Here is a 72,089-nt window from a genome sequence, read left to right as displayed (position 1 = left end):
CGTAATGAACCGGTAAGTCGTTTTGAGTGTAAGAGCTTTTTATTTCATAAAAGACTCACCCTGTAAATTTTTAATGGATATTTTGCACTATTCGATAACTACGGTTATTTAGTTGAGGGATAATTTAGATAACTAATTTAATTGATGGACTAAAGTGATAATTTATTTAATATCCTATACCTTTTATTTTATATTTGTTAAAATAAATTAATAGAATTTATCACTTTTAGTACATAATTATTTTACAAAATAGAAAGGGAGAAAACGAAAACTCACCTGTGTAGAAACATGGAAGAGGAATTGTAGAGAGTTAAGTTCGGCATCAACAAGAGAGTATTGAGGTAAAAACAAATCATACCTATCTAAGCTTCTATCATTGTATAGATGAATATTGGATAGTTGATTTGTGGCTGGGTGAATGGAGTAGTAGGGAAACAATTTGATTTACTTTATTTGGGATATTATTTCTTAAAGATTTAAGGGGCAATTTAGTGGATAACTATAGCATAGTGGAGGACAAAATGATTGAGAGTTAATGATAGCATATTGATGAGCCAAATGATTGGGGATTTTAGGTTAGAATGGACCATGGGTATAGTGCTAAATTTCTGCAAATTCGATTTCATGCCTCCACTGGTTTCGTAATCAGTTGGCTTCGATTTTAATTATTATTATTTTGTTATCATATTATAAATTAAGTTTGACATATTAAAATAAGTAATTAAATAATAGGTGTATTGTATTATGTGAATACCATTAGAGTTATGATATTGGATGAATTGAGGCTTAACCCCATGCTTGAGTTTTAGGGAGTTGATTATAGAGTTGGATGAGTTGTTGGGTCTAGGTTAAACATATATATATATAATATTGGTGTCTACGGATTCGTTTACTTACGAATATTGTATACTTGATAGATTGGAAGCTTGAGGCTTTGAAGAAAGGAAAAGCATAGGTGAATTAGCTTGCTTGATCTCGATTCTCGGTTGTAACGATCTTATTTTGTGACTTTTGTTGATTTTCCTATTTCACCCTTAACTTTTATAAATAATTTATGACTTGTGGGAATGAGTGGCATGATTTTCATATTAATGAAAAAAATTATTTTGTTGTTAAAAATATATATTTTTTTAAAAAATAATACTAATAAAAAAAAGAAATATATATATATATATAAAATCTGATGGCATTAAGCCATCAGATGTAAACGAGAGAACGAGAAAGCGGCAGAAACTGGAAAAAAAATACGGAGAAAGAAAGAAAAGAAAGGGGAAAAGAAAAATAAAAGAGAAGAAAAATAGAATTTTCATTCCAAAGTGTCAAGGTAAATATTCTCATCCTTTCCATTAAATTTTTATGTGATTATGAACATATTTTTAGGGTATATTGGTGGAGAAATAACGCCGAAATAAGAAAATATGTCCCTAGGGTTATTCACATAAAATCTTGATTTGGGGGTCGAATAATGATCCGTTTTAGCTTAAATTTGACATGTGAGTTTATTTTATCATGAGTGAACATAATCGGAAAGAAAATTTCATATTTGACTTCAATGACTCGAGATGACTTTTTGACCCAATTTTTTTATCCGAAATTAATATAACAATATGGGTGTCATTGAATTCGTATTCTTATGAAGATTATGTATTTGAACAGATTTTGATCATTCGGAAGTATTACGAAAGGCTCAAATTTTAAAGTGATTATTCAATTTAATTAAGGCAAGTGAATTTCTAAGCCTCAGTTTAAAATTGTAGATGCTTGTATTTTCGTGTTATATGTATTGGGGAGTAATGAAAATTGGACTGTGTTATTGACTGTATGATTGGCCTTAAAAATGGAGATGAGGGTATAAAATGGTGATCTAATGACATGTATTGGTGGAATTGATATGTTGTGATTATGGGTTTATTTTGGACATGTGAAATGACTATGTTGATGTGAGATAGGAAAAATTCTTGTTGTTGTCATGTTATTATCGTGAATCATATGAACATGAATTGATTGCATTGGTTCTGACATACTGTGCCGAGACTGAAAATAATATGAAACAAAGGGGTCGGGCCACACACTTCATGGAAGGTATTATGAAATAAAAGGGTCGGTCCACACGCTCCGTGGCAGGATATGTATATTGAGGGGATGGGTCACACGCTCCGTGGCAGGTGACATGGATAGAAATGTCCCTCATGGGTTCCGGACTGTAATTTAGCGGATGTGTACCGATAGGACAGACATGCATCATCTCATTGCATTGCATCGTATTTTGTTGATATTTGTGAATTCGTGATTACCACTTATTGCTCTATATATGTTGAATTTGACTTGATATGATTCACTTGATAAGACTACCGATGAATATTTGTGGACTGTATTATTATTATTATTGTGTAGAGTGTAGAGTTGGGCTGGTTTTATGCAGATGTAGTTGAGGAGGTTCGGTTGGGATGACAGGAGTACTTGTATCTATCGAGCTTTGCTTTGTTTTAGTTATCCACTTGTTGAGTACCATGTTGTTTGGTACTCACCCCTTGCTTCTACACTTGTGTAGGTTGCGAGCCCGAACCTGCTTGATCTCCTCGCATTTTATACCACATCCGAGGCTATCATCTTGAGTGTTGAGGTAGCTGTTACATCCATCTAGAGGATACCTCTTAATCATTTAATATGTTTTAGTCCTATTCTAGAGACAAAGACATTGTGACTGTATTTTTTTTGTACTTCGGTACTGTATTAGTGGCTTGTACACATGACAACCAATCTTGGGGGAATTTGAGTTTGTTTTATGTATTTTTGATTAAGTTAAATTTTGATTTATTTCGTTTTCTTCCGCATCTATTTTCCGTTGGGTATTAGGATGACTTATCTCGGTGGGTTGAGATTTGTGCAATCACACCCGGATTTGGGTAGTGACAACTTGATAGATTGATAGCTTGAGGCTTTGAAGAAAGGAAAAGCATAGGTGAATTAGCTTGCTTGATCTCGATTCTTCGATTGAGATAGGTTATGGTTTATTCTATGATATAAAGAGACTCTTAATAGTGATTGATAGTCATTGAGTAATGTTGTGAAATTTTGTATGCATTTAATTATTGTGGTTTGAATGATTGATATGTTGTTGTGATTGGTCTAAAATCTCAAGACCGTAAAATCTATAATCTTGAACGTGCCCGATCAAAAGTGATGCCTTGAATAAAGAAGACTTGATGAAATATTGTTAATAAAGTGGAATGTGATAATAAAGAATGATAAATTAATTATATATTTAGATCGGGTGTCACGAGCCGACACGATATATTATTAGATTGGGTATCACATTTCGACATGATATTATTAGATCGAGTGTCATATTTCAACACGATATTATTGGATCGAGTGTCATATTTTGATATGATAAATATATTTGAATCGAGTGTCACGAGCCGACATGATATATTTAGATCCAATGTCACAAGCCGACACTATAATATTAAATCGCGTGTCATATTTCGACACGATACTATTGGATCGGATGACACATTCCGGCATGCCAATAAAGGAAATCATACTAAAATGACTTAATATTACCCAATCTCAAATAATTCATCTCCCAAAAAATTATGGTGTAGAGGTCTGAGTCCTCATGTATACTCTTGATATTGTTGACTGATTATGTAATTGTTCATTACGTTGTCACTTGATCTTGATCTTGTTGGTTGCCACCTCTTAAGTGTTATGGTTGATTTTCCGTTAATACTTTATGCATATTGATTTTTATTTCGAGTCGGCCGATGATACCTACTCAGTCCATGTTGCCCTGTACTGACCCTTACTTGTATTTTTCTTTATTTTATTTTGTGGAGTGCGGCGAGTATACCATCAACTTCGACTCGACCTCAGCTATAGCCAGTGTACAACATATCAGGTTCTATGGTGAGCTATTCATTCTAGCTCGTATTGGATTCTCTCAATGATGACATGATGTCCTTAGTGTTCGAACACAAACTATGTTATTTATTTCATTCTAGTGTTTGATATTTCCTGACTTAGTATTTTAGAATTAGATGTCCTTGGTGTGATGACTTTCAAATTTTGGGGAACATTATGTAATAGACTTTTAGTGGTTTTTTTACATCTTACTTTCATAAGTTGAGCTTCTGCATTATTATCGTATTTTACAAGTTAAGTCGCTAATATAAGTTGGAATTTATATCATTGGTTCTCCTACCTAAAAAGTTAAGTGTGGGTTCCACGCATAGCCTATTTTGGGTTGTGACAACTAACTTCGAAAAATTTAGCCTAGGCCAGACTTGAATGAATTTGGAGTCAGGTGAAGTTTAGGATGACCATATGAATGGTGAGAGAGAAAATCTATGATTTATTAGGATAAGCGGATAGCCAAGATGATGTAGAACATTTACGGCTTCGCGGAATCGCATTCGGGCGAGTAAAACTCCCAAAATTGGATTCGGCGTGAAAAGTATATTTTAATATGTCTTAAGAAAGAGGTGTGTTGTGAAATGAGGCTTGGAGCTCAAACTCCGAGCTCTTTGTTTCTGTGCAACCCACCAGAGCGGGATGGGTTCTTCCAGAGAGGGTCAATCACGACTTAAGTTGGAAAAAAATCCAGAAATGATCTTTTCTGCAAAAACAGTTTCTAAGACTTCAAGAGGCGATCTAGGGCGATTTTCATCAATTTCCCATGGATTTCCATGCTTAAGATAAGGATTTTACTCTCTAAATTCATCATTTGATTCCTAGAACCTAGAAACTATGGTTGGTAATCATTGGAGGAGGGTTAAAACTGAAAACTAATAGTAGGAAATAGCCCTAGGATGGGGTTAGAATTATGGGTGTTGGCCTTGGGTAAGAATTGAGTTATAATTCTTGTGAATTAGGCTACTTTATTGATCATTGTGTATATATGACTTGTTTTTAGACCAAGAAATAACGGAAAGAATCTGAAAAGGGAAGGCTCTTGCACTTTAGAGTTGTTGAAGCTTGAATTTGAGGTAGGTGATGGCCTTGTTTCCCGTATGTTTTTCATAGACTTGTTAAATTGCTTCATGATATGCATATGTGTATATGAATAGGAATACATGCTAGATTATGTGTGAAATGATCATTTGATGGCCTATTTTTGTGATAAACCTATTCTTGGTGATATAATGCTGTAAATACTGAATGTAGTTGTGATTGTGATATGTTTGGATTGTGTGTAACGTTCTGATACATAAACTGGATTGGGTGTCACGTTTTGACACATATTTAGATCGGATGTCACATTCTGACATATATTTGGATCGGGTGTCATGTTCCGACACAAAGTTGATTATTTGTAGGTCCGTTGCGAGGACCCTTGTATGAAGTTATAGCATGTTGAAGATACTGAGTTGTGATCTTGTTGAATATGGTCGAACATGAGATTGATTGAATTATTCTATATTTATGTGTTTATTGTGTAGAGTTTACCTATCTATGATCCGCTTACTGGCTAACCGCGTGATCCTACCAGTTATTTTTGTGTACTGATACTATACTTGCTCTGCCTTTTATTGAGTATTGGGCATATTTAGCCGTCTGCGGATAAACCTCGCCTAGAGGAGTAAAAACCTTGTTCAAGTCCAAGGGTGAGCTATTCTGAAATGTTGTCATGGACTTTCTCATTTGTCTGAGTCCTCTGTCCGGGATTCATATGTTCAGATAATAGTTTTAGTATTACGACTTCTTTTTTAAAGTGTTTCCCCTTTCCTATACTGATATTTGGTTAGAGTTTTTGTCACGCCCCGAGAGGGTACCCTAGGCGTGGCCGGCACTCAGAAACCATCTCTGGCTTTTGAGAGAACCACTTGGTCTCATTACTCATTTGTTCATCAGCGGAAGACTTAAGAATACTAATGTGGGCTTGTCATCATCAACATCAAAGGAAAAATAGATAATTCTTCGAAGAAGTAGTTTCTAAGGAGAACTACTCCGATTACATCATCAAACTCTATCTATAAAGCCTCTAATACTCTTAGATAGTGCCAATGACATGTCCATGGCCACCTTAAAAGAAACATAATACTCAAAAATAATAAAAGGATAGAGAGTTCCTCCGAATACGAGGACTCACCAAATAGCTGAAAAATAATGATCTTCAACGATGCTCCTGTTGAGGATCTCTAACACTTGTATCTACATCATAAAATGATGCAGGTCGAATGACGTCAGTACGTGGAATGTACGAGTATGTAAAATGGCAGGAAGGTAAGGACATATATCAAGAAATTCCTCTCAGGAAAACTCAGCTCAGAACTCAACATCATCTCAACATTAATATGTAATGTAAATTTAAAATAATAATAAGAAATGCTTACTCAGTTGGGAGTTTTTCTAATCGACAACCATCACTTATGAGCTAGCGATGATACAACGAAGCGATGTCGTTGCCACATCCATCCAATACCTTGCCAGGGTAAAGGACATCACCATCTTGGATCCACTCATCAAAGTCCTCTTTTTGGGACTTAAGAGGCATAGCCTCCATCCTACGCTGGCTACGTAGTTTTGGGGTTTGAGTCAATTAAACTCTTACCCAACTCGGTGCTCAATACTACTCCCAAAATATGTGCTCATATTAATCTCATCATCTAGTCTCTTTGGACTTTAATTTAAATCATCAAATTCATCTCATTACCTCTTCATCAATCATTATACTTCAAAAACATCATTTTCATCTCATCAAAACATCTTGCTCAAAACATCATTTACTCAAATTCATTTAAATTCAACTATTTTGTTCTTTCAAAACTCAATAAAATGCATATATAGTATTAATTCATATCACTCTTTTTATCAATGAAAATATTAAAAAACCAACATCTTTACTCAAAACATGTGTAAAAATATTAATGAACATCAAATCAATTAGGATTCATGGGAAAGTAGCCATGAATAATAATTCCAATAATATGAGAGATAACAATAATAATAATAATATTAATGCATAAATATATCTAACTCAATAGAAGAAGAATTAATTCATTTAGAATTCAAGATTTGGATAAAACTCAACTATAACTCAATTATAATGAATTTAAATATTGGGCGCATGGACGAACTCAATCCGATGCTATGAAAGCCTTACGTACCTTAAATCCGAAGGTTTACTTCCGAATTGGAATACTCTTGGATCCCTAGCCTTTTCTTCTCGTCGGAGCGTTTTGTGTACTACCCGGAGTATAAGAATAACCGGAGTAGTATTTTTATACTACTAAAACTAAAACTATATTTGAGAAGAAGTATATAGAGAGAAGAAATGCTTAAGAAAGCTTGATGAATAAAATGAGGAAATAAGGTGGGTATTTATAGGTGAGAAAGAGGGACCTAACAATAAATAAAATAATTATAAAGAAAAATCTGAAAATTTAATGGAATATATTGATGTCATGAATGATGTTAAATGGAGGACAATTTATGTCATGCATGATGTCAAATGCATCTAGATGTTTCCATGGTAGGTAAGATGAGTTCTTTTTAACAGAATACTTGTTTTCGAAGCTGCGTTTCAATAAGCTAAATTCCTTATTAGGATTTGGTGTTTTCATAAGAATTGTAGATATAGAAGTCTAGTTTCATATCGTTCAATAATCAACCAATTTGGAGCAACCTATAGTGAGGTATTAATTTTCTTCTATCAACACTCAATTCCGTCACAGCACTATATCTTGCAAAGATTAATTTATTTGACCGACTTATTCTCCGAATTTGAAGTTATGTTCTTCATGAAAGTTGTAGGTAAGGATGTTGTGATTACCCAGAAATTTGATTCACCTAATTTGGACCAACCTATGAAAAGTTATGCCCAAAATACAGAGGCTGTATTATTTTCGTCGAGAATTGAAATACCGACATACAACATTTTAGGGGTTGTTACAACTTAAACTCCAAATCTTAAGATATTTCTTCATGAAAGTTGTAGGTAATGATGTTTTGGTTACTAAGAAATTTGAATCACCTAATTTAGACTATTTTATGAAAAGTTATGCCCAAAATACAGAGACATTATCATTTTTCATTGAGAATTGAAATACCGACATACAACGTTTTAGGGGGTGTTACAGTTGTGGTAGGGACGACTTTTAGTTCATAGGATGTGTTTAGGATGTGTTTATGTAATGACCCTCAAGGTCATTTTTGGAATTTTTGTAAAATGACCATTTTACCCCTCCCTTTAGATGCCTCGAGTCATTTCTAATTGTTACCGGGTGTTGATTTTTAGAAAATCCTATGAAAAGTTAAGTCCTTGGAAATTTTGAGTTTCATAAGCTTTAAGTGTTAAAAAGTGGTATTTGGGGTCAATTGGAGCTACAGGTCTCATAATGGAATTCCGTCGATTCCAGCAGCTCCGAAATGTCAAAATAGGCTTAGGAGACTTTACGGAATCAGTTTTGGAGCTGTAACGAAGATTTGAGGCCTTGAGTTGAGAATTTGAGGAACTTTAAGCCAAGGTTTGACTTTGGTCAACTTTTGGAGTTCCGATGCTCGGAATGGAATTCCGACAACTCCGTTGGATTCAGGAGATGGTTTTTGGTTTAGAAGAAGTGTTGGTTGAATTTTTAGAGGTCCCGAGTCCATTTTGGTATTTTAAAGGCCTAAGTTAGTTTAGTTGCGACTTTTTGAGTTTTAGGCTAACGAAATCTTGAATTCAAATTCTGATGGTTCCATCAGCTCCGGAATGACCAAATTAGGCTAGTAGCACTGTTGGAATGACTATCGAGTCAATCGATACGAGTTTGGGGCTATTTGGCGCTTTTGACTTAGCCTATAGTTGACTTTGGTCAACATTCTTGGAAAATGCGCTCGAATAAAAATTCTGACAGCGCGGTTAGCTCCGTAATGTTGATTTTGGTCTAGAACGACCCTTCGTTCGCTTTTTGAGGCTTCCGGACTAATATCGAGGCCCGTTGTGGAATATGACTTAAAATGACTCTTGGGTGTGGGACCCACTTTTTATTAAAATGATCTCGTATGGAAATTCTGAATGCGCCATTGAGTCCGCAACGTCAAATTTAGTAGGGTAGCATATTTGGTTTATTTTTATCTGATTCCGAACGAATTCCGAAGGTTCGTTCGGAGACTTTAAATTGTGGCAAAAACCAGAAAATCTGCAGCAAGAGTGCAGAATTTTTTCAGATTTTCTCCTCAACTTTGAACCCTCATTTCTTGAGTTCTAGAGCTCTAAATTGGGTGATTCAAAAGGCAAAATTGTGAGGTTTTTCGTGGAGAACGCATTGGAGAGATTGAAAACTGATTTGGAGCATTCGATTCTGGTAAAAATCGCGATTTTAATTACAGTTGTGTCCATTTTCGGAATGGATTTTTGAAGAACTTTGACAAGTTATTTCTTGACCAACATAAATCCGATTTGGGTGATTCCAGAGGCTATCTTGCGTGGAAATTCAAGAAGAACATCGTGGAAGTTTCAGAATTTGTTTTTGGCACGTTGTTCGAGGTAATAAATTGATTTTAAGCAGCAGATTTAGTCATTTTCGGAATGAAATTTTGTTGAATTTTGAAAGAGTGTATCTTAGTCAATATAACTCCGTTTTGAGTGATTCTTGAGGCTAGATTGTGGGGTTTTTCGCAAGGAACGTCATGGTATAATTTTTTTTGATTGAAATATTTTCGTTTTTGAGAAATCGACGTGTAAAGAGGCTGCCTTATATCGTTTTCTTAGTTTAAAAATGTGGGAATTGATTTTTGATCGTCTTACGTAATTTCCCACCCCGAATTATGTTATAAATCTGATTTGTGTGCTTGGGGTGATGTTTAGAACCTGTTTTGGGGGTCAAATCCACAATTTCGTATGTGGGTCCCACAATTCCCATTTTCGACCCCAAAATTGGTTCGTCTCCAAAAATTATGAAATTAGTGTCTAAACGACCGTATCGACGTTGTGGTTCTATTTTTGACAGCTTGGCAGCGTTCCGAGGCCGTTTAAAAGGGAAAAGCTTCAGCACAGTGATTTAGAGCCCGCCTGTTTGGCCTACAGGTAGGCTACGGTTTACCTTTCTTTAGATTGAGCCAAAATGTGTGAAAGCATGTTGAAATAGTTGGAATTTGGGTTGGATAGTTTGATTGTATATCTTAGGCGTTAGAAATCATGCTTTAGGCTTATTATCGGGTTTTCGGATATTTAGAAGCATGTGTATCTTGTCGTTATTTGTTAAGTTTTATAAGTAGAGTTGAATGAGCATGTTATTGATACAGTGGGGTATGTTGGCCTTAGTATAGGATGTACACTTGCTTTAGATGTCCCGGCGTCGCTCCGGTAGACTTAGATCCTTGTAGAATGGTGTAGCGGGCTAGTGCCTAGTAGTTTGGCCTTAGCTAGGCGTTACTCTTGCTCTTAAAAATACCATCATCCATAACTCGATATAATCGTGACTTTTGTGAGGCGTCGGCAGCACTAGATTTCGTGATCGTTGACTTTGGCTCCGGTTTTAGTTTTGGCGGCATATTGGTTGACTCATTGGAAAGGAGATTCTCGGTACTATTATTGTTTAGTTGGAAAGGAGAATATTCGGCACCATAAGATAAAATATCTGTGAGTATCCGGGTACCCAGTCCCGGCCTCCATTTTGAATTATCGAGGAGCATCCGGGTACCCAGCCCCGGCCTCCGTCGACTTGGTAGTATGACGAGCATCTTGGTATCCAGTCCTAGCCTCGATCATATCGATGTGTTACAGCGAGCATCCGGGTACCCAGTCCCGGCCTCGACCATACTTATGTATTATGGCAAGCATCCGGGTACCCAGTCCTGGCCTTGACCACTTTGAATATTCGGGTGAGCCTCTGGGTCCCAGTCCCAGCCTCGACCCCTAAGTCACCCCTAGATCGATTGACTCTTGGAGATTCTGGGTTTTGGAAATGATACAGTACTTCGGTTCCTGACATCGCATATTCTTGGTTCCTAGCCTTGGTAGTTGTAGCTATTCTGTGTACTCGGCGAACTTATGGGGGTTCGTTCGAGTTTTTATTTAACTTGCGTACGAGTGTCCCGGCTGGGTTTATGGGGGCCCAGTTGGATATAGTTAGTTGTAGCTCTCGTAGATAGTACTCTTTTCACTTTAGATGCTTATGTTGATTCCTATTTAGGCTTATTCCTCTTTTTCATATTGTTTTCACCTTTTCTGCTCAGTCGGCCTATGATGCCTACTGGGTACCTGTTGTCTTGGTACTCATACTACACTCTGCATCTACTTTCGTGATGCAGGACCGAGCACCAGCTATTGTCACGAATAGATCGATCTTGTTGTAGTCAGATTCGGAGACTAGGGTGATAACTTGGCGTTTTTGGATCACTTCTGTCTCCTTCAGAATGGATGGCCCGTCTTTTGCCTTCTGAGACTAGCCAGTTGTTTTATATCTTTTTGGTCCACTTTCGGGACTTGTACTCATATTTTATTTTGTTGCAGCTCTGTACTTGTGACTTCCAGGTTCTGGGAGGGATCTTTAGTTGTTTAAAACATGTTTTGGTTTACTTCCGCTTATTCATTCTGTTTACTTTTATAATTCAATGCTCTTATATAGTTTTTGCCTTCAAACACATTACTTGAAGTTGTGGGTTGACGGATTGGCTTACCTACTAGAGGGTTATAGTAGGTGCCATCATGACTTATGAAATTGGGTCGTGACAAGTTGGTATCAGAGCCCTAGGTTCGTTGGTCTCACTTGTACAGAGCTAACGTCTAGTAGAGTCTCGCGGATGGGTGCGGAGACGTCCGTAACTTATCTTCGAGAGGCTACAGGATGTCATTAGGAACGATCTCTATGTTGCTTCATTTCGTGCATTCTTGTGTCTTATTGGTTTCCTGAAATCTCATTTGTTTCGCTCTTTCATCGGAATGGTTCGTATGCGCGGTACTATTGGAGATGATGACCCACCAGTTCCGGGTAGGCCTTGAGGCCGGCCCCGTAGAGTAGGCAGGGGAGCAGCACTAGCTCCCGACCCGGAGATAGAGCCGAAGCTAGTAGAGGAGCACCAGGACGCTCCTATTCCTACTCAGCCAGAGGGACCACCACCACCAGCACAGCCTCTAGCTGCACCAGTTATGACCCCTGCACTACAGGCAGCGATTGTGCAGCTCCTCACGGCTATTGGAGTTGTACCACAGGCCCCGACCCCAGTATCAGGCATACTAGCACCGCGGGATCTGCTTGTTCAGCCAACACCTGAGGTTCAACTGCCTCCACCAGTTGTTGCACCCCCGCCAGCAGTTCCAGAGGGTATGATGTCATTACAGGATCAGAAGATGTTAGGGATATTTCAGAGGCTATCGCCCCCGATATTTTCTGGAGCCACTGGCGAGGATGCCATGGAGTTCTTGACTACCTGTCAAGAGCAGCTCCATTCCTTGGGTCTTGTGGAGTCCAGAGGCGCCGACTTCACTGCTCACCAGTTTAGAGGGGCAGCCAGACAGTGGTGGCGCTCTTATTTGCAGTCCAGACCAGCTGGGTCACCACCATTGACATGGACCCAGTTCTTAGAGGCTTACTTGGCTCGATACATCCCTAGGAGTGTTCGGGACCGACTTCGGGATCAGTTTACTCGGTTGGAGCAGGGCCACATGACGATTGCAGAGTACGAGGCTAGATTTCATCAGCTTTCCCGACATGCCACTATGATTCTACCTACTGAGGAGGAGCGGGTACGATGTTTTGTGCGTGGATTAAGACCTTACCTGAGATTAGGGACCGAGCACCTTGTTTCTGCGGGCCGCTCTTTTCTGGATGTGGTGGATCATGCCCGCACGATCGATATTATTCATCGCCAGGCCCAAGGGGGAAGCGATAAGAGACCCAGGCATCAGGGTAGCTTCAGTGGGTCACATTCTAGAGGCCATGATAGTTATGACAGGCCCCGCCAGCGGTTTCAGCAGGATAGGTACCAACAGGGTCAGTCCAGCCGGCCAATTCAGGCCGCCCTGCCAGCAGTTGAGGGTAGTCAGCCCCGTTCGGGGGGTTCCACTGCAGGGCAGAGCTCGAGGGAATCAAGTCTACTTTCTTCCTACCGCGGACGAGTTATCACGGGTCGCTCAGCTTCAGGATGTTTCGATTGTGGCTCACTAGAGCACTGGGCTAGGGAGTGTCCCGGCCGGGCTAGACCGTTGGCAGTAGTACCACCTCCACCAGGAGGTATAGATCGGGGTCACGGCCGCGGCGATGGTCAGCAGGGTATTCGGGGAGGTTCCCGAGGAGGCAGGTCAGGTGGTAGGGTAAATATTCGTGGGGGAGGCCGACAGGGCCACTTCTATGCTGCTCCGGCGAGGGCAGAGGCTGAGGCATCAGATGATGTTATCACAGGTACTATCCTTATTTGTCAGCAGACTGCTTCAGCTTTATTTGATCCAGGTTCCACGTATTCCTATGTGTCTATATATTTTGCTCCACGTTTGGGTATTCCTTATGAGTCACTTGAGGTCCCATTACATGTTTCGACCCCGGTAGGGGATTCTTTAGTAGTGAATCAGGTTTGTAGATCCTGTACGGTGACTATTTAGGGGCATGAGACTCGGGCATATCTTATTTTACTTGATATGCTGGACTTCGATGTTATTCTGGGCATGGATTGGCTATCCCCTCATTATGCGGTTTTGGACTGTTATACCAATACCATTACATTAGCCATGCCTGGTATTCCCTCGATCTTGTGGCAGGGTGTTTATAGTCGCTCACCGACTGGGATCATATCTTTTATGCGGGCCCGGCGGCTAGTTAGGTCCTGGTGCTTGACGTACTTAGCATATGTCTGTGATGTGTCCAGCGAGGCTTCTACTATTGATTCAGTCCCTGTGGTTAGGGAGTATACTGATGTCTTCCCCACTGACCTACCTGGCCTACCCCAGAGAGAGATATTGACTTTGCCATAGATTTGGAAGCCGAGCACTAAGCCTATTTCTATACCACCTTACCGTATGGTCCCCGCAGAGCTCAAGGAGCTCAGTGTGCAGCTTGAGGATCTTTTAGGTAAGAGATTTATTCACCCGAGTATGTCGTCGTGGGGTGCACCCATCCTATTTGTTAAGAAGAAGGATGGGACTATGCAGATGTGTGTTGATTACAGGCAGCTGAACAAGGTGACGGTGAAAAACCGTTACCCCATGCCTCATTTCGATGATCTATTCGACTAGTTTCAGGGTGCGACCGTGTTTTCTAATATTGACTTGAGGTCTGGCTACCACCAGTTGCGGATTAGAGAAGCCGACATTCCTAAGACTGCGTTTCGGACTCGCTATGGCCACTACGATTTCCTTGTGATGTCTTTTGGACTTACTAATGCCTTAACAACTTTTATGGACCTTATGACTCGAGTATTCAGTCCTTATCTTGACTCTTTTGTGATTGTATTCATCGATGATATACTAGTATACTCACGGAGTAGAGAGGAGCACGTGCAACATTTGAGGGTTGTGCTCCAGACCTTGAGAGACCAGCAGCTTTATGCTAAATTCTCAAAGTACGAGTTTTGGTTGGAGTCTGTGGCATTTGCTAGGACACGTGGTGTCCAAAGAGGGTATTAGGGTGGATCCGACGAGGATTGAAGTTATTCGTGGTTGGGCTAGGCCCACATCTGTTACAGAGATTCAGAGCTTTGTTGGATTGGCTGGGTATTATCGATGATTCATCGAGGGTTTCTCCACCATTGCATCACCATTGATCCATTTGACTCGCCAGGATGATCCCTTTGTGTGGTCCGAGGAGTGTGAGTCAAGCTTTCGGAAGCTTAAGAAGTGTTCAGTTCCAGAACATTAGTTTCATTTTGAGTTCTTGGTTTTTCAAGTTGAAATTGGGATTTGGGGCTTTGCGCGGGGTGCCCTTGTTTCGGTTGTTTTCATCCTCCAATGTTCAGCTAGAGCATGTAACTCCTTAGAGTTTAATGTTGTATGGTTTGGTAGGCAATTTTCGAATTGCGTTGAAGGTTTTCAGGATAGCTAAGGATTGGTAGAACGCCCTTAGTGGCTTGGAGAAATGGATTTCAAAACATAAGACAAAATACTTGGAATTTTGAGTGAGTTGTATCTGCCATGGTCGTGTATTACTCAATTCTGTGGTTTTGGTTTATTTTGGTTGTCCTCAGTTGAATTTTAGTATTTTGGGTCAAGTTTGGGCTAAACGAGCGAGAGTTGGAGCCCAAGAAATGATTGGAGGAGTTTTTTTGAAGTTGGAAGTGAAATTGAGGATTTTCCTCTCAGCCTAAGTTCTGTGATGGCGTTGTTCAACTCGAGAGGGTGTCTGAGGTTTAGGCAAAGCAAGCAGGCCCAAAACCGTCGTCCTTTCGTGCCTCTAGACGGTGACTGTACTTTTACTTTCGCGGGCGAAAGTTCTTTTAGTAGCGGATATTGTAATGACCCTCAAGGTCATTTTTGGAATTTTTGTAAAATGACCATTTTACCCCTCCCTTTAGATGCCTCGAGTCATTTCTAATTGTTACCGGGTGTTGATTTTTAGAAAATCCTATGAAAAGTTAAGTCCTTGGAAATTTTGAGTTTCATAAGCTTTAAGTGTTAAAAAGTGGTATTTGGGGTCAATTGGAGCTACAGGTCTCATAATGGAATTCCGTCGATTCCAGCAGCTCCGAAATGTCAAAATAGGCTTAGGAGACTTTACGGAATCAGTTTTGGAGCTGTAACGAAGATTTGAGGCCTTGAGTTGAGAATTTGAGGAACTTTAAGCCAAGGTTTGACTTTGGTCAACTTTTGGAGTTCCGATGCTCGGAATGGAATTCCGACAACTCCGTTGGATTCAGGAGATGGTTTTTGGTTTAGAAGAAGTGTTGGTTGAATTTTTAGAGGTCCCGAGTCCATTTTGGTATTTTAAAGGCCTAAGTTAGTTTAGTTGCGACTTTTTGAGTTTTAGGCTAACGAAATCTTGAATTCAAATTCTGATGGTTCCATCAGCTCCGGAATGACCAAATTAGGCTAGTAGCACTGTTGGAATGACTATCGAGTCAATCGATACGAGTTTGGGGCTATTTGGCGCTTTTGACTTAGCCTATAGTTGACTTTGGTCAACATTCTTGGAAAATGCGCTCGAATAAAAATTCTGACAGCGCGGTTAGCTCCGTAATGTTGATTTTGGTCTAGAACGACCCTTCGTTCGCTTTTTGAGGCTTCCGGACTAATATCGAGGCCCGTTGTGGAATATGACTTAAAATGACTCTTGGGTGTGGGACCCACTTTTTATTAAAATGATCTCGTATGGAAATTCTGAATGCGCCATTGAGTCCGCAACGTCAAATTTAGTAGGGTAGCATATTTGGTTTATTTTTATCTGATTCCGAACGAATTCCGAAGGTTCGTTCGGAGACTTTAAATTGTGGCAAAAACCAGAAAATCTGCAGCAAGAGTGCAGAATTTTTTCAGATTTTCTCCTCAACTTTGAACCCTCATTTCTTGAGTTCTAGAGCTCTAAATTGGGTGATTCAAAAGGCAAAATTGTGAGGTTTTTCGTGGAGAACGCATTGGAGAGATTGAAAACTGATTTGGAGCATTCGATTCTGGTAAAAATCGCGATTTTAATTACAGTTGTGTCCATTTTCGGAATGGATTTTTGAAGAACTTTGACAAGTTATTTCTTGACCAACATAAATCCGATTTGGGTGATTCCAGAGGCTATCTTGCGTGGAAATTCAAGAAGAACATCGTGGAAGTTTCAGAATTTGTTTTTGGCACGTTGTTCGAGGTAATAAATTGATTTTAAGCAGCAGATTTAGTCATTTTCGGAATGAAATTTTGTTGAATTTTGAAAGAGTGTATCTTAGTCAATATAACTCCGTTTTGAGTGATTCTTGAGGCTAGATTGTGGGGTTTTTCGCAAGGAACGTCATGGTATAATTTTTTTTGATTGAAATATTTTCGTTTTTGAGAAATCGACGTGTAAAGAGGCTGCCTTATATCGTTTTCTTAGTTTAAAAATGTGGGAATTGATTTTTGATCGTCTTACGTAATTTCCCACCCCGAATTATGTTATAAATCTGATTTGTGTGCTTGGGGTGATGTTTAGAACCTGTTTTGGGGGTCAAATCCACAATTTCGTATGTGGGTCCCACAATTCCCATTTTCGACCCCAAAATTGGTTCGTCTCCAAAAATTATGAAATTAGTGTCTAAACGACCGTATCGACGTTGTGGTTCTATTTTTGACAGCTTGGCAGCGTTCCGAGGCCGTTTAAAAGGGAAAAGCTTCAGCACAGTGATTTAGAGCCCGCCTGTTTGGCCTACAGGTAGGCTACGGTTTACCTTTCTTTAGATTGAGCCAAAATGTGTGAAAGCATGTTGAAATAGTTGGAATTTGGGTTGGATAGTTTGATTGTATATCTTAGGCGTTAGAAATCATGCTTTAGGCTTATTATCGGGTTTTCGGATATTTAGAAGCATGTGTATCTTGTCGTTATTTGTTAAGTTTTATAAGTAGAGTTGAATGAGCATGTTATTGATACAGTGGGGTATGTTGGCCTTAGTATAGGATGTACACTTGCTTTAGATGTCCCGGCGTCGCTCCGGTAGACTTAGATCCTTGTAGAATGGTGTAGCGGGCTAGTGCCTAGTAGTTTGGCCTTAGCTAGGCGTTACTCTTGCTCTTAAAAATACCATCATCCATAACTCGATATAATCGTGACTTTTGTGAGGCGTCGGCAGCACTAGATTTCGTGATCGTTGACTTTGGCTCCGGTTTTAGTTTTGGCGGCATATTGGTTGACTCATTGGAAAGGAGATTCTCGGTACTATTATTGTTTAGTTGGAAAGGAGAATATTCGGCACCATAAGATAAAATATCTGTGAGTATCCGGGTACCCAGTCCCGGCCTCCATTTTGAATTATCGAGGAGCATCCGGGTACCCAGCCCCGGCCTCCGTCGACTTGGTAGTATGACGAGCATCTTGGTATCCAGTCCTAGCCTCGATCATATCGATGTGTTACAGCGAGCATCCGGGTACCCAGTCCCGGCCTCGACCATACTTATGTATTATGGCAAGCATCCGGGTACCCAGTCCTGGCCTTGACCACTTTGAATATTCGGGTGAGCCTCTGGGTCCCAGTCCCAGCCTCGACCCCTAAGTCACCCCTAGATCGATTGACTCTTGGAGATTCTGGGTTTTGGAAATGATACAGTACTTCGGTTCCTGACATCGCATATTCTTGGTTCCTAGCCTTGGTAGTTGTAGCTATTCTGTGTACTCGGCGAACTTATGGGGGTTCGTTCGAGTTTTTATTTAACTTGCGTACGAGTGTCCCGGCTGGGTTTATGGGGGCCCAGTTGGGTATAGTTAGTTGTAGCTCTCGTAGATAGTACTCTTTTCAATTTAGATGCTTATGTTGATTCCTATTTAGGCTTATTCCTCTTTTTCATATTGTTTTTACCTTTTCTGCTCAGTCGGCCTATGATGCCTACTGGGTACCTGTTGTCTTGGTACTCATACTACACTCTGCATCTACTTTCGTGATGCAGGACCGAGCACCAGCTATTGTCACGAATAGATCGATCTTGTTGTAGTCAGATTCGGAGACTAGGGTGATAACTTGGCGTTTTTGGATCACTTCTGTCTCCTTTAGAATGGATGGCCCGTCTTTTCCCTTCTGAGACTAGCCAGTTGTTTTATATCTTTTTGGTCCACTTTCGGGACTTGTACTCATATTTTATTTTGTTGCAGCTCTGTACTTGTGACTTCCAGGTTCTGGGAGGGATCTTTAGTTGTTTAAAACATGTTTTGGTTTACTTCCGCTTATTCATTCTGTTTACTTTTATAATTCAATGCTCTTATATAGTTTTTGCCTTCAAACACATTACTTGAAGTTGTGGGTTGACGGATTGGCTTACCTACTAGAGGGTTATAGTAGGTGCCATCATGACTTATGAAATTGGTTCGTGACAGTTTACTTCCTTATATTTTGGGTTGATAACTAGTCATTTTTTGAGTTTATAGGAACTCAGCATTTATTCATGATTTAAATCTTCTTTCGCATCTTTAAGCTTGTTGTATACTTTGCGATTATTGTTGTTGGGCTATTAAAAATGGTGTAACACCACCTAAAACGTTGTATGTGGTATTTCAATTCGCGACAAACCATATCTTAATATTCAGAGGATACATAGGTCAAATAAATTAATTTTTGCAATACATGGTGTTGTGACGAAATGAAGTGTTTGTAGAAGCAAAATCATATCTCATGGTAGGATGCTCCAAATCGATTGATTTTTGAACGACATGAAAGTATACATCTAGATCTAGAATTCATATGAAGACACCAAATCCTAATTAGGGAGTTATCTTGTGCAAATGCAGCTCCGATAAAAGGGTATTTCGTTAAAATAAGGTTCATCTCACCAATCATGAAAAGATCTAGATGTTATGTCAAAAAAATAAGGTTTAAAATTAATTTCAACTTTTAGAGAAAATCAATTTTAGAAAAGAATAGTCGCCACTTAATTTTTTTAAAGAAATTATGAAAACTTAATTTAAAACACCCTAACAGATTTAAGTCTTAAAAATTCAGAGAAAAAGGTACAAGGTTCTTATTTACACTTTGAGAAGGTGTTAAGTATTCAAAGTGGCCGCTAACGCGCGGTTATCCGATGATTTGAAAAATTATTTGATTAACTTTTAAAAATATTAATTTAAAAGAAAATAAAGACTTTAAAATTAATTTAATTTTTTTATAAAAAATGATCAAACTTAAACATTGAAAATAATATACATCTGTATAAAAAAAAGTAAAATTTTATCAAATGAATAAGTAAAGGTAGAAAATCATTTGAAGAGTAAATTAACATCAATTGGTTTATCTTTAAGAGAATCTATTTAAGTTAAAACAAATTAAAATTAATATCTAAGTAAATATAAATAACATAAGTAAATAAATTATTACAACCCGAATCAATATAAATAAACAATAAATAACATGTGAAAATATGACCGGACACTTAGTTTCTGTATGTCTGGACTAAGTTGTTGGGCAATCTGCATTTTGGGCCTTAAGCACAATTTCACTGTATATACACTGTATATCGGATTATATATATGTTGTATATAGTGTATACAATATTATTTTTGTATATCAAACTGTATACAAACAGTATGCCACCTGTTTGTTACATATATCTGTTGTATATCATTGTATATCACTGTATATCAGTGTATACAATATTATTTGCTTACATATGGACTGCATAGATATTGTATATCAGTGTATACGATACAGTTTTTCATCTCTATTTTATGTATATAACTCAATATCAATATTCAAACCATGTATATTAGCTTCATTTCCATTTATCAGCTTTTCAGCAATTCGAGCAAGATGATGGAAGACTCAAAACTCAATGATATGCAAGGATGGAAGTCCAAAGATGGACTCGAATTGATATCACATGCACTAAAATAAAATTATATAAGCATTTACTCATTTTAAGCTAAACCAAGGAATATATCATGATATTTTAAGTTATCAAATTGATAAACATCCTAGAAGTGACTTACAACATGCATATATGTAGACAAAGAAAGAAAAGAAGAAATATATTCAAATAACTAAAGAACACGAATTTAATATATACGCTATAGTAGCTCAAATTTTAAAGAAAGAATTAAATCAATTAGGACATAAAAGTTTTAATTAAATAACAACTTTAAGCATATTTTTGTTATCTAAATCACGTTAAAAGAAGAAATTAAAAACATGAAAATCTATATTGTTAAAGAAAACTACTTGAAAAAATAATGAACTGTTAGGAAATGGATGTTGTTTTCCCAAGTGGGGGCACTTGAAAGTGGGCAAGTTGCCCACTTGGTCTTCTTTTAATATCATATTTGTTGCTTTTCCTCTTATATATATGTCATCTTTGGCATTAAGAAAGAACACGCACAGATACAGAAAATATACACAGATAAATTTCTCCTCTGTTCTCCTTTTTTTTCTCTTACTCTCTTCTCCTTATTTTATTAAGTTAGTATATTTTATAATATGTTATCAGCACGAACCTCTAATTTTTCTCCAAATAAATTAACTTCTTTATCAGTGAAAGACCCCCTTAAATCATGAACTAATTTGAAGGATCGATATCACTACCTAAAACTTACGGTGTTATCAAAAGCTCGGTATGAGTAGTTACACCTTCGATTTCAAGATTTTAAAACTATGACAAAGTATAAATCTATTATCCACAAGGTAAGTTCCATGTTCAAATTATGTGGAGCTACTATCACTGATGATGACTTACTTGAGAAAACTATTTCTACTTTTTTCACGCTTCAAATGTGTTACTACAACAATAATATCGTGAAAAGGGGTTTAAGAAGTATTCTGAATTAATTACATGCCTATTTGTGGCTGAGCAAAATAATACTTTGCTGAAAAAAAATCATAAGGCCTGTCCTACTAGGTCTGCTCCATTCCCTAAAGCGAATGTTGTAGCAGCAAATAATTAGTCTGAATCAACACAAAATAATTATCACGGCCGCGGTCATTGACGTGGGCGAGGATGTGGAAGAGGACGAAAAAATTATCGTCATCATGAAGGAAATAAACATGAAAACAATAAAATTCCTCAAAATAATCTTTCTATATGTAAATCCAATATTTGTCACTGGTGTGGTATGAAGGGTCATTGGACACGTGAATGTTGTACGCCCGATCATTTTGTGAATCTATATCAAGCATCTCTAAAAAAAGAGATAATAATGTAGAGACATACTTGAATTTTCGGAATGATGATAATGAAGTAAATCCCTCAAATAAACATGAAGATATTGAGGCGAATCTTGCTTATAAAGATGATGCTTTTGAAGATCTACCAATTATTACGCATTTGGAAGATGAAGATTTTATGAATATTGACTGAAAAATTGATCATCTAACTGGGGATAAAATTAATTAGTTTTATTATGTTTGATATTATGTTGTCCTTCGTAAAATGTTCCTTAATGCAGTACAGTTTCTTATGTTATTAGTTTTTCACGTGCTTACCATGTATCTTTTTGTTTATGAAAAATATGGAAATTCTCTACACTCATCAGTTGGATCCAACATCAATTATGATAATATGAAGTCGGACCGATAGTCCGAACACCTGAAGGTAAAAACCAAGTGGGTACAAATGGGTCTTTGTGTGAAAAAAAAAGGAAAAATAAAGTTGTAAGATATAAAACACGACTTGTGGCACAAAGTTTTCGCAAAGATCCGACATTGATTATATGGAAACATATTCTCCGGTGGCTGATGCAATCACTTTCAAGTATCTTATAAATCTGGCAGATCATGAAAAACTTGACATACATTTGATGGATATCGTTACAGCCTATTTATATGATTCTCTGGATAATAATATTTTTATGAAGAATTCTGAAGGATTTAAAATGCCTTAAATATATAAAGATTCCCGGAAAACTTATTCAATAAAACTTCAAAAATCTTTATACGGGCTGAAACAATCAGGGCGAATGTGGTACAATCGTCTTAGCGAATAGTTGCTAAAAGAAAAATATAAAAATGATCCAATTTGCTCTTGTTTCTTTATGAAAATGTCTGGATCTGAATTTGTCATAATAACAGTATATGTTGATGATTTGAATATTATCGAAACTGCTGAAGAATTTTCAATGGTATTAAAATGTCTGAAAAGGGAATTTGAAATGAAAGACCTCGGAAAGACAAAATTTTGTCTTAGTCTACAAATTGAATATTTTTCAAATGGGATATTTGTCCATCAATCAACATATACAGAAAATATTCTAAGGAAATTTTACATGGATAAAGCACACCCACTAAGTACCCCAATGATTGTGAGATCTCTTGATATTAATAAAGATTCATTTCGACTTCATGAAAATGATGAAGAGCTTGTTGGTGCTGAAATACCATATCTTAGTGCAATTGGTGCATTAATGTATCTTGCTAATAATTCTAGACCAGATATAGCTTTCTTAGTAAACTTGTCAGCAAGATTTAGTTCTTTCCCAACGCGAAGACACTGGATTGGAATTAAGTATATATTTAGATACCTCTGAGGGACCACAGATATGAGATTGTTTTACTCAAATGAAGCCACGTCAGAATTGATTGGTTATGCAGATGCAAAATATTTTTTTGATCTTCATAAAGGTAGATCGCAGACGTGCTATTTATTTACATGTGGTGGTACAACTATATCATGGCGTTCAACAAAGCAAATTATGGTTGCCACTTTTCAAATCATGTAGAGATAATAGTCATTAATAAAGCAAGTTGAGAATGTGTTTGGTTAAGCTCAATAACTCAACACATTTAAGAAATATGTGGCCTTTCTTTGTCAAAAGACGCTCCAACAATATTGTATGAAAACAATATTGCATGTATAGCTCAATTAAATGGAGGATACATCAAAGGAGGAAAAACAAAACATATTTCACCAAAATTCTTTTTTACTCATGATCTTCAAAAGAAAAGTGAAATAGATGTTCAACAAGTTCGTTCAGGTGATAATTTAGCAGATATGTTCACCAAGGCATTGCCAACTTCAACCTTTGAGAAATTGAGATACAAGATTAGAATGCGTCATCTTCGAGATATTAGATGATATTTCATCAGGGGGAGTAAAATAGGCATTGTATTCTTTTTTTCCTTTAACCAAGGTTTTGTCCCACTGGGTTTTACTGATAAGGTTTTTAATGAGGCAACACTCAAGATGTAAAGCAGATGTGTGTACTCTTTTTCTTTCACTAAGCTTTTTTCCATTGGATTTTTTCTAGTAAGGTCTTAACGAGACACAATATCTATGGGTGTCCAAAATAACTATGTATATTGTTTTCTCGTAAAGTTTTTTTTACACGTGAACATCCAAGGGGGAGTGTTAGGAAATGAATGTTGTTTTCCCAAGTGAGACCCACTTGAAAGTGGGCGAGTTGCCCACTTGGTCTTCTTTTAATATCATAATTGTTGCTTTTCTTCGTATATATATGCCAGCTTTGGCATTAAGAAAGAACACACACAGATACAGAAAATATACACCGATAAATTTCTCCTCTGTTCTCCTTCCTTTTTCTCTTACTCTCTCCTCCTTATTTTATTAAGTTAGTATATTTTATAATATGAACAAAACTAAGAGCTTTCATGAAATAATCCTAACACATGATAGCTAATTAATTCTAACTCATGATAACTACAAGAAATTTCTATCATTAATTTAATTATTCTTAATACATGTTAACTAAAAAAACAACACTACGAATCAACTAAATATACAACATGAAATAATTAAATAAAATAAAGTTGAGAAAAAGATTTTACCTCTTTTCGGGCAGCGAGACTGAAGACGACGAGCGGAAGATAACTTCACCACCACCTAAGAGTTTGATGGAACTCCAATCCACAAAAATAAAAATTAAAAATTTAGATTCGAACCTTCATGGGTTCGATGTTATAAGAACACTGCTCTTAGCCTAAATCTTGACTTTAATCTCTTATTTTTCTTGAAGAAAAATATAGATTGAAAGCTAGAAATTTTCACAACTTTTAAGCTGGGGACAAGAGTCCAAAATCATAGACAAGTTAAGAAAATTTCTAACTTTGGGTGGCTAAAAACCTCCCACTTCTTTCCACTTCTTAATAAGAATATGAGCCTTTATATAGGCTCCAAAAACTCCAAATCCCTCAAGGATTTTCGATGTGGGAGATTAGGGAATTTTTTTAATTTTTTAATTTTTTAATTTTTTAATTTTTTAATTTTTTATTTTTAGAAAAAACTAAAAATTTCAAAAATGCAAACTGTAATTAAACTAACCTAACCTACATTGTATTTTGTTAAATATAAAAAAAATTGAGATGATTTTCGAATAAATACATAAATAGTAATAAAAAATATAGTTATATAGAAATATGTATATTATACTAAAATTTATAAAAAGATAAAAATAGTTAAGAATAACATGAAAATATCTTTGTTTTTATAAAAAGCTAATCATTTCAAAATATTCGAATTTCAAAAAAACTCGATAGCTAATTTGCATTGTGAAGGGTCAAAATTGGGTGTCAACACTAGATCCATTTGACATCACCCATGACATCAATAGTCCTCCATTTGACATTATCCATGAGATCACAATCCTTAATTGAAATTTCAAGATCATCTTTTGTAATTATTTTTATTTATTGTTAGGTCCCTCCTCCACACCTATAAATACCCACCTTATTTTCTCATTTTAATCATCAAGTTTTCTCAAGCAACTCTTCTCTCTATATACTTCTTTACTCATTCTCAAATATAGTTTTAGTGTTTAGTAGTGCAGAAATACTATTTCGGTGATTTTATACACCAGATAGTACACAAAACGCTCCGGCGAGGAAAAAAGACTAGGTGTTCAAGAGTGGTCATTGAGTTCTTCAATTCAGAGTAAAGCTTCGAATTTCAGGTATGTAAGGCTATTCACAGCATTGGATTAAGTTCGTCCATGCGCCCAATATTTATATTCATCGTAATTGAGTTATAGTTGAGTTTTATCCAAATCTTGAATTCTAAATAGATTAATTCTTCTTCTATTGAGTTAAATATATTTATGCATTGAGATTATTATTATTTTTATCTCTCATATTATTGGAATTATTGTTAATGGCTACTTTCCCATGAACCCTAATTGATTTGATGTTCATGAATATTTTTACACGTGTTTTGAGTAAAGATATTGGCTTTTAATATTTATTGACAAAAAGAATAATTTGAATTAATACTATATATATATATTTTATTGAGTTTTGGAAGAACAAAAGAATTGAGTTTAAATGAATTTGATTAAATGATATTTTGAGCAAGATGTTTTGATGAGATGTAAATAATGTTTTGAAGTGTAATGATTGATGAAGAGGTAATAAGATGAGTTTGATATTTTTTCAATATGAGTAGGTGATGATGTTAATATGAGCACATATTTTGGGAATGGTATTGAGCACTGAGTTGGGTAAGAGTTTAATTGACTCAAACCTCAGAACTACATAGCCAGCGTAGGATGGAGGCTATACCTCTTAAGTCCCAAAAAGAGGACTTCGATGATTGGATCCAAGATGGTGATATTCTTTATCCTGGCAAGGTATATGATGGATATGGCAACGACATCGCTTCATTGTATCATCACTAGCTCATAAATGATGGGTGTCGGTTAGAGCAACTTTCAACTGAGTAAGCATTACTTATTATTATTATTATTTTTAAACTTGCATTACATATTGATGTTGAGTTTTGAGCCGAGTCTTCCTGAGAGGAGTTTTTTAATATCTTTCCTTACTTTCTTGCCATTTTACATACTCGTACATTCCATGTACTGACGTCATTCGACCTGCATCGTTTTATGATGCAGATACAGGTGTTGGAAATCCTCAACAGGCGCATCGTTGAAGATCATTACTTTCCAGCTATTTGGTGAGTCCTTCTTGTATTCGGAGGAACTCTTTATCCTTTTATTATTATTGAGTATTATGTTTCTTTTGAGATAGACATGGACATGTCATTGGCACCGTCTGATAGTGTTTGAGGCTTCATAGACAGAGTTTGATGATGTACTTAGAGTAGTTCTCCTTTGAAACTACTTTTTCTAAGGATTATTTCTTTTATTTGATGTTGATGATGGCGAGCCCACATAAGTATTCTTATTTTCACTTAAGTCTTTCGCTGATGAACGAATGAGTGATGAGACCAAGTGGTTCTCTCGGAGGTCAGAGATGGTTTCTGAGTGCCGGCCACGCCTAGGGTACCCTCTCGGGGCGTGACAAATGGTTCTCCCACCGGAGAGTTAGAGTGGGTGTCAGTCACGATGGGTCGGGATCGTGACAACTTATTTTTCCTATAGTTGTCATCTTGTTGAATTTATTAAAACTTGAGTTTGTAGCATTTGATCTCTGAAAAATTACACTATCATGAATTTTCTACGCTAAAATTCACTTAGATGTTAAATGTCTTGGTGTCATACTGAAGGTAATGAAGCATCGAGTTAGGACAAAACAAAGACTGTGTTATTATTATCTAAATGAAGGATTGAAGGTAAAATATTTGACAGCGAAAGATCCACATAAATTGTGGACTAATTTGAAAAAATTATATATGACCACATTAAGATAACAATATTGACAAGGGCTCATTATGAGCGGATACACTTATAATTACATAATTTTAAAATTGTATGTGAGTACAACTTTATGTATATAGAATATCTTCTAATTGAAATTATTATGCGGAGAAGCTGTGCATGATGGGATATATTGGAAGAGATTATCACTTTTCATGCCTCAAATATGATATTACAACAACAATATTGTAAAAATAAATTTTAAAAATATTCTATTAAGTTTGGTTTAATTTGATTCAATTTTTTTAAAAAAATTAACTTGATTGATTTGATTTTTAATTAGGTAAAAATGAATGCAAGTATCATAAGCACCCCTAGTAGAGAGTTTCTAAAAAATTAGAAAGTGACGAGAATTATACTGATGAGCAGAGACAATTTAACGAATTTAATGACTAAAAATCAAATTATGTTAAGATTCCTTAAACTTATTTCATAAAATTCATATCATAATGAGATACAAAATAATTTGTTTTTTTTTGGTCTATAGCATTAAACATGAAAAAAGTAGTAGTTAATTATGAGAAAGTAAACAAAAATTAGAAAGTGAAATCGCCAGAAACGTGAATAAGAATTAAGAAATGAATATAAATAGAATGAGAAAACTTAAAAGTGGACCTCAAGAGGCACAAATAGTTGAACAGGTGAATACTCGTAAGGGTATCCAAACAAACGGAGCTAGAAAGAAAAAATTGTCAATGAAATTTTGTGTCCATTAAAGGTGTGTTTTCATAATGAAAGTTTTTTTTTTGGTAGTAATAATTAGTTTTTTGGAGTGGTTGCAAGGCAGATTCTTGATTATATTCATAGTTGATTGAAGACTTGAAGTAGGTATTGTCTTATATTTTAAGGGATTTTATTGTCCAGATAGTTTCATTGTAGAGAAAAGTTAAAGAAGGTAGAGACAGAACTATTGGGAACTGATGTGTCACCAAAATACGATATTTACAACACTCAAAACAAGGAGTTATTGTAAGTTCTCAAACACATTTTGTTAGTTTAATATGTGTTTTTAGTTAGTTTTCAGAGAAATTGAAGTACGCTTGGGTTGATGATATTTGGCATGATTTATGTGGAAATTTGATTGATCTTAAAGAATGTTGGTAGCTTGGTGTTGAGGTGAGGTCCAAAGGAAAGCAAAATATGCAAGAAGTTCTAGGTTGACTTGAGTTTGGCAAGGTTTCGCAACAACTTGAAAGAAGAACTCAAACAACGAACTCCACCGAGACTTGAAGGCCTTGGAATGGGTGTTGGGAGATTAAATCAACATGTTTAGACGAAGTACGCCCACCAAGACAGTCACCACAGGCCGTGGTAGGTAAAACTGGCCGTGTAAAGCAACCCCAAGTCGGGAAGAAGACTTCCTAGGAAGGCTGCCAGGAAATTGGCTAAGGCTCACACCAAGAAAGCCTCACCACGAGCCGTGGTCCTCACCACTGGCTGTGGTGGGAATCGTGGTGGTGTGGCTAGCCATAAAAATGCCAAGGCAGGAGGTGATATGGACAAGGCAACCACAAGGAGCCAAGGTAAGAAGCAACATGGCCAAGGCAACCACCAAGGGCCTCAGCATCACCACGAGCCGTGGTCCTCATCATTGGCCGTGGTGGGTGACATGGTGGATTGGCCAGCCACAAGAGTCCAAGGCAATGAGCAAGGAAGGCCAACATGAGACGTGGTGGCTCCCGTACAGTGCTATTCGAGTCCAAAACCAAGTTGGTTTTAGGATTAGTTTTAGGTTTCTATAAATACCCTTGTGTTATATTTTTAGGGTACACTTTTCCTATACTTTTAATACATTTTTCCTATTGTTTGAAGGCTAGAATACACGACCAAAAACTATAATTTAGAGTTGGATTCATTGATCAAAAGCTGCTAGATAGATTTGGGAGAAAGAACACACAACTCGGATTCTTTGAGTTTTAATTTTGTGATTTGAATCTAAATCTTCTTATTCAATTGTGAGATTAATTCATTGTTATTTGTAAGCATTCTAATACATGTTTCATTCATTTTTTATTGAGTTATCCATCGAAATTATGCAACGATAAACCTACAACTAGGGTTGTGGGAACCATAACGACATAACTAGAATAGGTAAAAGTAGAATTGATATTTGTGATTTGTTGTTGCATGTATTGTGATTTATTCATTCAAAAGTCTTTCTTAGTGAGTGCACACATTAAGAACTTGCCTGTATTTATTTCTTTTTGGGGAGGGAGGTAGTGATTAGGAAAAGACTTCACAATAGAAATTTTGAGAGCGGGAGGAGATAGTACTCTGGGATCCAGGGTAAGGGTTAGTAAAGTATAATTTCTGAGACCGGAAGGAGATGAATGAGATATGTCTAAGAAGGAACGAAAAGTGAATTAGATGTTACCCAACTTGCTAGATTTTCCATGCAATACATTGAACGATATCATGAATACGATTAGTCTATTAACTTACAAGTCATGGGGAATACAATCCTAGTCTAGTCTTTCATATTTTACAACTTTATTCTTGTTTACTTGTCATTGCATTATTATTTGTTCTAAACTAAAACTAAAACCCCCCACTTTTTACTTTGTGCATCTTTATTTTCGGAAAGTAGAAACTACGACTGATAATGATAACTAATAGAACTTGTTTCAATTTATTCCTTGTGGGTTTGACCCCGATTCTTAATTGGGTAAAATATACTGCTAACAATCGTCTATATCTCTTTCGAGAGGTGTAATCGAGCGTTATCAGGAACTGGTTTTAGGTGTTACAAAGGCAGTTATAAACCTATTTGAAGTTTGCTCGAGTTTTAGTGGAAGGAATTTGACCTTACTGAATTAATTATTTTGTATTTTTCATATGGAAATATATTTGTCTAGTTATTATTCTCTATTATTTTCACTTGTATAAATAAATATTAGAGTTTTGATTATTATTAATAAAATTAATTTTCTCATTGCTAATGAAATTAGAATATCATTAGCATATATAATTAATTAATATTTCTCACTTTTTTCGTTCAAAGATAATACTTATGCTTTTAGTAAAAATTTATTACATGAAATCAAAAAAAATATGAAAATATCATGATTTTTAAAAAAGTAAAAAAGAAAGTTGATAATTTAAGAGTATACTAGGCATTTTAAAGATTCAATTAAGATAAGGGGGGATTTGATTATTGTCCAATTTTGAGATGAGAGTATGATTTTAAAAGCAAAATTGAAGTGAAAACGATTTTCACCTTTTTTATATATTAATAAGGATTAATTCAAGTTACTATAATGTGAATCATGTATTTGTGATAGAATTCACCGGATAGTACTATGTAAAATTTTATTTACTAACACAAAAATGTTAGTAGTTTAATTCAAATTTATTTTTGAAAATCTACTATTGAAAGTAGGTAATTTTTCCCTCTTTCTTCTTCTTCTTCTTTTTTTTTAAAATTTAAAAAATATTTTTTCCTACAAACTACAATATTATTCAGCAAAAGTAAAATCATAAAATGCACTATTAACTACAAATATTTGGGGCCTCAGATTTTTGTAGGTCCAAAGCAAATGTTTCAATAGTTTATTCTTTGAGCAGATAGGTTATTTAACTTAACAGTTAGGTTATTTAACTTGTAATTATTGATTACTCCAGTATTTTTTGTCGACTCTTCGTCCAAGATTAGTCAACAATGTATTGACTTGTTATTCAAGTAATTTCCTTTGACTCTTTAATCATAGAGTAGGCATTAATTTTCTGGCTAATTACTCAAATATTTTATGTTGATTCTTTAATAAGCATTTATGTTTTGATGGATTACTCAATTAATTTTTGTTGATTCTTAGGGCTCATTTGGTCGTGGAACAAGTTATATCGGGATTGATTATTTAAAAATTAGTTATTTAGAAATTAATTATTTTAGGATTGTTATCCCTCCCTCAATGTAGAATAAAAATAACAATATAATCTTGGAATAACTAATCTTGAGATAAAATCTTAGTCCACGACAAGTTATCATATGATATTATCCCCAACCAAGCTAAGCTTGAGATAAACTTATCCTAGAAATCTTCAGTATCAAGAACCGAACTTTTCAGGTAAAAAAAAAGAAGAAGACGTGCTTCAAGAAGAAAGCCACTTAGATATTTTCATAAATAAGAAAAATGACGTACTAGACGGAATATATGAACTAGCAATATAAAACTTTAAATATTTTGTATAAAGTTTAGACGTTACATGTTTGAAATTGTGTCGAAATGAGTAGACATGCAAAAACAAAATTAAAATTGAGAATAAATTAAATAATAATATCCAAATAGAATATCAAAGAAATTTTGAATGGCTTCGGGTGATTTACTGAAAATGGATGATGTGGAACTTTTGATCCTACTTGCTTCATGTAAAAAACTTCAAGTATAATAAATTTTGCCCCGTTGACAATACTTGATCTTAAGTCTTGTCCTTTGGATAAGTAGGGGTCAAAAAAGTTAAGATCACCTATTTTCAAGTTCATTGAGTGTAATATCCTTAGCATTAATGAATGAGAGAGAATAGAGTGGCCATATATATATATATGATAATCTCCTCATTTTAAATACGGAAAATGACCTAAAATGTCCTTTACATCCATTTTTAGGTTCAAAAATGACCTTTTATTTAATGGAAAAGGGCATGAGGGACATTTTTGTATCATTTTTAATAGTTCGAGAGCATTTTAGGCCATTTTCTGTAATTAAAATTCTGTTAAATAAATTTTAATTTATAATTAATTTTAAATAATTAAATTGTAATCAATAGATGACCGCCACGTGTTTAAAAAAATTATTCAAATTATTTAATTAAAATTATACTAAAGACATCCAAGAAAAAAAGGTGGATGATTATCATATAAAATTCTGGAAATTAATGCGCTTGTCATCCACCTTTAGGTCCAAAAATGACATTTTCTTTAACCTATAAATACGTCTTACGTGAATATATAATCTAGTAGTGAAATTTGACTCATTTACAATAGTTAAAGGTGTAAGATTTTTGCCATTTAAAATTTCTTTGATCTCAATTAAATCAAATAAAAGTTCTAATTTAGGACGGGGCAACTTTTCAAAATAATTTAAGTGAATACCTAACGAGACATCCATGTATCATTCCATATCACTACAATTCATGCTATAACCTATTACCAACTTATAAGTACCAAAGTTAACCAATTCATGCTTCATACAAATATTCCAACTCCAAACGGTAAATTTAGTACATCACAAGACTTGGATTTACACGCCCCAAAATAACAAAACAAGCAGCCAACTTTAATTTAGAACCCATGGTGTCATGACTGGATCAACTCTCATAAATAAATACATAAATACATATACACAATCACCCTATGGATCATATACATGTCCAAAAAACTACTACAAAATATAGATGTCTATATGCAAATGTGACCTTCCTTAAAGCTCCCAAAAAACTTTATCTCCAATACCAACTTCAAGCATCTCCTCGGACGTTTTCTATGATAGAAAAACTATCGCTAAGCATAAAGCTTAGTGGTATAAAACTACAAGTTTGAAGCCTTTAGATTCTCCAATTTCTTTTCTTAGGTCATAAGTAGCACAAATGTAAACATTATAAATAAATCAAACCAATAAATATATCACGAGTATCAAGTTCCATATGTAAAAGTTTAAGTGCCAATAATTCATAGAACCATGTTTACAAGATTAAACAACAAGTTTCACCCAATATATACGTCATGCTGTCACACAAAACATGATTGAGTATCAAGAAGGACCGGAGTCCTGTATCAAGAAGGGTAAAGATCCAATAATCAAGAGAACCAAGAATCATATTAAAAATGGCTTACTAATTCGTACTCAAAATGGACAACTTCCATAATTAAGACGAACTAAAAATTCATAATCAAGATGACAAAGGGTCTGAATCAAGAGGCATGCCAATAGTGATAAGGTCACAGCCACATGAAGGACAAAGTCCACAAGAATATCAAGTGATCGAGCAATCCATACAAATGGGAGAGTTAAACAAATGTCTTGCAAGTCTCCAAGATACCACTACAACAATACCCAAGTAACAAGAAATAACCAACGTACCAAGATAGGCCTTCGAATATACCAGCACGTAACAAGAGTATAAGAACAAGTTTATTGTAATGACCTTGAGGATTATTTTCAGAAATTTATGCAAAAAATACCATTTTACTCTATCTTTAGTGTCCCCGAGTGTTATTTGATCGGTTTGTGTTGTTGGTTTTGTTAAAATCTTAATAGATTGTGAATTGTGTGAGTTTTTGAGTTTTCATAAGCTTTAAGTGTTAAAAAGTGATTTTCGGTGTCAACTGGAGCTACGGGTCTCAGAACGGGGTTCTGTCAGTTCCATCAGCTCCGAAATGTGGAAATTGATTTAGGAGGGTCGTCAGAATGACATTTGGGGTTAATACATAGATTTGAGGTCTTGAGTTGAAAAGTTCAATATTTGTGAGCTAAGTTTGACTTTGGTCAACAAATCGAGTTTCGAGTGCCAGATGGTGATTCTGCTAGTTCCATTGGCTCTGAAACGTGTTTTTTGATCAATTTACACCATTGGCTCATATTTACAGAGTTCCAAATGAGTTTTGAGGGTCAAAAACATGTTTTGAAGAGTGGTGTAAGTTGATCGAGGTCAATGCACGGTCAACACGCGTGAACAGTAGCTTTTTGGCATGCCTCTTTCTTTTCATTTTAATATTTTTCACCATTTGTTTGAGTTCTTGAACTCTTTGAGGCGATTTGAGAAAATATTTTTGAGGCAAAGTGTTGGGTAAGTGATTTTTTCACCTAACACCTTCCTTTTTCATTAAGAATTTGATGATTTTAACTCCTAGATTTTAGTTTCAAACCCCAAAAATCTTTATTTCTTTCCTAAGTCGAATTTAAAAAAAATAGTGATTTCTATCTCGTTTTGAGCTCTATTTTTATGGGTTTTTCAACCATGAGTTCCTTATTACCAGTAGAATGTGATTGTCTAATAAATTTCTAGATTTAATCCTTTTTGGAAATAATTCAGTTTTGGACCATTTTACCCCCAATTCCAAAACCTATTAATATGGGTATAATTGGACTTCTTGTGATGTGTATGTTTCATTGTTGATAGTAGTTGTCTTTTGAGGTGTTGAATTCGAGAGTTGCTTATCCGATAGAGGTATTCAAGTGAGGTTTTGACAATTTAGGTAGGTTTGGCTATCCTTCTTTGAGATTGAGATGGGTAATTAGTCATTCATATGTTATAGACTTTGGGATGGGGTCATAGTATGAGTTGAGAATGTTATATACATTGTGATGCCCATGTGGGGACTTATTTATTAATGTGTTGCCGTGTGGGGGTTTATTTATATTACACAGCCTGTGTGAGGGCCTTATTTGTTATCTTATTTGCTTTGAGAGCATGCAATTCGCGATTTGCCTAAGAAAGAGGCTTGAGTATATTATTTGACTTGTGATGCCTGCCTGAGAGGTTGAGTTGGGGGTTTTGAGCATGCTTGATATTGAAATATTATTGAGAAAGGGTGAATATTTAAATGGAAGTATTTCCTTCCCATTACTATTTATTGAGGGTGAATATCATGTGTAGGTTAAGTTTTGAGAACTTTGAACCTTGTACCACATGTGAGTTGAATATTACTTCCATGCCGTATGTGTTTTCATGCATTCATCCTCATTCATCATATCATGAAACATGGGAAGTTGAGAAATATGGAAATTCTTTTTGAGAAAGAAAATGAAACACCTTTAAACCTTTGTATCTTGAGTCCCTGTCCGAGGTATTTTTATGGCAGGGTGGTGGATGCATTGTGATCCCTTGACCACGAGGAGGTGGCAAAGATAATAAGATATTGTGATTGAGGTATATGGTCTGCGAGACCCCCATTAGTCTTGCTTGTAGCACAGCTCGACAGGTGTATACGGCAGGCTGTGCGACAGTCTTGATTCCACCATACCACCACATCATTGCATCATCATATTGCATTGCATTGCATTGATATCTGTACTACTTGAATTATCTGATTAATTGTGATTATGAGCTATTATTATCGGTTTACTTTACTCGCACCGACGACACCGATGCCGAAGTAGGACTTTTTGTATGCAGGTGGAAGGGTTTCTTACTTTATTTCATAGGTTTGATTAATTTTTTATATTCAATTGGTTAAAACCTACTGAGTATATGTGAATTGTACTCACCCCTACTTTTGTGTCCCTTTTTTATGCAAATACTAGTCAGGGTAACTCACGTGGCAATTGATATTCTAGCGGATTTGTGTATTCTCAGATTAGTGGTAAGGTCTCGGAATTCGGATCGCCACTAGTCTATCTTTATTTCTCAGTCTTTTATATCATTCAAAGACTTATGTTGTATCTTATGACTCAAACCTTGTATTAGATGTTCTTTATACTTATGACACCGGGTTTTGGGATAATTTCTTCATTATCTTTCTTTTCATTTAAATCATGGCATGACTTTCTCTTTGGGAGTCTCGTATGAGTTTTACTTTTAGGCTTACATATCAGGTTGAGTTTTGGGATGTGTGCCATCATGACCTCAGTTTTGGATCGTGACATTTATACACAAACCTCAGCCTTTTAGCATACAAATAATCCAACACAACTTTAAGAGTTCAAACCGTAGACCAATCAATGTCTCAAGTTTCTCAACTCGTACACGATATAAACAACTTCGAAAATACCCTTAAATACCCTCTTTAAGTTTCAGCATCTCCGTAATATTTTACATAAAAAAAAATTTATCATCAAAAATAAGCCTAGAATGTGTAAACAGAATTATCCTACCAAAATAGTAAATCTGGCTAGCCAAGTACCTCATGTTGTACCTAAATTTTGAAATTTCAAAAGGCAAAACTGAACTTTATGTCTTTCATAAAAGTTTTAGATCTATCTATTAAGTTTGTAAACTAACAAAAATCACCGCAAAATACATTTTTTACAAAAAGATATCATCAAAACACTAATAGTTGTACATGAGAGATTCTTAAAGTAAGAATCTAGACAGAACTTGTCCTATGTTGCATCCTCATTTTCGACTCAATAATAGAAGATCTAGGCTTCAACAAACATACGAGTTGTAGGTACGTGTTTTATCTTTCCAAAACATATTTATTCACTAAAATCAAAGGTCTACACAACGAGATATTCAAGAATTACTAATAGCTACATGGTTTCAAAAACGGATTTGAGCACTTACCAAGAGGTAGAGTATATCTTGAGTTCCAGACAAAAGAACTAGATTTTTCTTGTGATTTATTGTGAAATAGATGGTTATGAGCAAGCTATAAATGATCATTATCCTTAGGAACCGACTTATTTTGAGATAGATAAACCTTTAAAATAATAAAGCAAAGTTGCCCAAAAGAAAAGGTGGCTGCCCAATTTTTTTTTAAAAGATTAATCACACCTTTCTTACCATTTTTTAGAAGGATATGTTCATATATATAATGCCATGGACATTTACTAAACTACCCTAAGACAATTCTTCACAATATCGTCATGATTTAATGAAACCAAGCTTTTCTCAATAATAAAATTTGAGTCAAGGAATCGTGAAGTAGGAGTTGATCCTATCATCAAGAAATATCCACTTGAAATGTGAATATTAATTTAAACAATTAGGGGCGTTTTATTGTACATGTGACAACTAATCCTAAGGGTATTTAAGTTGAAAGACTTCTGGGCAGGCCGCCATGGCGGTAGGAATACTGTTGTGGTGAGGCCGTTAGAGCGGAATAGATCCCTCCATGGTGGGCCAGTACGGTTATGAGATGAGCCTTAGTCCACTTAAATATTTTTCTCTTTCAAATGAGATGTTAATTATTCTAGAGCCAAGTGTTGATGTGAAAACTAAAGGTAGTAGACTGGTTAGACAAAGTTAGTGGTCCCGTAGTTCTAAAACTCTTCTATGTGATAGAAGGGCTAGACCTTGATCTGTATTAGAGTTGGCCGTGAACCAACTAGAAGGGATGAGAGTTTTGAATGTCTTTAATGAGGTTAATAGGAATGATAAGAATTTGTATATAAAGGTTTGGCGGTGTATTTCCTAAAAAGCATATTTTATTCTTGTTGGTTTCTTTATATTATGCGATGGGTATCTTCATACGAATAAGGTCACTCTAGTGAAAAAAGAAAAGAAAGAGAGATTCCAAAGAAGGAAGAGAGACTCCAAGCAGTAGTTATATCGGGCAAGCTTTGTATTTCATTTTAAGGGCGGAATCAGCACGGGAAACATTACTTAAGGAGAGGTCGACCAGGCGTTGGCAGGGAAAACTGACCCGGCTCCATTTCTTAAGATTTTCCGTCTCTCTTCTAAGGGCTAGACTAGACCTTTGGGTTATTTTTAGGGTTCATACATGCATTGATCCAGTCGAAGAACTTGCTCCAAATGAAAATCGACTCCTTATCCCCTGTTCATTCTTCCAATAATTTATACGGCTTGATGAGGCATACTTTTCATGCAGAATCAGTCTTCTCTGGTGCCATGGGATGGACCGTTCTCGAATTCCGGCCGGCATTTCTGTCAATCGGCGAAAGGTAAGCCACAAAAGAATGTTCCTTGCTTTCAACTATCCTCATGAGTCATTTTTGTTGTATCGAGTTGATAGATGATGCCTACAAGTACGTGTTTTTTGTACTGATACTATTCTTGTTATGTCATTTGGCATAGTCTGATTGCAGGGTCAGTAATATTTCATATGTAAAGACCTAGATGAGTCTCCAATAGCTTCTCCTCTTCTTTTCTTATGTAGGAGTTATGTCATTATTTTATTGTATATTAATCTTTCGAAGCTCTTGTATCTATTTAAATTAGTATCCTTGAGGATGTTAAAGTATTTTTTGTAATCAATCTTGAAATTTTAAATTAATTTACGGTATCTTCACTACTCTTTTAGGACTATTAATGGTCTTTTATTAAATTTCTGCATGATATTTTGTAAAAAAATAAATTATCTAGGTGTTAGAGTAGATATTCGCACGGTCCGATGGATTGAATCGTGACAAGTGAACGTCTAAATAATTTGAAAATTCAATCATTTTAACAGCCACATAACAAACCACAAAGTTTTAAAAAAATTACAATATTTATTTTTCAAATTTTATTTAGTAAAATAATATCACATAAATTGAATGAATAGAGCAATAATAAAAAAAATCAATAAAGACAAAACTGGAGATTATATAATTAGTGCTAGTGATGAAACACCGCCCACGCACGCCGGTCAGAATGAAGTTTAAAATATCCTGACAAAAAGACAAATCAAGAATATAAATTTCAATAAAAAAAAGACAATTAAAATATTGTAATATACCGATATATGTTCAATTTGATTCCTTTCTTCATTCATCCAAACTTCATTAATTTCACATAGTGTAAGAATAATTTTTGTTCAGTTTGAATCTCTTTAAAATGGAAATGAGTGTTGTGATTCCATTTATAGCTATGATAGTTCAGCAATTAGCACAAGTTGGAATAGCAGTGGTAGCTAAAGTGGCTATGTCAACTGGGATGACTGCTTTCACTTATACCTTCTATTCAAGTGCTTTTTCAACTTTACTTCTTATTCCACTTTCCTTCTACCTCCATAGGTATGTATATTTGATATGGTTGTTAAAAGATAATCGATAAATCGAAAAAAGAATATATTTGTGATTGATTTGATTTGATTTGGTGTAAGGAAAAAAACAGAATTATAATTGATTTGATTTGTAAGTATATGTTAAAACTTTTTTGTAATTCTTTTTTAAGACATTGTTCTATATTTTTTATTAGAATTATAGTTTATAAACATCTAGCAATTCAAATAAAGCCCAAATCAAATTATCTTCATTTTCATTATCTCTTATTAATACTACTTGTTTTTTTATGAGTTTTCATTATCTTTTATTGTTATTGATACTATATTTTAGCATAATGATATGACTTATTTCATTTTTTTCGAAAAACCCATATAATTATTGCTTCTTATTATTTATTTACTCTCTTCTTTTTTTTTTGGAAATGTAGATCAGCTCTTCCACCTCTTTGGCCTACTTTTCTTTATGGATTTTTCGTGCTTGGCCTAATCGGGTATGTAAATTCAAATTTGTGGCTAAATTCAGCAATTCTATTAGGGATCGTATGGTATGAGAGATAAAGAATAATTTTGTCTATCCATCTCCGTACGAAACAACCCCGAAAAAAAATGACCACTAATAATGCAATGTTGTAGTTTTTTGATGCAAGTGCTTGGATTTCTTGGACTTCAATATTCATCTCCATTACTTTCCACAGCAATATTGCAATTAATTCCAGGATTCACTTTCATTCTTGCAGTCATCCTCAGGTTTAAAATTAAATGATATTTCTTTTAACCTATACTATTAAACTTGTTAAAATTGTATCTAAATATTCACTATTTATTTATAGGATGGAATCTTTTGAGTACAAGAGTTTGAGCACAATGGCTAAAACTATTGGGATTTTAGTATCAATAATAGGTGCATTTGTTGCAACTCTATATAAAGGCCCTCAAGTTTTTGGATTTAGCCATTTAAATTCAATATTAACAACCCCTTCTGCTTGGGCCATTGGAGGTTTGCTCACTATGATTTGCTCTCTAATTGCATCTCTATTTATCATTTCACAGGTAACTTTTAATTGCCAATATATTACTCTCGTTGTCTCAATTTATGTAACACAGTTGAAATTTCAAGATTCAAACTTCTAAACTATGATTATGAGTTCAAATATAGAAGTTTTAAGATTTATTAAATAAAATGTATATATTTGAAAACTACGTAAAAATTATTATAAATCAAGGATCTCAAAAGGCATATAAAGAAACTCTGGTCAAAGAAACTTGGTTGACTCTCGAAATTTCAATTGATTTTCATCTTTAAAATAAAGTGAAATGATGATTTGTTTTCCTCTGTTTCATGTTTTTGCAGGCATTTATCCTTAAGAAATATCCAGCAGAGCTGATTTTAATGTTGTTTTATAGCTGCTGTGTTACAATATCATGTGCTGTTTTCTCTTTAATTATTGAAAGAGACTTGAATTCTTGGAGTTTAAGCCCTCACAGCAGATTAATGGCTCTCATATTCTCGGTAACTAAGTAGATACATAAGTTTAATATGTCAGAAAGGGGAATTCATGATTTAAGCCTGATGAATTTAATTTTTAAGTTTTTATAGTAAACGCCTTATATTTTTGAAATGATGTGTTCAAAATTTAATATTTTTTGGATAATGCAGGGTTTATTTGGAAATGTGTTCCAAGTTAGTATAGGTGCATGGTGTGTGAGGAAAAGAGGACCTCTCTTTGTTATCATGTTTCATCCACTAGGTATTGTGATTGCTATGGCTGCCAGCATATTCATGGGTGAAATTATTCATGTTGGAAGGTAAATCACATATGTTTAAGGCTTCATTTACCTTATATTTCTACTTCTTTTGTTATAATTTGCGATTTTTTTTTCTCTAATGTATGCGATTAGAGATGGATTCAAAATTTTGGATTAGTAAATGCAGTAACAATGTGACAATATTCATTGGTTTTTTTTTTTTTTGGGCAGTTTGGTGGGATCAATCATCATTGTGGTTGGGTTTTATTTAGTGATATGGGGAAAAGCTAAAGAATGGAAAAAGGAAGAAAAGAACTTAGGATCAAACAACAAAAACAAGATGCCATTATTACAAGATAAAGTTGTTGATGATCCTGAGATTAATCTATGAGACAAAATCTTGGAAGGTATAACATTAAGGCTGTTTGGGATTGTTTTTCGTCCCGTTTCAAAAGTTTACAATTTTATTATAACAACACGCGCAATTTGGGAGTATTTTATTTAAATTGAAATTTGATAAATATATATATTTTTAGTTTCTTCCTAAAATGCCTCAAATATTTATGAAAAATATAATTTAGTTACGATATATTTATGCATGTATTATTTTATAAGATTTTTATAATTTGTTCATATTTTAACGAAAATCGTAAATTTAAAGAAAAATGTGTGCGGGAGAAGGAAGGGAGAGGATTGTTGATGGTTCGATTTGGATCGATTATTGGTTAAAATCAAAATAAAACCAATTTAGATGGTTTTTAAATTTCTAAAACCAAATCAGACCAAACCCAAAAAATAACCGTTGATTTTGGTTAATATCGGTTTGGTTCGGTTATTTTGATTTTTTTGATTTGAAAATAATAAGTTTGTTCAAGACATACACATCTTAATAGACATAGACATCTAGTACATAAATAATCCATAGAAAAACTACTTTAGATTCAACTAAGCAATAGTAGAGTTATTATTACAGGAACAAAATAATAATAAAGTGATAATCCACATAAAAGAGAAAGTGTGACTAACTAATGTGAGGCCGGTTGGTAAAGACTAAAGTAATGGATTTTGATGGACTTGGACTTATGATATTCATAATTGCGCTAAAATTTAAGTGTTGGATTTGAGAAAATGATAAAATTAAAAACTTAAATTAATTAAAATTTAACAAAATATTTATATTTTATTTATGAATAATACATAAAGAATTATAATATATATATATACATAATTTCTTGATTTAGTTTGGTTAATCTGTTATTATAGAGAGCAAAACATGAAATTGGTCCACTTTAAGTAAGAATTGAAAACCTTGCCTAATTATATAATCTTAACTTTATAAACTGCACTAACATGTAATTATCTCTTCTTCTTTTTTTATACTTAAAAATGATTTACCTTTAATTATATAAATATTTAAATTTTATTTTTTAAAATAAATTTTAAAAACTTATTTTTAAAATTCTGTCCAATCAAAAGGATCTCACATAAATTTTGATGGATGGAGGAGTTAATAAAAATGAAACCAATAAAAGCAAGAATGGAGATTAATGATTATATTATCAAATAAAGGAAAAAAACGCTAGCCACTACTCACTAGTGATGAAAACGCCACCCAATCAAGAGGAATCCTGTAGACCATTTTCATTCGTCAATTTCAATTGAAGCTGACTATAATAAAACAAAGCAAGAATACACACACAAAAAAAAAAAAAAATTTAATTAAAAAAAAATAGTATGGTATTCCCTTCAATACGTTGACGTCCAAGAAACTATTATATTCAATTTGATTCCTTCGAATCATCCAAATCTTATTAATTTGGCTTTGTTAGTAAATAACAAGTGGATGTTCCATTTTAAAAAGTGGGATCCACACATGCAAATTAAATTTGATTTTTTTTTTTACTTTTCTTTTCACTCTCCTTTGTCCTTCATACATTTTTCCTTCTTTCTTTTTTTTATAAATTGCCTTGTTTTGCAATTTAAATGAACACTACATACGAAATTGTCCTCTGTTCTCTTTTCTTTTCTCTTATTCTCTCCTTCTTATTTTGTTAAGTTAGTGTATTTATCAGCACGAAACTCTAATTTTTTTCAGATAAATTAACTTCTATATCAGAATATGAAAATTCCCCAGTCATCAATTGGATCCAAAAATAATTTTGATGATATATGTCGTATTGATAGTGCCACAACACACACTATTTTAAGAGATAAGAAATATTTCTTTTATTTGATTATGAAAGAAGTTAATGTTAATACAATATTTGGTAGTACAAGATTAATTGAAGGATCCAGAAAAGCTAAAGTTGTTCTTGTCGGAGGAACAAGTTTAACAATTAATGAAGCATTATATTGTAGTAAGTCTTAAAGAAACTTATTAAGTTTTAAAGACATTCGTCAAAAAAGTTATCATATTGAAACTACAAATGATGAAAAGAATGAATATTTTTACATTACTACAATGATGTCGGGTAAAATGTTTATACTTGAAAGTTACCCGTTCTTTCATCCGGCTTATACTTCACAAGTATTATCATGGTTGAAACACATGCCAAAGTAAACCAAAAGTTTACTAACTCAAATGATTTTATTATTTGACATGACCGGTTGGGTCATTCCAGTTTGAATATGATGCGCAAAATAATTGAAAGTTCACATGGACACTCTTTGAAGAACCAAAAGATTCTCCAATCTAAAGAATTCTCTTGTACTGCATGTTCTCAAGGAAAATTGATTACTAGACCATCAGTAATCAAAGTGGGAAATGAATCACCAGCATTTCTGGAACGTATACAAGGTGATATATGTGGGCTCATTCATCCATCATGTGAGCCATTTAAATATTATATGATTTTAATAAATGCATCTACAGGATGGTCACATGTGTACCTATTATCAACTCGTAATATGACATTTGCGAGATTACTTGCTCAAATAATCAAGTTAAGAACACAATTTCTAGATTATGCAATAAAGACAATTCGTCTTGATAATGCTGGCGAGTTCACATCTCAAGCATTTAATCATTATTATTTATCCACTGGAATAACAATTGAGCATCCAGTTGCTCATGTTCATACTCAAAATGGTCTAGCGAAATCATTAATTAAACGTCTCCAATTAATTGCTAGACCAATGCTTATGAGAACAAAACTTCTCATTTCATTATAGGGTCATGCTATTGTCACGACCCAATTCCTTAGGTCATAATGACACCTACTATAATCCACCAATAGGTAAGTCAACTCGTCAACCCGGAACTTCAAGTAATAGGTTTGAGGCAGAAACTAAACAAGAGTGACGAATTATAAAGATAACCAGAAAGAATAAGCGGAAGTAAACCAAAACATGATATAAACAACTAAAGATCCCTCCCAAAATCTAGAAGTCACAAGTACAGAGCTGCTACAAAATAAAAGACAAGTACAAGTCCCGAAAGTGGACCGAAAATATATATAACAACTGACTAGTCTCAAAAGACAAAAGACGGGCCATCCATACTGAAGGAGACAGGAATGATCCAAAAACACCAAGTACTCACTCTTGTTTTCGAAGCTGACTACAACAGGCTCGATCTATCCACGATGGTAGTTGTGCTCGATCCTGCATCACAAAAGTAGATGCAGAGTGTAGTATGAGTATCAAGACAACAGGTACCCAGTAGGCATCATACGCCGACTGAACAGAAAAGGTAAAAATAATATGAAAAAAAGGAATAGCCTCAATAGGAGTCAACATAAGTATCAAAAAGGGGAAAGATTACTACCTATGAGAACTACGGCTAACTATACCCAACTGGGCCCTCATAAGCCCAGCTGGGACACTCGTGCGCAAATTAAATAAAAACCCGGACGAACCCCCATAAGCCCGCCGAGTACACAAAATAGCTACAACTACTAAGGCTAGGAACCAAGAATCAGCGATGTTAGAAGCCGAAGTACTATATCATTTTCAAACCCAGAATCTCTAAGATTCAATCGATCTAGTGGTGACTTAGGGGTCGAGGCCGGGACTGAAACCCAGATACTCACCCGAATATTCAAAGTGGCTAAGATCGGGACTGGATACCCGGATGCTTGCCATAATACATAAGTGCGGTCGAGGTCAGGACTGGGTGCCCGAATGCTCGCCGTAATACATCGGTATGATCGAGGCCGAGACTGGGTACCCCAATGCTCGTCATTCTAGTAAGCCAGTATAGGTCGGAGTTGAGTACCCGAATGCTCTCCGATAATTCAGAATGAAGGTCGGTACTTGATACCCAGATGCTCACACATAATTTATCCCATGATGTCAAATACTCTACTTCCCAACTAGAATACAACAGTACAAAAAAAAATTCCCAAATGAGTCAACCGATATGCCGCCAAAACTGGAACCGGAGCCAAAATCAACGATCACAAAATTTAGTATTGCCGATGAATCATGAAAGTCACATTATATCAATTTATGAATGAGGATATTTTTAAGAGCAAGGGTAATGCCTAACTAAGGCCAAACTACCAGGAACTAGCCCGCTACACCATTCTACAAGGATTTAAGTCCACCGGAGCGATGCCGGAACATCTAAAACAAGTTTACATCCGATAATAAGGCCAACATACCCCACAATATCAATAGCATGCTCATTCAACTCTCCTTATAATACTAACAAATAATGACAAGATACACATGCTTCTAAATATCCAAAAAATCTGATAACAAGCCTAAAGCATGATTTCTAACACCTAAAATATACAATCAAACTATCCAACCTAAATTTCAACATGCTTTCACATATTCCATCTCAATCTAAAGAAAGGTAAAATATTAGCCTACCTGTAGGCTAAACACACGAACTTCAAATCACTGTGCTGAAGCTTTTTCCTTTTGAACGACCTCGAAACGCTGCCAGCTGGCAAAAATAGAACCACAATGTCGATACGATCGTTTAGACACTAATTTCATAAATTTTGGAGACGGATTAATTTCAAGATCTAAAATAGGAATTGTGGGACCTGCATACGGAATTTCGGATTTGACCCCCCAAAATAGATTCCAAACGTCACCCCAATATAATAAATCAGATTTATAACATAATTCAGGGTGGAAAACTATGTAGGACGAGCATCAAAACCAAAACTCATAAATTCCGACTAAAGGATTTTCTGACAGCATCAAAATCAGCAAATTCTGAACAAACGATACTCTTTCAACCCAAAAAAATTATACTATGATGATCCTTGCGAAAACCCCCACAATCTAGCCTCAATAATCACATAAAACGGGGTTATATTGACCAAGATACACTCTTCCAAAATTCAACAAAATTTCATTCCAAAAAAGACTAAATCAGCAGCTAAAAATGCATTTTTACCTCAAACGAAGCTTTTTCTCGCATTTCTGAGATTACCAAGAGATTCCTCACAAAATTCTCTTGAATTTAGACTGTTGAATCACCAAAATCGAATTTATATAGGTCAAGAAATAGTTTCTTAAAGTTCTTCAAAAACTCAATCTGAAAATGGACACTGCTGCAAATAAAATCATGATTTTTACCTGAATTGAATGCTCCAAATCAGTTTTCAATCTCTCCAATGCGTTCTCCATGAAAAATCTCACAAGTTTGCCTTTTGAATCACCCAATTTGGAGCCCTAATGCTCAAGTTATAGGGTTTTAAAATTGGAGGAAATATCCCCAAAACAAGGGCTGCTCAGCTGCTGCAATATCAGATTTTGGAAAATCCAAAATCTCCGATGGGGTGCTCGAAATTCATTTGGAATCCGATAAAAATAAACCAGATATACTACCCCACTAAATTCAACATTTCAGACTCAATGGCGAATTCAGAATTCCCAAATAAGATCATTTTCATAGAAAGTGGGTCCCACACCCAAGAGTCTTTTTAAAACCACATTCCACAATGGGCCTCGAGATTAGACCGGAAGCCTCGGAAAGCAAACAAAAGATCGTTCTAGAATAAAATCGATATTCCAGAACTAACCGCACTGTTAAAATTTTCATTCGAACGCGTTTTCCAAGAAAGTTGATCAAAGTCAACTATAGGCTAACTTTTAAAGTCAAAAGTGTCAAATGACCCCAAACTCGTATCGATTGCCTCGATAATCATTCCAACACTGCAACTAGCCTAATTTGTTCATTCCGGAGCTGATGGAACCATCAGAATTTGAATTCGAGATCTCATTGACCCAAAACTCGAAAAGTCGCAACTAAACCAACTTAGGCTTTCAAAATACTAAAATGGACTCGGGACCTCTAAAAATTCAATCAACACTTCTTCTAGACCAAAAACCATCTCTGAATCCAATGGAGTCATCGAAATTCTATTCCAAGCATCGAAACTTCAAAAGTTGACCAAAGTCAAACCTTGGCTTAAAGTTCCTCAAATTCTCAACTCAAAGCCTCAAATCTTCGTTACAACTCCAAAACCGATTCCGTAAAGTCTCCTAAGCCAATTTAGACATTTCAGAGTTGCTAGAATCAACGAAATTCTGTTCCGAGATCTGTAGCTTCAATTGACCCCAAATACCATTTTTTAATACTTAAAACTTATGAAAACTCAAAATTTTCAAAGACTTAACTTTTCATAGGATTTTCTAAAAATCAACACCCAGTAACAATCAGAAATGACTTGGGGCATCTAAAAGGAGGGGTAAAGTGGTCATTTTATAAAAATTCCAAAAATGACCTTCAGGGTCATTACAACTATTTATCATGCAGTAAGTGTTATGCGGATCAAACCCACACGTTATCATAAAGTCTCCCCATTATAATTGACTTTTGGTCAAGAGCCGAACATTTCCATCTTAGAATATTTGGATATGCAGTATATGTTTCAATTGCTCCACCACAACGCACAAAAATGGGACCCCAAAAAAGAATAAGGATATATGTTGGGTATGAATCTTCTTCTATCACAAAATATTTAGAACTTATGACTGGAGATTTATTTACTGCAAGATTTGTTGATTGTCATTTTGATGAATCAGTATACCCAACATTAGGGGGAGAAAATAAGCAGCTGAAAAGAGAAATAAATTGGAATGCATTATCACTATCTCATTTAGATCCTTATACAAATAAATGTGAATTGCAAAATATTACAAATTAACTACCAGATGTATTCACTGACCTATCAAGAGTTACTAAATCTAATATTCCACCTGCTAATGCTCCAATTCGAGTTGATGTTCCAGTAGAATAATTAATTAATATAAATGAGTCTAAACCGCATTTAAAACTGTGATGACCCCCCTTCTCAGGGCCTACATATTCAGGTATTGTCTATGCCAGGGTCAGCCAGCTCGCACCTTAATCCCTCTTCACGTTGCACGGGGTATCGAACTCGAAACCTCTAGCTCATTTACATCCTACCTTAGGGGATCGCCTTTCACCAGTTGAGCTGCAGCTCAATACGCCTTTTTTTGTGATGACCTCCTCTTTGGGCCCACGTAGCGCTGCAGCGTGAAAAGCGAACTGGCTGACCCTGGAATAGACAATACCTGAATATGTAGGCCCAAAGAGGGGGCTTGTCACAAAAACGTGGTAGACCGATCGGTTCCAAAGATAAAAATCCTCAAAAAAGAAAAGGAGCAAATAATCAAGATGGTCATGATATAAAAGAACCTGCTCAAGAAGAGCGAGAAGACATAATAATTGATAAGACCTTGGAAGAGGTTAAGGCGCTTGAAAATGATAAAGAAATTTCAATAAATTATGTCTCATCAGAAAAAAATATGGAACCGAAATAATATAATTGTCAACAATAGTTTTGCTTATAATGTTGATATTGAAATAATGCAATAAAATGGAGATCTTGAACCAAAATCTATCGATGAATGTAGACAGAGGAATGATTGACCGAAATAGAAAGATGTAGTTCAAGTTGAATTAGCATTTTTGGACCGATAGTCCGAACACCTGAAGGTATAAAACCAGTGAGGTACAAATGAGTCTTTGTGCAAAAAAGAAATGAAAAAAATAAAGTCGTAAGATATAAAGCACGACTTGTGGCAGAAGGATTTTTGCAAAGACCCGATATTGATTATATAAAAACATATTCTCCTGTGGTGGATGCAATCACTTTCAGATATCTTATAAATCTGGTAGTTCATAAAAAACTTGTCATGCATTTGATGAATGTCGTTACAACCTATTTATATGATTCTTTGGATAACGATATTTTTATGAAAATTCCTAAAGGATTTAAAATGCCTGAAATATATAAAGATTCCTAGGAAATTTGTTCAATAAAACTTTAAAAATCATTATATGGCTATAACAATCAGCGCAAATGTGGTACAATCGTCTTAGCGAATATTTGCTAAAAAAAGATATAAAAATGATCCAATTTGCCCTTGTGTCTTTATGAAAAGGTCTGGATCTGAATTTGTCATAATAGCAGTATATGTTGATGATTTGAATATTATCGAAATTCCTAAAGAACTTTCAAAGGCAGTAAAATGTCTAAAAAGGGAATTTGAAATGAAAGACCTCAGAAAGATAAAATTTTGTCTTGATCTATAAATTGAACATTTTGCAAATGGAATATTTGTCCATCAATCAACATATATAAAAAATATTTTAAGATGATTTTACATGGATAAAGCACACTCACTGAGTACCCCAATGCTTGTGAGATCTCTTGATAGTAATAAAGATCCATTTCGACCTCATGAAAATGATGAAGAGCTTGTTGGTGCCGAAATATCATACCATAGTGCAATTGGTGCATTAATTTATCTCGCCAACAATTCTAGACCAGATATAACTTTCTAAGTAAACTTGTCAGCAAGATTTAGTTCTTTTCCAACGCGAAGACACTGGAAAGAAATGAAGCATATATTCAGATACCTCCGAGGAACCATAAATATGGAATTGTTTTACTCAAATGAATCCAAGTCAGAATTGATTGGTTATGCAGATGTAGGATATTTGTCTGATCCCCATAAAGGTCGATCGCAGATGGGTTATTTATTTACATGTGGTGGTACAACTATATCATGGCGTTCAACAAAGCAAACTATGGTTGCCGCTTCTTCAAATCATGTAGAGATAATAGTCATTCATAAAACAAGTCGAGAATGTGTTGGTTAAGATTAATAACTCAACACATTCAAGAAACATGTGGCCTTTCTTTGACAAGAGACGCTCCAACAATATTGTATGAAAATAATACTGCATGTATAACTCAATTAAAGGGAGGATACATCAAAGGAGATAGAACAAAACATATTTCTTTACCCATGATCTTCAAAAGAAAGGTGAGATAGATGTTCAACAAGTTCTTTCAAGTGATAATTTAGCAGACATGTTCACTAAGGCATTGCCACTTCAACTTTTGAGAAATTGAGATACAAGATTTGAATGCGTCATCTTTGAAATATTAAATGATGTCTTCATCAGGGAGAGTATAATACGCGTTGCACTCTTTTTTTTTTAATCTAGGTTTTGTCTCACTGAATTTCCAAGCAAGATTTTTAATGAGGCAGCACTCAAGGCGTATTATCAGATGTGTGTACTCTTTTTTCTTCATTAGGCTTTTTCTCACTGAATTTTTTCTAATAAGGTTTTAACGAGGCACAACATCTATGGGGTTTCAGACTAACTATTATGTATATTGTTTCTTGTAAAGTATGGAAATTGGAGAGTTTTAAAAATAATTAACTCAAATTATTTGTTATTATAAAAGTTTAAGATAAAAATAATTATTTGTTTTTCAATTTATTCTTAGTAGTAATTGATCTTCAAGACTATAAATAATTCAATAGAGTGAATATTTAATGAAGATGATTATACCTTAAGACATAAATGAGAAAAAAATAGTTAACAATCCTTCTAGTTCATGTTTTTTAAGAAAACTTCAAAAAAAAATGAAATACAGCAGATAATTTGAGCTGGGGGAGTAGAGAAGAAATGACTACTAACTAATTAGTGCAATCTTGTGGTTTTTTGATGCAAGTGCTTGGATTTCTTGGACTTCAATATTCATCTCCATTACTTTCCACAACAATATTGCAACTAATTCGAGGTTTCACCTTCATTCTTGCTGTCATTCTCAAATTTAAATTCAGACCACTTTTTTTTTTAACTATCCAAATGTTTCTATTCAATTAAACTTGTCCAATTTTATAGTATAATTCTTGTAAACTTCACTGTTTGTTTGTTTTAGGATGGAAAACTTTGAGTACAAGGGTTTGACCACAGTGGCTAAAACTATTGGAACCTTGGTATCAATAATAGGTGCACTTGTTGCAAGTTTATATAAAGGCCCTCATATTTTTGGAATTAGTCCTTTGAATTCAATATTAACAACCCCTTCTGATTGGGCCATCGGAGGTTTGCTCACTATGATTAGCTCTCTAATTGATTCTCTATTTATCATTTCACAGGTATTTAATAATTGTCAATAAATTACTATTCCTCCGTCTCAATTTATGTGATCCCTCTGTCTTAAATCTCAATTTATGTCATATAGTTTGACTTAGTCTAAATTTATATGGAGGGACTATTATTTTTAATTTTGTCAAAAAAAAAAAGTGAAATCATGATCTGTTTTCCTCTACTTCATGTTTTTGCAGGCATTTGTCCTTAAGAAATATCCATCAGAGCTGATTTTAATGTTATTTTATAGCTGCTGTGTTACAATATTATGTGTTGTTTTCTCTTTAATTACTGAAAGAGACTTGAATTCTTGCAGTTTAAGCCTTCACAGCAGATTAATGGCTCTCATATTCTCGGTAACTAAGTAGATATGTATATATATATATATTCATGATCCAAATGTATTCCAAGTTATTATAGGTGCATGGTGTGTGAGGAAAAGAGGACCTCTCTTTGTAGTCATGTTTCAACCACTAGGCATTGTGATTGCTATGTCTGTCAGCTTATTTATGGGTGAAATTATCTATGTAGGAAGGTAAATCACACAAGTTTTTCATTTACTCTAATTTCTATTCCTTTTTGTTATATTTTGTGAGTCTCTTTTTAATGTGCACAGTTAGAAATGGATTCTTTAATTTTGAATTAGTAGATGCAGTAATCAATGTGACAATACTCATTTTTTTTTTCTTTCTTTTTTGCAGTTTAGTGGGATCAATCATCATTGTGGTAGGATTTTATTCAGTGATATGGGGACAAAGTAAAAGAATGGAAAAAGGAAGAAAAGAACTTATGGTCAAACAACAAGAAGATGCCATTATTACAAGACAAAGTAGTTGATGATCATGAGGTTAATCTATGAGACAATTTTTGAAGGGATAACACTTTGTTAGTGCGATTATTGGAAGTTCTTTTGGGTTAGCATGTCTATGAACTATTACATTGCATGAAGATTCATTTTCACTCTTTGCGAGACGAATTCAGAATTTTATGAAAGTGATTATTATTTTAAAGATAAGATCTAAAAATTTATAATGATAATAATTTGACAAGCAAAAGATAATAAATTACTAGAATATGGTTGTTTAATCAAGAATTTATTCGTATAAATACTCAAGGATAAATATTTCTATAAATTCAAATTATTATTCAACTTAGTCACAAATTTAACTTGCAAATTTAAAATAAAATAAGAGAATCACATACTTTTCGCAATCAAATATAAGGTAATCACACCCTTGCAAATTCAAATAAAATAGAAAAATCACACCCCTTGCAAATCTAAATAAATAGAGGAATCACACCCCTTTCACATTCAAAAATAAGAAAATCACACCACTTTCACTTTAAAAAATAAGGAATCATACCCTTGCAATTTAATTTAAAAATAAGAAAATCACACTACTTTCACTTTAAAAAATAAGAAATCATACCCTTGCAATTTAATAATAAAATAGAGGAATCACATTTCTTTCGCATTCAAAAATAAAAAATCACAAATTCATGATAAAAAGTGGACTCACACCTATTTTACATTCGAGAAACACAACTTCATAATAAAGAAGAGATCACACTCCTTTGATCCTTTCACATTAAAAAAAGAAGAAGAAGAAGAAAATCACACCCTTCAATCTAATATAATGATTATATTAATATATTTTGTTTGATATTTATGTATGAGTAAAATTAAAATAATAAATTATTATAGTCTTAATGGATTATCGATTTGCCCAATAACCCAATATTAAGAAATCAATACCAAATCGATAACCCAATCATTATTTTTTATGAAATCATTAAATAACTTTTAACCCAATAGCAATAAAATAATAATATTTTTTTCAATTCGATTTATCGATCGATTTAGTATTTGCACACCCCTAGAACCATCTACTCATTTTGAGAATGAGTTCCACCAACTTATATTTAATTTATTCTTTAGTAATTATACAAGTAATATATTGAGTTAGTCGGATGACTACGGATTTTCGTAACCCAAATTTAACACGTAAATTCGCCCCTGACTCTTTGCCCCTATTTTGTGTTGGTTTTAAATTTTTGGTCTTCATAACAAATAATCTTTTCGTGAGATATATAATCATAATATTTCACAAGTTATGCTCGGACATGATTTTAATTTCTAAAAAACTTATGCCCCACCCACCAGGCATAAGTTCGATCTTAAATGGCAAAAATTACATACCAATTGTTATTTGAAGGATAAAAATTAAAGACCAATTAATTGTCATTCTTGTATTCAAAATAGTAAGACTGTCAAAATGATCCTTAATACAGGTGATCCGCCTAATCCGTCTAAAATTTTATGGGTTGGATTCAAAATAATTCAAAGGACAAATAACAAAAATTTCACTAGTTTAAAGGCTAACTACATCTCTTTCCATTAGTTTTTGATATTACCATTCCTACCATATTTTATTCCCCAGATACATATTTCTCGGATCTCAGGTGTGTTTGGTATGGTGGAATTTTTTAATTTTTCTATGTTTGCTTGAACATTTTCTCTAGAAAAACAAGTTTCTTAAAAATGAGGAAAATAACTTTCCTAATGGAAGTCGAGAAAACAAGGTGCATAATGACATTCCAAGTTTAGTATTTTCTCCTCACGCACCAATCCCCCAACCCCCAACCTTTGCCATCTCACTCCCCACCACCCTTGAACCTCTATTTTCCATCCCATCCCGCCTTCACAATATTTCGTTAGATAACATATAAAATATTTTTGGAATAATATTTTTTTTGCTTACTTACCAAACATTAAAAAATAAGTAAGAAACCCACTTGTTTTCCAAGAAAACATTTTATAGGAAATCATTTTTAATGAAAAACATTTTACTTCTTACCAAACACAAAATATGAAATGTAATTGAAAAACAACAACTTAGAAGCAAATCACGCGTTCTTCCCTAAATTTCTTCTAAAAAAACTCAAATTTTTTTCGAGCAGCAAAAATCTTTTTCCATAGAGATACAATATCTTGATTATCAAAAAAATTATATTTTGAATCAAACATTGGGGATGAAAAAAGTATTATAAAGTATCATGAAGTAGGGGGGATTAAAATCAAACTATAACCAATAACCAAACAGAAAAAATATAAGTAGAATATTGGTATTGAGTTATTGTGTTGATAGTTTGAGTTCAGAATTATATAAATAAGAGATTATCGGTTCGAAATGGATTGTCTACTTTTATATACGATAAACTGATAACCCGTTTTACTCGTGCTCCCCAACCAATAATATCTCTTTGGCCCAAACACCTTTTTTCATTAGCCGCTTACCCCAATTAATTACCATCATCAACACCTACCAATTGTATTCTCTATCGGCAACAACGATGGAATCCAATGGGCTCAGGTCGTTGGATGAGAAGTTACTATTGGAGTACACAAAAATTGCTCAATCTTTAGTTTCAATTTTTATATCAGATAAATCGATTAATCGATAATGAGCATAACCGAATTGATTGATATCTTATTGGTTCGATAGCGATTTATTACATATAAATATTGATCATCAATAAGTTAAATATTAAGTGCTTAAATCGAACCATTCGATAAACACCCTGCTCTAAAGAGACATACAATAGCTCTCTCATTTCAGAAGAACTTTTGATCGAGGAAAACTCAATTCACTTGTCCTAGAAATTATGAAATCATGCAAACATTCTAAAGTATTCAATCATTCAAATGGTTAAGAAGTTAATTTCTTGGAATTAAGTGATATCTCAATTGGGACAAACTCCAAAAAGTTTGAGACCACATTATTTTAGAGATATTTTAAAAAGAATTTTGACTGATTTTATTGTGATAATTTTGTTGACTGTTATCTATTTCAGACCCTTAGACCAACATTAATTAAAAGAACTAAAAGACGATAACAATTTTCCATTTTATGTCATTTCCTTTTTCAAGAGAGAATATAACAAAATAGGGTAATTTCCAGAGTACTTCATTGCCCTTTTATAATGTAAAACAAGAATGTACATGAAAAGATCGTAATAACTTTTGATATGAAAAAAAATCTTATATTTGGGATATGTTTAAAATAGTCCATTAAATATATATCTAAGTAGTTTTAGTTTGCGAAAATTATACATTATTGTTTTGCCAGATATTTAATAAGCCCTGATTGTGAGATTTACGGAGAAATTTTTTATGATGTTTGTTAAAAAATTTTCTAAAGTATTTACTTATTCTGTCTTACTTTATGTGGCAAATATATAAATTTTATTTTAAAAAATTTGAATTTTTTATATTTGAATTTATCCTTAAAATTTGAACTTCAAAATTTCCATCATGTCGTGTAAATTGATATTGTCTGTTTGGCTTAAATTGCTTTAAGCAGCTTATGAGAAAATAAATAAATTAGGGTAACCAACTTTTTTTTTTTTGATTTATAGAGCCCGTTTGGATGAGCTTAAAAAAGTAACTTTTATGTATGAAATGCTTTTAGAACTTTGAAGTGCTGAAAATTATTTTTATAAATAAATAGTTGAGTGTTTGGTTAAAAGTGCGTCGAAGAAATGAGGAAAAAAATGTGAATTTTAGGGTTAAAAGAATAAAAAGGGTAGTTTGAGAATTTAGTTAAAATATAAGGGATATAAAAGTAATTTCTATGGTCAAAAGCACTTAGAAAAAAAAGTTAGGAATCCTAATTTTTCTTTTTTAGCTGACTTATGATTTAAAGTTAGCATTAGACAAACATTACAATAACCTAAAAGGAGTTTATAAGTTGGTTTGACCACTAAAAAAAAAACTTTGAAAATAACTTATCTTCTAACTTATAATGCCATCCAAACGGCTCAAAAGTTTCACTTTTCTTTTTTCATTTTTAATTTTTGGGGCTCAGTATCCAACAGTTTAGTGTTGACCATTGAAACTGCATTTTTCCACTGGTGAAGTCCAAGTTCACAAACAAGAGAAAAATGGCTATGGAGATGAAGATGAAGGAAGCTTTGCCATATATAGGAATGGCTTCTACTCAATTTGCACAAGTGGGTCTAATGATAGTAGCCAAAAAAGCCATGTCCACCGGAATGACCAATTTCACTTTCGTCTTCTACTCCAACACTCTTGCCTCCCTTATTCTCCTCCCTTCTTTCTTCTTCTACAGGTTTTCCCTTTCGCTTCAATTCGAAAAACCCACAAAAAAAATACCATCTTTAATTGATTTGATTTGATTATGTAGGTCAACTCGTCCTCCACTCAATTTCTCACTTATATGTGGGTTTTTCTTGCTGGGCGTTCTTGGGTATGTAATTTCTCATCTTTCAATAGTCTTATGTATGAAAAATTAACTGTTTCTTTCTGATTTTTGGGTTATGGGTTTTCATGAATTTGTAGCTGTTCAGCTCAGCTAACTGGGTATACGGGGATTAATTATACTTCTGCTTCGTTTGCCTCAGCAATGCTCAACCTCATCCCAGGTTTTACTTTCATACTTGCCGTAATTTTCAGGTTTTTTTTAATCCCTCTCCTCACTTTTGCTCTAGTTGATTTTAGAGTTGAACGGATTTTAAGAAAGATAGACTAATTCGCCGTATAGCTTGGTACGCGTACACATAACATAGACATTTTTATAGCTAGTATATCATTAAGGGGTAAAGTGAGGAGTGTAAGTTAAACAATTTTCAAAGATAAAAATGTGTCATTCTATTTGGAACAAATTAAAAAGAGAAGAATGTCATATAAATGGAACAAAGAGAGTGTTAAGTAAGCCTGTTTATTCGATTTCAGGCATATGGTAAAACAGATTCCCTCTGAACTATTCTACTTGGTGTAGTTATGTTTTCGATGTTATAAACATTGCAGTTAGTAGTGTGACTGTTTCTTTGGTTTCAATTGTTAGTATAATTGTTTTCAAATTCAATTGAATTTTTCATTTCCATTCAGTTTTAGACCACGCATGAACAGAAAAAATGTAATGGGGAGATTCTCCGTAAATTCAGGAACCATGGAAGGATAAGTAAGAAAAGAAATGATGGAAAGAAGACTAAATATTACAAATATGAGTTTAGCCATCTCTAATTATTTATTTGTTAAACTGGAAAATTTATACATTGAACTGGAACAAAATGAAACTTTACAAAAGTGCATCAATTTCCCTTGTTATGGATGTTGTACTTTCAAGTTCTTTTCCTCTCTTGGTTATGAAGATTTAATATATATATACATACACATGCATATATAACTCCTGCAAGCAAACAAGTTAATGGTCATATGGTTTTGATAAACAGAGAAACCTGCTAATGAAGCCATTCAATGTGGTCTCTTTTCTCTTCTAGACATCAGTGACCTAATTGGATACTATCAATCTCTTTGATCACAAGAGACTGGAACAAATAACACATATACACTTCTTTTGCTTTCTTTTAGAATGGAGAAATTAGATTGTCGAAGAACAAGTACCCTGATTAAATCCGTTGGAACCATTGTCTCAATTGCCGGAGCGTTCACCGCCACTCTTTACAAGGGACCACAAATTTTGTTGACTTCCTCTTTGAAGCCTCAAAATTATCTTCATTTCCAGGAAACTGACTGGGTGATTGGAGGACTATATCTTGTAGTGGATTGTGTAGTGTCTTCATTATATTTAATTGTACAGGTGTGAGAATAACTCTTTGAAAGTGACTCTTTTATTAGCTGAGAATCAGCACTAGAACTGATATATTTTTTCTTTTTTACAGGCTTCCGTCCTTAAGAAATATCCAGTTGAGCTGATTGTGGTCTTCTTTTACTGCTTCTTTGCATCCATTCTATCAGCAATTGTCTCTCTGTTTATGGACAGGAACTTAAATGCTTGGTTGCTACAACCTGGTACGAGATTGTACGCTGTTCTATACTCAGTAAGTAGGTAAATTGTGTGCATATACATTTTGTTTGCTCATATAGTGAGTTTATGACCATGCTAAGATATACGTGGGCGAAGAATTTGTTTCTGTTTAAGTACTTCTATAAGTAGATGAATCCTGTTTAATTGAGACTGGTATGGAATTACTTAACCTGATTCTAGATCTCTGTCTGCTTGGTATCAGAATTAAACTCTAGCTAATTGTACAGTTTCCTCCACCCAATCCCCTGATCTTAACTTGGCTCAATTTGATCCTATTAGACCTAGATTTTATCAATTGCAAACTAAGGTACAGCACGTTTTTATGTTTCTGCTCTTACTTAATCTCAGTTAGAGTGTTACGCAAAGGTGGGATCAAGTTAGGTGCTACACTAGAGCACGCAGTTTGTTCTAAAGCATGAATCTCATACGATTAGAAACAAAATAAAGATAGAGAGGGATAAGCTGGTCCATATTGAGGCTGATCTGTACTGATTTTAGTGTCTGTTCCAAGAGTGTTCAGGTCGGGAAGTATGTGTTGGACATTCAGTTAACATGTAATGATAGGAAAGTGAGAAGGAGAAGTAGATATTGGCTAAGTGATCAATAGTAAATAAATACTTCTAATTTTTGAAGAGTTTCTTTCTTCATGGAATCTTCTTAAAAGTGTGTGTGTGTGGGGGGGGGGGGGGGACCTAAATCTTTTGCCAACAAATTGCTTGAACTGTGAAAACGTCTTTGATGTAACGTGCCTTCTGAACAAGCACAAACTTTCAATTGACCAATTACATTGGACAATAATGTTGACTGCGGTTAGAATATCTTTTTTCTCTATGTAACTGCTCCTTTGTATGACATTCTTTCCTTTTTGATTGTTCCAAGAAGTGACATCTTTGTATATTTGAAAATTCTTTTAACTTTTAAGTTTTTCATTTTATCCTCAATGATATGTTCTTAGCCATAGAAATACCATGACATGTCTAAGAACACTTGTTCTAAGGGTACTTTTGGTCTAAGTTGTGTGGACTTTTTTACTTTCGATGCCGCACTCATGTCGGGTTCTCCAAAAATGCACTGCTTTTAGAGAATCCGACACGCATCCATTGACATTTATGAATAGTCCAAGCAACATAACTTTTTGGTATGTACCAGAAGTTCTTTGTTTTCTCTTAAACCTCATGCCAGTTAAGCACCGCAATATAAAATGAAAGGGGGAAAGTATATCCTAAGTTGGTCCGACTAGGGTGCGGGTATCTGACACGGGTGCGGATATAGAGGTTGGATCCATCATGATCTTAATTTTGAAGATTCGCGGGTACGGATCCATTGTATGGCTAGGGGTACTGGTATTCAGCTAAAAGTGATTCAAATATCTAAAAATAGAGCTATAAAAATATGCCTAATTTATGGTGGATATTTGGAAGGAAAGGAATGCATTAGTTTTTGAGGTTAAGTTTGAATCTTTAATTATTTTATTATTATGTACAAATGCATCTCCTTACTAATTTTTTTTTGGTGTAACATGGCTATTGCAAATGATATAAAGGTCATGATAAACTTCTTGAGTTCATCGCACATTCAACGGTGATATTTTTTTTTTGAAAATGGGAATCTTTACTTCTATATTAACCACAGGTATACTACACTAAACATGTAGTCCCCCATCACAAAAGTTGTTTCTTACAAAATCCTAATAGACAATTACAGGCAGTCGATAGCATTAAAAACATTTTCTGTGCTGTCTACAACTACTTGTTTACACCAAAAATATTAAAGGCCTAAGCAGTCTATCTTGATCTTCTGTATGTTGCTTCTTTTACCTTCAAAACATCTTTGATTCCTCTCTTTTCATATGATCCACCAAATACACGCTGGAACCATATTCCACCTATCCTCCTTCTTCCTTGCATTACCATCAATGATCCAGCTTCTTAGTACTTCTTTGATTCTTCCCCGGTTTCACCCATCTTATCTTCCTCTTGTGGATGAACATCTGGCACAGCTGATCTGTCCATTTACAATGCAAAAAGAGATGGTTTACTGTCTCTATCTGCTCTTCACATAGATAGCATCTAGAGCATAGGCTGAATTTCCTCTTGCTAAGGTTTTCATGATTGAGGACTGCTTCCTTTGCCAGTAGTCATGTAAAGTAGTTTACCTTATTGGGCATGTGGGTCTTCCAGATCATTCTCCATGGCCATCCTATCTCCTGAGTATTTGTTCTTGTCAAGTCTTTGTAAGATGACCTAACAGTAAAAATACCTCTGCTATCCATCTTCCACACTAGTCTGTCCTTTTCTTCTGTCAAATTGAAATTTTGAGGGATTGTATTCTGAAAAGCTGCTATCAAGGTTATCTCCCAGTCATTTAGGTTCCTTCTCAAATGGAGATTCCAACCTTGTCTTGTCCATAGTTCAGCCACAGTAGCATCCTGAGCTTGGCTTAAATTATATAGCTCCGGAAAAGTCTGCTTCAGAGGCCATTGCCCACACCATATATCCTTCCAGAAGGCCATTTTCTCTCCATTTCCAACCTTGCAACTTGTTCTTGAAGAAACTAGTTGCCATAGGTTCCTGATGGATCTCCATACACTACAATTATAAGGGGTTGTCATCTCCTCTGTTATCCATCTGTCTTGCATGCCATATTTTGTTCTGATCACCTCTTTCCATAAAGCTTCTTCTGGAACTGCAAACTTCCATAACCACTTCATTATCAGACTTTTGTTGTGTATGTTCAGTTCCCTGATATTCAAGCCCCCTCCTTTCTTACTTTCCAATAGCTCCTCCCATTTCACTAGATGGTATTTCTCCTTTTCTTCACTTCCTTTCCATAGAAAATTTCTCATAACAACATCTAGTCTATTAGTCACACCGACCGGGGTAGGAAAGACTGACATCATATATGAAGGGATAGAATCCATTACACCATTAACCAAAGTGAGTCTACCACCTGAGGTTAGGTATTGACTTTTCCAGTTTGCCAGTCTTTTCTCACTTTTCTCTATTACTTCACTCCACATGTTTTTGGATTTGCTCTTAGCTCCTAAGGGCATTCCCAGGTATGTGGTTGGGAGTTCACCCACTTTCCCCCCTAATTTTTCTGCCAAGTCCTCAATGTTTGGCACTGTATTGTATTGACTGGGAATATGAAGCTCTTTCCCCAGTTTATATGCAAACCAGATATTGCTTCAACAACGTTGAAGATAACTCTGAGAATCAACAGTGATATTGACTTGTAAATATCTTTAAAACACCTTTTGTTGCGGACTTTTTAATACAATATCCTTTAATGATAAAGAAACATATGCCTAAATTATGACTTCACCCTATCTTTTGTTTTAATGTCGGAAATCATTGTAATTGTCTTGAATTTCTCAATCAATTTTGGTCAAAGTACCCAAAATCAATTGACCATATCCGGTATGGATTCCACACCGACACCCATGTTGTGTCAACATGGGTGCGGCACCGAAAGTGAAGAGTCCGCGTAACTTAGAGTATATCAAAAATACATGCTGAAATAGTTTACATACTTCCTATACCAGATTGCTAATGATATTTTGAATTACATGAGTGCACTGCTCTTCAATACTCCCTTTATTCCATTTTATGCTAAGTTGCGCGGACTCTTCACTTTCGATGCCTCACCCGTGTCGGATTCTCCAAAACTACACTACTTTTGGAGAATCCGACACGCATCCGTTAACATTTTTGAAGAGTCCGAACAACATAGATTTTATGTGGCAGATTTTCCATTTTAGTCTATCCCAAAAATAATACTAACATCTTTTTTTTTGGAAACTATTTGATCTTAGCATGTGCGGTTTAATTTTGATGACATGACTTGTTTGTACCCATTTGATATGGAGGTTCATTTTTCAGAAGGATAGAGAAAATGAAAGGTATGTGGAACTCTAACCACCACACATTTGAAAGAATAATTTTGGAACTTCGCTATATATTTGGCTGACATGCCAAAAGTCTGTAATTTTTCTTTTTAATTCCTACCCGTTTGAACATCTTCAGATAAAATGGTGGGACGGAGGGAGTAACAATTACTTCCAAAGACTACAAACATTTTCCTATATAGCTGAAGACTCAGAAAGCTGTTCAATAGAGAACCAAGACAATCAAAGCAGTCGTCATAATCACTTACTAAAACAAAAGATTTGCTTACACAACTTCTAAAGTTATTCATGTGTTGAGACATAAACCTGCTAAAAAGTAATTATGTTAGCTTTGAATTTGGTTTCTCTTTCTTTTGTTCAAAACATTATTCAATTAGTTTGGCCAACAGTTGGCTGTTTACGTGATTTAGCTCAGTGTTTAGGGGAGCGCGAAGCGGAAAAAAGCTACAAGGTCCCGCTTCACACTTTAAGCGAAGTGCTGGCTTCATTTAAGTGAAGCACAACTTAAAAGGAAAAAGACCAAAATAAATAGAGACAAAAGATATAAGCAAAAATTCATATTAAAAACTAAAAAAAGATTCCTTTAGTTGTCTTATCACAAAACAGACATACAATTGTTGTCCTATTGGTCTCACTTTTTTCCCGTATTTTCATGCCAGGTCAGTCATTTTTAATCACGGACAAGATTTATGAAAAATAATCAACATTATATTTTTATCACTATTAAGAAAAAATTCAACAACATTTTAGTCATTGTTAAGAAACAAGTCAGCAATATATATTTTAATCACTGTGAGGAAAAAAAAATTCAGCAACATATAATTTAAATAATCAAAGCTAAACAGGGCAAAGGAAAACAGAGTAACGAACAGAGTACAAAAAAAAGAAGAAACTTCCTAGGCTAGCAGTGCCACTCACCAGAAAGAAGAAGAAAGAAAAGAGAAAAAGTACCGGAAGGAAAGAGTACACTGAAACCTTACTATTCTGATTTCTTAAGGATCAGGTAAGTCGCAACTCTTTTTCTTCTTTAAAATCGATCACTTATTAATTAAAAGAAAATAAAACCGATGCTTTGCTCACTTCGCCGCTTCTGGTCGCATCGCGCTTCAAGCCCAGAAGTGGCCGCTTCTTTGCACATGCCTCGCTTCAGCTGGCTGAAGTGCTGAACCCTCGCTTCGCTTCACCACTTAAAGCGATGAAGCGCTCGCTTTCCTGAACACTGGTTTAGCTTTCCTCTTCTTCTACTCTAGCCAACCACATTAATCCTGAGTGGTTCCCTTGAGAACACATTTCTTTGTTTTACTAGGAAGAAGTCTGGGCTTATCAGTAATTATAAGAAAGCTATAATCTTTTGAGTATTGTCAATAGAGAATACTAATGTGTGTTTTTATATTTTCTCAGCATTGAGGGGTGCATCAGTTGCATTCTTCAGCATATCTCAAACATCTGACATGTATTTTGCTTTCCTTAGGGAATATTTGGCTCAGCATTTCAAGTCAGTGTGATGTTTTGGTGCATTCGTAGAAAGGGACCTCTCTTTGTTGCTATGTTCCATCCTCTTGGAATCGTAATTGCTGCTGCATTGGGTATAATCTTCTTAGGGGATATTTTCTACCTTGGCAGGTATGGTTATATCTCATTTACAATTTTACAAATCTATCAAGTTGTTGGCAATCCAAATTGAAAAAAAGTTTCTATTATGAACTCTTTTCTCTCTCTCGATTCGTGAATGTCATAAAGTACTGTTTGCATGTGCCTAATCATCACCTTTGTTGAGTACAGCTTGGTGGGGTCAATTATAATTGTTGTTGGCTTTTACGCTGTTATGTGGGGAAAAACAAAAGAAGACAAGGTGGATGAAGAAAAACTCGCACGAAATGTCAATTCAAAGGCCCCACTCTTGCAAATAAAGGATGCAGAGACAAAATTTTAAGCATAAATCATCGGTACGTCTTCTTTTTAGCAGCTATCTTTTAAAGCCATTAGGGAATACAATTTCTGCATATCTTATGTGTTGTAACTATATATCTTGTAAAGATAGTTCATGAGGAGAGAATCGTCCAAGTGCATATTAAACCACCGGTCCATTCCCCAACCAATGTGGGACTCGTACCCACTCTAACACCCTCCTTCACTCCCAGGTCCAATTGGAGTATGGATGGGAAACCCAAAGAGGGATGAACCTGGCTGTGATACCATGTAAAGATATGGTGTCGGAGCCTAACTCAATCCCAAAAGGTAGCTCATGAGGGGAGGATTGCCCAAGTCTATATAAGCAAACCATTAGTCCATTCCCAACCAATGTAGGACTCGAACACACTAACATATCTCAAGTTACTGTAACAAGTATCTTACTACAGTGTGCTTCACTGTGAAATATGGTAAAATATATGCCTAGATCTCCAAGGTCTTGGTAACTTATACCGAGCCCAAGACCGTTGTATCTTTAGTCCATGCAACTTAATGAACCTATAGGAGATGGAGAAAATGATAAAGCTTGGGCTGGTCAGGGTGTGGTTTTCGGAGTTGTGGCTATTGCTCCTTCTGCATCTGTTTTCTTTGTATAAAGCTGTAGACAGAGCTTCACATCCTGACTAGGCTCTGATACTTGATGGAGCATACTCCACATGAACTATAAGAAATAACAAACAATGGAATATTTTGTAAATGTATTTTCTTTTTAGCTCTTACTCATCAAGATTCCAGTAAAATAACCAATATATAGTGTTAGTTTAGGTGCACCTTGACGACTCAATGGGTAGGGGTTTGAATTGGGTCGTACCAAATTTGCGTCACGCTTAAAGTTTTCATGTTACTGGAGCGAGTATCATACTACAGTGTGCTGCACTGTGAGATGGTAAATTTATGCCTAGATCTCCAAGGTCTTGTAACTTATCCCGAGCCCAAGATCGTTGCATCTTTAGTCCTTGCAGCTTTATAAACCTTTAGGAGACGAAGAAAATGATAAATTTTGGGATGGTCAGGGTTCGGTTTTCAGAGTTGTGGCTATTGCTCCTTCTGCATCTGTTCTCTTTGTATAAAGCTGTAGACAGCTTCACATCCTGAGTAGGCTCTGATACTTGATAGAGCATACTCCACATGAACTATAGGAAATACTAACAAACAACGGAATATTTGGTAACTGTATTCTCTTTTTAGCTCTTACCCGCCAAGATTCCAGTAAATAAACAATATATAGTGTTAGTTTAGGTGCATCTTGACGACTCAAGGGGTGGGGGTTGAATTGGGCCCTCTTAAAATTTGCCTAACTTGACTGTAGAACTGGTCCTTGTGAGAATTCAGTTAAGAACACAAAAACAGTGAAGTGTGTAATAGTAAATACATAGGATTTTTAACGTGGAAAATACCCGACTCAAAAGGTGCAAAAACTATGACCTAAACTCCACTAAACAAAGTGAGCCAAAAATTCAGACTGCAAACCCTTGCAATCTAAACTTGACTCTAAGCCTTGATATTAACTGTTACGGCATTACCTGACAACTATACTCGCCTCAAGTCACACTGACTTGAACGACAAAATGTTTCACATAACAAAACAATGTGCAACCTAACAGAATTTTGAATAAGTAGATGGTTACAACTCAAAATCCTATTACAAGTGAATCCAGGACTGGACTCAATGAATTGAAATACCCACACAAGGACCAGAGTCTTCAGCCTGGTTCTTCATTCTCAGATGATCGTCTTCGTACTTTCAAGAATGATGAATTGCTTGAAAGCACTAAAACTGTTGCTCAATCTCTCAATTTGTGTGAATGAATGATTTCCTACGAAATAGTATACAATATATATTATTAACATTAGTAAGCACATGAAAAATGAAAACACTTATTTCGAAGATTCTATCAAGTAAGGAAACCGAATCAAAGCTGAGTTATTTACCGAGAAGGTTCTCAAATCATGTCTTACAAAAAATAACTCCAATTCGGCCATACTCTGAATCCTTTTAGAGATCAAAAACTTTGGAAAGATCTTGTGACTATCTAGAATATATTGCACGAATAATAATGGAGATATACACAGATAATTTCTCTAAAAATTATTCATCAGCATTAAGGACCTGTTTCTTAACACAATTCCTTCACAGAGTACATTGTGTTTGTTAATAATCAAAATACGTCAGTCTCAACATATAGACACATTTATGGACATCCTTGAATCACATAATAATCTGGAACATGTCAGTCCTTCTCAGAAGAAATGTTTCCGTCTTCTTAGAAGTTGTAGAATTTTATTTAGGGTTTGTGTCCTAAAAGCAAGTTTATTGTAGGAATATATCCTTTTAGTTACATCTCTTCTCTTGGCATGTCAATGATTAGTATGATAACCATTCTGTTTTTTTTTGGTTCAATTCTCTAGAAGAAGAAACATATGAATTTGGTATTAAAAGTTGTAACTTCTCATTTGCAAGGGGTTCTCGTCTTGTCTTGTATCCAAATGATAGCAACGAGGTCAAGCTTTAACACAACATTTATTAGAAAGAGATTCTTACATGGATGAAACGGTGAGGAGGCAATGCTTAAATGCCAGTATACATTTTGGGGGTGTCGGAGAGATCAATGAGGGGATTAGAAGTAGATCAGTAGTTGGCCATTTTGACAAGACATATATAGTTTAGGTACTGAATAGGCTGGGGCAGGAAATGAAAATTTATGATCTAAATCTGGAGACAGTTCTAGTCCGGTTATTTTTTGTCATATAAACATTTCCTATTATATCCACTACTGCTCTGTTTTGGTTTTGGCAGCTTGTAGCATGTAAGCAGTAGCTGAACCAGTCCATTTAGAGTTTGTTTAATTTAGAACTGACATCCACCATAATTGAATCTCATCATTTTAAGCCGTGTTGATTTTTCTACATAAACCCTTCCTGACACAAATTCTATTGACTTCAAATCCATTGCGTAAGCTGGGCGGCTCTTATTAAGTATTATACAGTGTAACAGCCTAACAGGTCATAAGGATAAGGTGTCAAAAGATGAGTTGAACAGAAAAGGTCATTTAGCCCACAGTGCAGAATTGACTTGGTATAGATAACCTGTGGTGTCCAATGTGCCTACCATCCCGAGGGATTTCTTTATGATTTAATTGAAAATATTGTACTTATTAAATTTAACCCTTGATTTTTTCCGAGCACAATTGATCTTGTCAAACCTTTGTTCTTCAACCTATGTGTAGCATGTCCTTATCTTCTTTTATTTCAAGGATATCTTCTGTTAGTGGATGGGGAGCATCAATTAAAATGAATTGGCTGTGCTTTACCAAATGGATCACAAATTACTGAACAGCTGAATGATATATTTTGGAACAGAACTAAATCAGTTTTAAGTGGACGACTACTAGTAATCAGAAAGAAGATGCGGCTCATAAATCTTTTATCTTGATGAAACTTATGATTAAGCTAATTATAAGAATAATGCTTTACATTACCTGGGACGAACAAGAAAAATAGCAGCATATTCTTTCTGATAAATAAATGAATGATACATAACACAAATTCTTTTATCTATGAAGACAAAGAAAACATTTATTCTTTTGTGTGTTTGGAAAAGTTGACATTATTTGTGATAGTTTGATTTATACATTTGAGTATTTTTGATTATGAATTAAATCTATATATTGACATAACATGTAGTTGATCTTTCAAAATGCAGTTTTCCTTGACTTTATGTTTAATAATCTGAATTGAAGCGAAGAACTAACATGAGGTTTCTTTCATAGAATTGATAGAGCTTGCCTTTTGATATCACTCAAAGAAGCATTGATTGTTAGAAAGTCAAACATGTCTGAATATATAAGATGGCTCATTCTTTGCCTCTAAAAAGAAAATTAAATAACTCACATAAATGTTCAACGCCTCTGTGCAGGAGGAGGCACTTTAAATGACCGCATCTCTCTTTTCATGTCAATGAAAGTATGATCATGACTTGTTCACATGCCATTTTCATTATAATATCATCTCCTGAAATGTCAACAAAAGTCTTTTGTTCTCGATAACTCTCTATATGCATGACTGCTTATTTGGTTGATGTCCATGTGACTATAAACTCTGGCCTGACTTTGCATTGGGTTTTCAACGTCATACATGACTAAATATTTAAGATATCTCATTCTTTATGCATAAAAAGAAAATTAGATAACTCATTGTGAAATGCTCGACGCCTCTGTGCTGGAGGAGACAGTTTAGATGGTTGTATCCTCTTTTCTCATGTCAACGGAAGTATGATCATGACTTTTCCTCGTGTCATTTTCTTTCTAATAACATCACGTAACATGTCATTAAAAAGTCTTTTCATTCTCGCTAAATATCTATTTGCATGACTGCGCTTTTGGGAGGTACTAGGTACTTGGTGAACTATCTGAGGCATGCACAAGCTGGCACAAACACCACATTATAAAATAAATCTCTTTGCGTGACTTTTTTTATTTGATTGATGCCGGTGGGATTGACTATTAGCTCTTGCCTGCCTGCAGAATGGAAGAAGTCAAAGGAGCATATTGTGGAAGTTGCAGACATGGAAGCCACAATTAGATGGAGGTCCTCCTTTGCTGAAGTTTGTATAAAATTGTTGAAACATTCATACATGTGCTCAACATTGTTGTAAATGCAGAGCAGATAAACCTATGAAATGTAAAATAAGTCTCTGTAATGACTTGGTTTGTCACTCTTTTTGTCAATGTGTGTATATATTATTATTATTCTGGTCAGCATTGTGATACTATGCTTTGCAAAGATTCTCAAACCTGATATATCTGTGTATATTATACAAAATAATGTATCGTATATTTAACTAGTGAATGTAATTATTTTCTGCTGATCGGTCAAATGTATAACTGGCCTTATTTTCTTTCTTTTAGCTTAGGCACGTTTATACCTTTTAAATGTGGGCCAGATACAGAGGCTTGGACTTTGTGGGAAATATTAGTGCAAAATGTCCAAAGAGGAAGAAATATAGTATATAGTTAGAGGCTTGGACTTTGTGGGAAATATTAGTGCAAAATGTCCAAAGAGGAAGAAATATAGTATATAGTTAGAAAATATTTAACAACAAAAACTATAACAATAATGTATAAGTTATTTAGAACTTGATAACCTGCCTTTTCTAAAACCAGAACCCCGTAAACTTTTAGATTCTGAATCTGCTTTTGTTGATTCAAGTCACATGTAGAAACATAGTGGAAAGAAAGAAGAGGGAGGTGATAAGAGAGAGTCTAGATGCTCAAGAATGAGTAAGTAGTAAAGGAAAAATTAAGTACAAAATTTTGTAAAACCGAAATTAGTCTTTAGTTAGTTGGTTAATCCAATTGACAAATAGTATTAAACATTCACACCATATTATTACACTGACAGCTTCCTACTTAATTGAAATGAAACAAAGTATATACTAAATTACTATATTTTAATTATACATTGCACACTCTAATTGACTCTAGTTGCCCAAAATGCCTTTACGAATACAAGAAAGGTTGCACTAATAGTATGATACCTTTTAACGTAAAGGATTTCTTATATTTGTTGAACTTGATTTTAGTTTAATTAATAATCAAGAGTGATAAGGTACGTAATTTGGAAATAGCAATTGTTAAATGGAGATAATCTGTACTGTAGACTAGAGAGGTTATTTAATTTTAGGCTAAAGTCATACGCATTTCTCAACTTTTTAGATACTTTCATTTTAAAATATATTTTGAGAAAATTCGTACAAGCTAATTAAACTTACAAATTACTGATAAAGTGTTAGATATATTCATAATGATGTGGGGGCATTTTGGAGAAAATCGTGCAGATTTAATTCAAAACGAATAATATAACATCATGTTACGGATATTTTTGAGTTGTTTTAGTCTAACAACGTCTAGTATCAAAGAATGGTTGGGGGAGACGAGTATGCAAATGATAGAATGATGGCATGAGGACCAACTTAATACCTTTGTCCGTTTACGGACCGATTTACAACCTTTGCCAATAGCTTTGAAAGCGAATACAAAATAAATAAAAAAAACACTATGTTTTGATCAGGGGCGGAGCCAGCATGATATTAAGGGGTTCAACCCCCTTCGGTGAAAAATTACACTATTTATACATGGTTGAAATTATTTTTTATGTATATATAGTAGATGTCGGACCCCCTTCTGCTTTCGCATGTTTACTTCTTCATATTTTGAACTCCCTTATTGAAAATCTTGGCTTCGCCACTGATTTTGATGATCATAAATATACGGTTAATGTAAGTGGCACACAATTAATAAATCTTTTTAAATTATCCAAACACTTATAAGCAAATAAATTAAAATAGACGATCGAAATCACTGACAGAGTCACAATTATCAAGGAGTTTCAAAATATAAAAAAATAAACATACAAAAAAATTAAAAATAATTAATTTTAACCATGACCAATCTAATTTTCTTTCAGGTTCGAATCTTTAGCCTTACCTGGCTCCGCTTATGTACAACGTCATTAATATGCCCTAGAAAAAGTTAAAAGAAACCCCTAAAATAAGGGTGTAGACAAATAAATATTTGACAAGTATGAGAAGAGCAGTTGGTCCAAAGATGACAAAGGACTCTCAAACTATTTATTTTCCAAAACAAAATTATAAACATGGTCTGCTGACGTTTCTTTTTTTACTAATAATTGAATAATAGTTTCGTCTTTTTTCTCCCCATTTTATTGCTTACGTACTATAGTTTAAACACAAATATTATTGGAATTGCTGATGTCTTAAATTCTTCTAATTTCTTTATCACTTAAAAGTATCACAACCAGTCAATCAGTATGTTAATCTTGGATTCTTATGCCTTACTGATATCATCTCTATTTCTTTTTTTTAAAAAAATAGATTGTGGAGAGAAGGACGCAATCTTAATCCTTTCTAAATGTTAATTAGGTAGGATTATCAAATGGCCGGATTAAAATAGACTGATTTAATCCTTCCTTCCAAATGGCTAGCTAGTTGGACTGAAATTGGTTAAACAATGGGTCAAGATTCGATCTGTTCAATGTTTATTAAGTTTTAATTTTTTGTTTGTTTTCTTATAATTTGTTAAGTAGCTAACAAGATTTTATTTTCTTTATTATGTTTATATATAACATATCAGGTAAAATAAAAATAGTCTTTCTTAAAAATATTTTGATAAAAAATTTTCATGTGCTATATATGATCCCAAGTTTTAAATGGATTGAACAGCCCGAGTCAAAATGAACTGATTCAATAAATAGATAGAATCATTAACCCGACCAAACTTAGGCAAATAGGACGGATCATGTTTTCATCGACTAATTCGCTCCCTAAACAAACTTCATATTTTATTCCAAATTGTTCATCGTTTGTTGCGTATTGATAGTCAATTTAATGAATCCACATCAAACTAAACCTTGGATATGAAGTAAAATGTGTCATTTACAAACCCGTTTAAGCCAAAAATAAATTCTAATTATTCATAAATTAACTTAATTTTAACCTTTTGGCTAATATTTGTTTAAGTAATATGTTAGACAATTTTCAAATTAAACTTCAACTTTCAAATACTCTTTCCGACTCAATTTTAAGTATTACAACCTTTTTTTTTTCAAACACCAACCAATATATATTGTTAAAAATGAAAACTTTTCCTAAGAGAAACTCCTCTTTAACCATTACAAAAGAAAATAAATAATATTGAATAAATTTGGGGAAGTGGATTATAATTAGTAAAATATATCGTAGATATTTCTAGTAAAATATTATGCTAAGGCAATCATCCTTTTTTTCCCTTGGGTGAAAAAAAGTAATTTGGAATAAAGAATTATGTTGGAATCGTGAGGTGTAATTGAAGAGACCTAATGGAGTTTCGAAAAAATATCTTGTAGGACCATGATTAATTTGAACCACAAAAACAAACCTTGTGGGTCCATATATTAATCTAAACAAACTTCAATATTTTGGACATTATTATGACCATGGTTTCATACGTGTAAGAAAAAAATCTACCTAGGACAAATAATAAGAGACTATAGTACTATTATTATATTATTACCCACAAAGTCTGCGTACAATAGATTCTTGTGATCTGATCCTTTTTTGAATCCTGCGCATAGCAGGAGTTTTAGTGCACCGAGCTACCTTTTAAAAGTGATTGAGTTAGTTTGAACATGTGATTTTAAATGGAGAGTCTCAGATTAAAATTCTATGCATGCTTTTTCGGTCAAGTTCGTCGCACAAACTTGAGTAGTATAATTTATCCTTCATGTCTGGTTTAGATGCTATTATATTAGAGTGTAGTTTATCCTTACGCAATACAATTATATTGGAGTGAAGTTTATCTTATGCGCGCATTGAAAAGGTGGCGATTGATATATACTTGTCAACAAAAAGAAAATACAAATTATTATTATATTATTAAATGTTGTGTCCATCGTTGGGGACTTGGGGTCACTACTCGAGTTGCTCGTTCTCTTCTAAAGTAGCTTAACCTATATA

The 72,089-nt window shown here is 34.5% G+C and overlaps 3 protein-coding genes and 1 pseudogene across 3 annotated transcripts in view; 3 read left to right on the top strand and 1 right to left on the bottom strand.

The window, feature by feature from the left end:
* The window catches only part of LOC129870043 (glyceraldehyde-3-phosphate dehydrogenase, cytosolic), a gene marked incomplete at its 5' end in the record, with an annotated part of 4,998 nt that extends 4,688 nt beyond the window's left edge, over nt 1–310 (bottom strand). The window contains one exon of the mRNA XM_055944625.1: nt 277–310. Coding sequence (XP_055800600.1) covers nt 277–310 — 34 coding nt within the window. The remainder of the gene's footprint in view (nt 1–276) is intronic.
* A 38,059-nt stretch (nt 311–38,369) lies between these two features.
* LOC129875374 (WAT1-related protein At5g40240-like) lies at nt 38,370–41,022 on the top strand. Its single transcript, XM_055950756.1, has 7 exons — nt 38,370–38,728; nt 39,147–39,209; nt 39,352–39,465; nt 39,549–39,768; nt 40,070–40,228; nt 40,376–40,524; nt 40,696–41,022. Exons 1-7 carry the CDS (start codon nt 38,550–38,552, stop codon nt 40,853–40,855), a joined length of 1,044 nt encoding a protein of 347 aa, XP_055806731.1. The 5' UTR covers nt 38,370–38,549; the 3' UTR covers nt 40,856–41,022.
* A 9,958-nt stretch (nt 41,023–50,980) lies between these two features.
* LOC129875358 (WAT1-related protein At3g28050-like) lies at nt 50,981–51,866 on the top strand (annotated as a pseudogene).
* A 3,836-nt stretch (nt 51,867–55,702) lies between these two features.
* LOC129880313 (WAT1-related protein At3g28050-like) lies at nt 55,703–68,444 on the top strand. The gene is made up of 8 exons (XM_055954289.1): nt 55,703–55,980; nt 56,056–56,118; nt 56,211–56,324; nt 57,243–57,471; nt 57,554–57,712; nt 63,078–63,229; nt 63,389–63,552; nt 68,101–68,444. Exons 1-7 carry the CDS (start codon nt 55,793–55,795, stop codon nt 63,537–63,539), a joined length of 1,056 nt encoding a protein of 351 aa, XP_055810264.1. The 5' UTR covers nt 55,703–55,792; the 3' UTR covers nt 63,540–63,552; nt 68,101–68,444.
* The last annotated feature ends 3,645 nt before the right edge of the window (nt 68,445–72,089 follow it).

Source organism: Solanum dulcamara, chromosome 2 (genome assembly GCF_947179165.1).
Source record: "Solanum dulcamara chromosome 2, daSolDulc1.2, whole genome shotgun sequence".
NCBI lineage: Eukaryota > Viridiplantae > Streptophyta > Magnoliopsida > Solanales > Solanaceae > Solanum > Solanum dulcamara.
Note: the sequence above shows the minus strand (reverse complement) of the source record. Positions and strands in the feature narration are given on the sequence as shown.

Coding starts and splice junctions, on each gene's coding strand:
- LOC129880313 (XM_055954289.1), top strand. CDS start 55,793: ATGGCTATGGAGATGAAGATGAAGGAAGCTTTGCCATATATAGGAATG. Junction 56,325..57,242: donor ATACTTGCCGTAATTTTCAG/GTTTTTTTTAAT, acceptor GCTTTCTTTTAG/AATGGAGAAATTAGATTGTC. Junction 57,472..57,553: donor CATTATATTTAATTGTACAG/GTGTGAGAATAA, acceptor TCTTTTTTACAG/GCTTCCGTCCTTAAGAAATA.
- LOC129875374 (XM_055950756.1), top strand. CDS start 38,550: ATGGAAATGAGTGTTGTGATTCCATTTATAGCTATGATAGTTCAGCAA. Junction 39,210..39,351: donor TTCGTGCTTGGCCTAATCGG/GTATGTAAATTC, acceptor GCAATGTTGTAG/TTTTTTGATGCAAGTGCTTG. Junction 40,229..40,375: donor TAATGGCTCTCATATTCTCG/GTAACTAAGTAG, acceptor TGGATAATGCAG/GGTTTATTTGGAAATGTGTT.